Source organism: Magallana gigas, chromosome 4 (genome assembly GCF_963853765.1).
Source record: "Magallana gigas chromosome 4, xbMagGiga1.1, whole genome shotgun sequence".
NCBI lineage: Eukaryota > Metazoa > Mollusca > Bivalvia > Ostreida > Ostreidae > Magallana > Magallana gigas.
The window spans coordinates 49,364,457-49,416,919 of record NC_088856.1 but is presented as its reverse complement, the minus strand read 5'-3'; the positions used below and the strand labels follow the sequence as shown (position 1 = coordinate 49,416,919).

Genomic DNA, 52,463 nt, shown 5'->3' with positions numbered 1-52,463 from the left:
CAAAAACTATCTTTCTTTACATCATTTAGGTCGTGTAAAATTATTTGTATTAGTAAGCTATTACTATTCAATATAGTCACATAATAAATTAAATATTCGGCAGAAAAAACATGTTTAACCTAACTACCTGATATCCCTGCAATAAGAACCTTGTTTGAGTCCTTGAAGCCCAGATGAACTCACTAAGTTTTTCTCAGTATATATCTTTTATAATAGTAAGATTAAGATTTATAAAAACGGGTCATCGTATGACGTTAAACGGGTCAGCGTATGACGTTAGAACCTGAAAAGAATGGATCGAACCAGGAGGAGACTAGTACATATGATTTCCAAAAAATGAAATTTCAGTGACTGAATCTATCTTAACGAATATGCATACCGTTCATACAATGTAATTGTATTTCAATGTAGTTAGTCATTGTCTTGTATCTAAATCAAAACTAAAGTAGCTAAAATTAAAACGGAATGAAAAAACGTCGATGGTTTTTAACGATATCTTTGCAAACAGGCATTGGAATTACCCGATTCTCTCTTTACAAAATGATGTAGAATATAACGATGTATCGTCTACCAGACTCGATCTGTAAACATCTAATTATTTATTATTAGATAATGGTCAACAAGTACTGATATTTTTAGGCACAAAGTGTTGAATAATATATGAGAAGACATACACAAATAATATAACAAGAACACTACCAATTACAGATCATGAGAATGTAATTAGACTAAAGACTTTTAAAATCTAATTGATCTTAAATTAATCTTAAATTAAAGATCTATCAACAATCTCTTACGTTGATCAATCTTATTAATAGTGTGAACGCCAAAAAAGTTCTAAACAGTTCTAAAACCATTTGCAATGAAAACTGTCGTCTGTTTCATCATCAGCGTCCTTTTTAAACTTAAATTTCAAGGGACCATAGAAAAAGGTTCGTTATAGCCGTAATTCGTTATATGTTAATAGCGAATTCGTACATAATCTTATGGCGAATTCGTTAAAAATTAATCAGCGGACAGTGTTTTAAACTATCATTAGTTATAAAATTAATATTACCTTCATTTAGAAAAAAATATAACTGTTTTATTTTATTTTATTTCGATTTTTTTAAAAATCTGTATTATGTTTCAATTGAATAATACATGAACCATATAAAATAATACATCATAAAATTTTATCTATCTTCAATGAAATATGTAAAGGAGAATTTTGTCACACAAATGATAAAATACGTGAAATTTTTGTCAGGGGTCTTTTGCTATGACATAAATAAAACTTCGTTATAACCTTAAATTCGCTATATTCATGCTCGTTAAATCGAGTTTTGCTGTATACGGAACAATGTTCCAAAGGTCAAGGCACCTCAGCTTTAATTCGCTCTTCAAAACCGACTTTCAGAGATCCGACATTTTTCTACAAACAAGAGGTACCTTACTATGATAGAAAAGAGACGTTGTTCAGCATCACCAGTCGGTCTTTTCTTGCATCATACGGACGATATGCCGTACAGTGTATCGATGAGCTGATCTGTAACGCTTTTTAAAAAAGCCTGTCATGTCCCTGGTTGTTCTGGGTCCAGGGCAACCACTAGTCTCCTGAAGACAATACTATCAGTCTCAACTGGGATTCTCTGTAAACAATACTTTGTGGTAAGGAAATATCTGCTAAAAATCCACTCGTGTATTTTAGTTGAAGACCATTCAAAAATTCTCGTTTTATGTTTGGTTCTGCATTTCTGTAGGATTTTACCTGCGGTGAAGATATCGTTAAAGACAGGAGAACTGGTTTATGTCTTTATCGTAAGAATTTGTATATTCTTTTACAGAAAATAACTGTAAGAATTCAGCGTTTCATTTTAAGTCTTTAATGTAAAATAAATATATATGATATCTAAAAAAAAAAAAATAACCTGTGAAGAGATATTTTCTTACAAGGCTGAGACTAATTTTTTTCTAATTAAGATAGTTTGATAAAATTTCTTGTGGGAAGTTTTGCAAAGAAATGAATCATTTAAAGATTTAAATCATTTACAATCTTGGTTTTGTAAGGAGTCGCCCCGATAGTTATCAGTCTTTACGACTAGATCATGTGTGAATTTGTAGGAAGTGCGTCAAATTTATACGTCTTCCCAATTTTTTGCTTTCTTCCCTATAGATCTTTTTCTCTGTAGAAAACACCATCGCATGGTGATTTTTTAAAATCAAAGTACTGAAGTACTGACGGAAGTTGATTTTATCGATTATCGTTCATTTTAAACTCAACTTATCTGGCGTAGCAATTAGTTTCTAGTCTGTATTTAAATTACGCACTTTTGTATCATAGGAATTTTAATTAGACTTTTCAGACAAGAATTTAGAGAAACCTCATATAAATCATGTTGTGTAATACTTAAAGACAGATTTTGAACTATGTATTAGTAATCGAAACATTTCTAAAAATTGTATGGATCCAAGCACTATTGATGTTGAACTCCAGTCTCGTTTAACCAGACGCCCAGCTGTCTCCGATAATATCCGACAAGCAAGAGAGCTTCTCTGTTTGTCGGAGATTTACGGAGAGAGCCAAGCGTTTGGTTGAACGAGACTAAATTGAACTCTGGCGTAGGAATACATGAGACTACAAAAATATCTAAAATGTTCGTATTATATAAAATCTGACTATTTTCAAAGTGTTTATAGATAAGTTTCCTTGAAAAACAATGCTTCAGCATACATTACATCGAATTTTTCTATTATATTCAAGAACTAGCTTAAAGACTTGTCAGCGGTGATGATTTGTGCTTAGGTCCAAACACTGTTTTACTTTCGGTTTGCCAGAGTAACTGCATAGGACAGTTGATTAAAATCAACTCCCAAAAATGTTCTCACCCGATTTGAATATATCAAAGTTGATTTTTTTTAACGCAATTTCCCTTAATTTAGCACAAAATTGTATATTTTAGCCAAAATGAATTATGTTTAAAGGAATTGTACTGGGGTTTTTTAAACTGCTTATATATTTCTTTTGATGCTCTTGCAATAAAGTTTAAGTTTTTTAACAAAACCTTGACTGCTTCGAATACGCAAGCGAATCTTACTTTTGTCTTCGGCTTCATGCATAGTTTAAAGTACATGTACAAGTAAACGATACTGGTGTAGGCACCATTATAACACTTTTGTTTGAATTATGACAAAAAATCATTTTCATTACATCAACGTTTCGGATAATATTAATTAAGATAAAAAAAATCAATACAAAAGTATTAGTATTTTCAATCCAAATTTTACAACCCTTCTATATATTATAAACATTCGATAAAAACATCTATATGTATATAAGTGGATTTTCGTCGCTAAGTCCGACTGTATGTGTAAAATGACAAATTTGTATGCCATGCGAGTTTTTCTACTTATTCTTGTTCATTTCAAATTCACAGTTTGACATATTTTGTAAAAAGAGAATAGTTTTGTCATTAAAAGTTTGTTTTTCTTTTTCAACTTTACCTTGATATAACATTTTCAACTTTACAAAAAGAAATCGATTATTCAAATCATAACTTTGATTAAATAAAAAATAATGTAGAAAAATTACAACGAAATACTCATCGTTGATTAAAATATTGATGCAACAATGGGTTACACTTATATCAAAACATTTTAATCGTACTTGATAATGAAAGCTGTCTGGTGTTCATCGCTGGGAACTCACAGCCAATCACAAATCAGTTTACTGACTTCGGGACTACCTCATTAATATTAATCCAAATTTTGATTTGTTCAACTACGTTCGGTATATAAGTGTGTGCGAGTCTGGCATGTCTGAAAATATTATTGGTGGTCAAAATCTTTGAGAAATAGAGATAATATCGGAATATCAAAATTTTATGTTTGAATAATAATTCTTGACAATTAAAAAAAATATTCAAAGTTCGACTACTTTGAATGATAAATCAATCTGAGAAATGACACTTAGCTGAAAAAAGGTAAAACTAAAGATGGTCATGAAAACATTCAGTTAACAGGTAAGGGTTTATATAACACCATTTATATGATTGTGTTTTCCTGTGACGTCCGTTTAAACTGAGTTGGAGAACTATAAAATTATGTGGGTTAAAAAGAAAGCATTTGATATTTAAACCGTTATTGGATCAAGAGTTTTATCAATTGTTCGTTGAGAAAAAGCAATTAAGTGTTTTCGGTTTGGAAAATATTACAATACCACCTACTCAAATATAAATGTATATTTATTTCAACGTTTTTAAGTCCAGTTTGGAAAAACGGGTAGAATTAAACTAACAAAGCGTATTTGAGAACCCGACAACAACTGAAAATTTAAAATCTATATTGTTCGAAATACTATAAAGATCCAGGACGACGATGCAATGATCAATAAAAACCTACAGTGCCTGTTGCAACATAAAAAGTTTAATCACTTTTCTTTAAAAAAAATCAACAATTAAATCTGATGATTCTTTTCACAATTTTCTGATTTTCATGGTTGAAGATTTCAGTGAATCGTAGAACCCTTTCCAGGCTTCCCACGTGATGCCTTGGGCGTAGCTGCTGTCTCCATACCACCCGTTCAGGTTACTTCTGTGGCAGGCGTTAAACCACCACCCGCCTTTTGCCCACTGGGCACAATGCCCATAATACACGTCGTTCGGTGCATTGTCATTATCCCGGTCGTATGTAGAAAAAGGCATACCATTATTGCATTTAGTACAGGGTCCTGAAAAACTGTCCCCTACAAATAATCAAGTACCGAATGCATTCCTGGGAGTTAATTTTAACTTTCAACCAATCACAGCAACACAGAAAATGAATGTCTAGTACGTTTTTTTCATGCGAATTATAAATGTGCAGTTATCATCGGTTCAAAATATACTGCATATCTTTATGCACTTTTTTAAACGCTCGTTTTAAACATTTTTCTTAAATCTCTAGAACACAAAAACGACATTTTATGATGCATTATCTTTACAAAGTGATTGTACAAAATCACTACACATTGTTTGCCTCCCGTTGCACCATTAAGACTTTTCACTATGAATAAAAAGTTCTTACAATTATGCTGATTAACCTGAACTCCTTATATGAATGGAATAAAAATCTAAAATTTATTAAATCTACAATACAATATAAAACCCCTTTTTTAAACACAAAATATGCCGATTACAGCATTTCGGCGAAAATTTCACTTTATATGGAGTCAAACCAATAACTTATAATATAATAGGAACTAACACTCATAATGAATAGTTAATATCGGTAACACAGGAATGAATAAAGGTCTTTCATGTGCGTTTTAAAAATAAGATAAATTTTCGTGAATAATGATGTCACATACCGGCATCCCCCGTGTACCCAGTGACCTGAATCCTGTAGTTGTCTGCGACGTCAGCCAAACTGAAACTGCTGTACTCGGCGTAACGTTTATTACCACTGAAGTCCTCTAACTCAATCATGACCCTCAGCGGTCAGTTGATGGGTGTACTTGTTTCCTACGAAAGTTATTACACGCGTTATTGATTTTTTTTTTTTTTGGTTCTTCTGTAAAAACTTCCTAATGGCCGAATGAATTTCAGTATAAATATAAGGTTTTTTTTTTAAATCATGGGCAACCTTCCGTTCCCATATGAAATTGACCTTCTTTGGTTGACCATTGAACTATTAAGGCTATTAATACGTCTTGATTATTGGATTGAAATATGACGATAGCAAGATAACACTTATCGCAATATATCAGTGATGTTTCTTCAACATATTAACAAAGGTAATAGTAATTTTTGTCAAAATTACCTAATATCACGCATGTTGAAATTCTGTTAATTTCAATAATAGTCTGAAATATCTTTAGACAATTATTTAAAGCAAAATATCAGGTGAGCGAATGGAGGACCAGTACAAAATTTTGCAATGAACATGTAGCATTAACTAATGATTTGACGTTTTATAGTGATTAACAATCAAGTACCATTTGATCTCGACGGCAGTGTGGTTCTCCATTATGGGGTTTTATTTTAAATCATTCGATACAATGCTGTAATTTGTAATAACATACACATAACATTCAAAAGAAAAAACGGAAAAAGTAAACATGAATACCTAGCCAGACCTCTGATGCCGGGGAACCAAATCCTAATTCATAGTCTGTCCAAGTTCTGTTGAAATTCTCTGATCCGTCTTCCCTTCTTTGAATGACCTGTTCATCCAAGATAAAATATCAATAACGTATTCCGCTATTTAGCGATAAAACAGGGTATACAAATAACTGTGTTTACATTCCTGTTCAAAGTTTTCATTGTACAATATTTACATTCAGTGTATATTTCCCCTAATGTTTGCATTGGATGTATGCGACGTTCAATTACCTGGGAAAACACTTTGCTAATTCATGCGCCAGGAGCAGAAATAAAAACGTCATCACGCGTTTTAGGAATATGTTTTAATGTAAGATTAATTGAAACGTTTAAACTTACCTAATCAATTTGATATGTACTAATAAAAAATAATCTTCAAATTATATCTTTTCGTCAATAAAAAAGAATTTTTTTAATCAAGTTTATGTCACTTTATTTTAGGTCGTCAACGCAATATAAATAGTATGTTAATATGGCTGTTCCATGTACATGTATGTTATAAATCTTTGACTAAGAGCGTATATAATGGCTTTATACCGACGATACCCAATATTTCATACAAACGGATATCAGTATGAAAATATAGATATAAGCATTGAATCTTTGATGAATACCGAGCGTTAGCGCAGTTTGATAATTTGTCTGCACCGCTCGGTGTGTTATAGGACCGACGACATTCAAAATAGCATTCAATGCTTAACCAAATTACAATCAGTGAAGCATTGTAGAACTTCTTCGAATTCATTTGACGAAAATTTATTTGTTCTATACGATATAAAATGGTTTGGCAGTTTACGCTTTATAAACCGCGAAGCGGTTTATAAAAAAGCGTAAACTGTTTCAAACCTTTTTATATCGTATAAAACTAATAAATATTGAATTCATTGCTTACAATTTAATTTTTCTACTCTTCATTGTAGATAAAAACGGCCATTTGACCTTTAAAATGACGTAAATTGTACAAAATTCAAACGTAACGTCATGCGTATTGATACGTTTTTGACGTTAGTCTTACTATGACGTAGGCAACATTCTTTATACGATATAAAATAATTTTTTAGCCAATCGGAAAGCGCGTTACAACCAGAATTAAATTATTATTGTATTATTCTTTTATTGAAAAGTTATACATGTTTACAAAATGTACTTATTTATAACTATGAAATCGATTTGCAGTAGTATAAAACTTACTGTCCATGACAGTCCGTTTTCAAAAGAGCAGTAAACAAGTTTGCTGTTTCCACCAATCGTAATACCGTACACCCCTGACGCATGCGTGAGAACCCCAACACAATCACAGGACTGGCAGCCATCTTTCAAGAAGGAATGATTTAATATGAAACGTTTAACATTACGTTACCAACTAAAGAAAAACTCAGTAATTACAAAGTGTTTAAAACCAATGAATATACTTCCCTATATTCGTTATTTATCATGTCTGTGTACCTTATTCGAAAGAATAAGTAGAGAGAATTTGTTACTCTTATATCACCGTCGACATTATTTCCAGTTGTGCTAACTTGGCATAAAAATACATTCTACGAAAACTTAAAATAATTGGATTTTAAGGTTTTATGTGAAAGTAAAAGTTAATTCAAACAAATATGTCATTTATTGCTGACTTTTAACACTGACAGATCACTGACCATAAATGGCATCTTTACATACCGTATATACAATTCCCGTTACTTCCAGGATAACCCTCCCCTCCACATTTGTCTTTCTGCAACAGGTAATAAAAACAAACAAAAAAACCGTTATTCAAGCGCAAAAACGGCTCCATACAATTTATTTCTAAACAAAAAACTATCTGTTATAGAAAAGATAGAATTATTGCTTTTTATGAAAAATCAAATCAAACACATATGGCAAAAATGTTTAAATCACATTACAGTCACGTATTTCTCATATTTCATATATGCATTATATCTTCCTAAAGCTAAACTTTTGGGGGAAAATATTTTTATCTAAAATCAATATAAATCAAACACCAACACAATAGATCACTGTTCATTCTTCTAAGATATCAATTCATTTACTTTAAATCCTTGAAATGCAATTTCAGCACTTATTTCATTGTGGCTGGTAGTTTTCGATAAAACAAATTATTAGAACATGTGTCATAAATTATGCACGATGATCAGATTGAATACAGAAAAATAGAAAATGTTTGACAATGAATGAAGCGGCGCGCGCAAAATTCATTCGTGTTCCTTCTAATTCTATGAGGTAATATTGTGGCCTACAATGAAATGTTGAAGATAAATGCAGTATTTATGTTTTTTAAACATTTCAATTAGTTTTTAAATTGTACAAATGTCTCGCATTCAAATTGTACACCGATTTTTAAATATTTGGCTTTGTTCATGGCAATAGTTTAATTCTAAAATGTTTGATTACACAAATGTGTTATTTTTTCATTTTGTCATGCCATGACGACCTTTTTCTGCTTGTTTGTATTTTGTTTATTAAGGTCTTCCGTTTCCAACGGAAGACCTTATTGTTTTCGCACTGTTTCTTCTTATTATTTTCTTCCACAAATTTTGTGCACGCGATTTCTCAAAAACTATTCAGCCGATTTGGACCATTTTTTCACCGATGATTGCCAGAGGTCATAATTCTAGACGTTTTTTGAAATTTTGAAATCGTCACTTCCGGTACCGAGTAACGGCGGATTTTCTATCTTTTTACGACCTATTTTGTGCAGAGCTGATCTCAGAAACTATTAAAGATATGAATACGAAATTTTCAGGATAGGTAGTCTATAGTTTGAAGTTGTGCACTATTATATTGTTTTACGCCAGTGGCGCCATTTCATGGAGCTCGCCTAGGCACAAAAATTGGGTACGAATTTTCATTCAAAATTGTCATACGTTTTGATCTGTATCTTTTTATCAGTTGACATTTTGTTAAATAATATATAAAAAAAGTGGTAGATAATCAAAAGTTCTTTCCAATAAAATCAAGAAAAAGGGGCTGGCCCCTTTAATTAGGGACCAAGAGACTCGTAAAGTCTATTACGAATAACTTAAAAACGATAAATATTTTGTTATGCATTATAGAATCAAAGTTGTTGAACACTACATTATCGGTTTGAAAAAACTCATCGTCAGGCCCATGTTTGACGTAATTAGAGATTTTTATCCAATATTTTAATTTATTTTTTTTGGGGGGGGGGGGGGGGGGTTAAATATGAAATTGTATCAATATTTCATGGTATCATTTAAAATAACAAAAAAAAATTCGGACGGAAGACCTACTCGTTACTCGTAACGAGGTCGTATCTAGTTTTTTATTATTATTATTATTTTTTTTTTTTGGAAAGGATTTTATCGACAGCAACATGTAACGTGAGTAGCCGAATGGATAAAGTGTCCTGCTTGTGATCCGTACATCCCAAGTTTGAATATAATGGATGATATTTTTGGAACGGGCATCACCTACATCCCCGCAAAAATTAAACGAACAGAGAAAGATCTAGAATTGCTTCGTTGAATAACCGATTCTAATTATATTGAAATATGGCGTACGATGAAAATACACTGAAACAACTAAACTTATGTAAAAAAAGATTTTTATTTTTGTTTCATACATCAATGAATGACTTTTACAGTTAACTATTTAAGTTTTGTATTTTCATTTCTTTCCACGAGTAAATCGACTTTTGACAGAAAACAACGAAAGATTATTTTGTATTTAAAAGTGTGTATAAATTTGTGTAGCAAATACACTATTTAGATAAATATATAATTTGGCATATGGCATGCCTAATCAAAGAATGTGTTAAAATTTCAAATATCAGCGAAAAATAGTTACTGAAAAATCTTTGACTAAAATATATAAAATGCAATCTTGATTGTAAGCGACAAACGGAACCGTGAACTTTCTGTTAAGTAATTAAACAAGGTTCACTAATATTTGCATTTGGAACATATAATTTAAAAAAGGGTTCCTTATATATACAATGTTTTTAAAGTATTCATTAAACATAAAAAGAGGAATTTCCTCTAAGATCTTGATAATCTGATTTAGGAAATGTCTTTTCATCTACATGGATGTAGATGAAAAGAAATATCCTTTAACGGGTTTGGATTAGAGATCTAATGAACATAGTCGAATAATCAATGTAGTAGCATTCATCACCTAGCGAAATTGATTTAATAATCTGGTTAATGTCCAGTACATCAACGAATTTAAGAGCATCAAAATCAATACCTTTTTATAAAAGGTATAGAAGATATTTCTATGTTAAATAATTTTAAATATAAAACATCTCTCTCTCTCTCTCTCTCTCTCTCTCTCTCATTTCATAAATACTAAAAGTACAATATAATTATGAAATTCTCAGTATTAATTAATATACGAGAGATCAACTGTGTACAGATTTAAGCAAATAAGACAAATTGCGGAAATCATTTAATCAGGCATGTAAATGATAGACTTGACGAAGATGGTACTATTTTTTAGGTTTGATATTTTTGTGGTATTTATTCAAATGCGAAGATTAATTTCAAAAAAGTGCAAGCATTATTCATTCTAACATAACGTACATTATAAAGTACAAAGACAACTCAATAATGATTGTGTCTTGAAATGTTAAGTTCAACTGCAATATTTTAGGTACCTCTGTGACAACAGGTAAAACAATTTGGAGTGAAATACTGAATATTGATGGTGCTATACATTTATCTCTCAGTTACTGTATAAAATGGTATGGAATAGAAAATATTCCACAATTAAATTAAACACAATCGTTCAAATAAGTGTTTATTTATTTGCAATTTAAAACTTTAAGAGGGCATAACAGTCGTACCATTTTGATACAGTTAAACTTGGTGATAGCAAAGTCCTAGGGAGCAACGATTTAACTTCGTTATATTCGTAATTCGTTATACTCGTATAACGAATTCGTAATAATATCTATAGCAAATTCACTTTATACATGTTTTCTTTCACCAGGCTATACTTTTTGCTAATTGAGGCTTAGAATAAAAATACATTACTTTAATAATCGAATTGTGAGTCGAAAAATTTATATGAAAATAAATTCATTCAAACTATTATGCTATTTGGTTAATGTGCAAACTTTTTTACACTGTACAGAATTCGTTATGAAAGTGTTAAAGAACTATATATATATATATATATATATATATATATATATATATATATATATATATATATATATATATATATATATATATATATATATATATGATATGAGTTAAATTTGGCCACCATAATTCGTCATTTTTGAAGTGTTTCGGGTAGAATAAAAAGTTAACTTATTTTTTAGATGAGTTGATATAAAATATATTTTTCATATATTTATTTGATTTGTTTGCACTCACTGGCAATGTATGACGTCAGAAGTGACGCTATTTTAGAATTCAATCAAAATCAGTCAAAAACTGATATTTTTCTTATCTTTTTACGAATGGGAAACATAGAGCATGCTTGAACAAGATAGATTTTTTTGTCACTTATTAGTCTTGGCAAGATACATCTCTGATTAAATTATTTTGTTTGTTCAAGCATGCACTCTATGTTTTCTGAAAGAAAAAACTGCTTGAAAACAAGCTGTTTTATGCTAAAAATGCAAAAATGGCGAGAAAAGGTTGTCTTTATGATGTCATATTTCTAAATTGTGGGCACTTGAATCAAAATGAATATTATGTAAACACATCACATATACATATATATATCTGTACTAAAAATCAAAGAATTACAGTAAAATGATGATGTTCATTTTAGGGGGCCATTTTAGGCCCATATCATATATAGTCCTTTCGATATTATTTACCTCTACGGGACTCAAAATCGGTTTAATATATAAGTAAATTTTTTATATCCGAATTCGTTATAATCGTAAAATTTTGCAAAGATTTGTTAATAATTTTACCGGGGACTCAAAAATAGTTCGCTATATTTGAGAATTCGCTATATCCGTGTTCGTACTAACCGAGTTTTACTGTACCTCCTTTGGACAAAAAACGCTGTATAGAGATAAAGTTTCATAGCTTAAATATTTTGATTTTTTCTATACTAAATCAAAATGTTTTGGCCAAAAATATCATAGGTCAAGGTTAAGGCAGATTCGACCACTCGGCGTCCTTAAATTGGATAATTAAAACTATATCAAAAATACGTACCTATGTCACATAGAGGAGGAAATATAAAAAATGAACAGTGGTTTCTGTTGAATCATTTCTCAAAAAATGTTAACATTGCTTATATAAAAAAATGTGATTTTGTATTTCAAACATCAAAGAGAACTCTCTAAAAACAGGGATATCTTAAGTATCATTTGAAAACGTTAATAAAAAAAACAATTTACACAAAATGGGAAACTGAGAAACAGTTAAGTGTCCGATTTTCTAAGTTTACATTACTTAAACTCTTTCATGAAACGCAACTGTTTATAAAAGTGGTAACAATGAAAAAAATGGAAGAGATGGAACCTAACTTTTATTTGATACCCTAAATACTCTCTCTCTCTCTCTCTCTCTCTCTCTCTCTCTCTCTCTCTCTCTCTCTCTCTCTCTCTCTCTCTCTCTCTCTCTCTCTCTCTCTTCTTTCATGTTCACTGTGAATTAAATTCAGTTATGCTTTCATAATGTGTGCATAAGGAAAAGCGTAGTACATGTCAGTCTAAGTTAAACAAATATTTTGTTGATAAATTATAAAAATATGCTCACCATTTTATATCGTTTGCACGTCGCACCAGCTGCAGTCCCTGTGGTATTTGTTAGTCCCTTACTCAGCCGACATTTGTTCTCTGACGGAGTTGAGCATATTTCTACGGCCTTGCAACTTGTGTTCATTAAACAGTTAATGCAACAACTGATGGTTGATGCCTGTCCGGGCGGCATAGAGACTTCTGATAGAGTGTTATTGCTGTCTTCATACTGAACGTCACCATCATAAACAAAATTACTCGATAGCGAAATTGCAGATGTATCGCAAGCGAATAAAACAAACAGCAGGAATAATTTGCAAGACGCACCCTCGTCAAACATTTTGTCCAAAACCAATATTCTTTGTAGTTATCTTCTCATATATTGGAATACAGTTTTCTTTCCCCAAAAATCTCTCCTCTTTTTATCGTGATTTGTTGGCTTGATTTTTTAACACGTTGTCTCGTCATAGATGTATTTCTTTAATTACAGCATACATTCGATTTTTATATGCGTTTCCATGTCGACTTGTCGGGTTGAATTTAAAAGCTTTTAAATATTAATGAAAATTTTTTTATTGATTATTTGATTTTTAAGTTAAGCCATGATTTTCAATAAAAAAAATGTTATAATTTTTTTGTTTTACTGATGCAAAGCAAATACTTTTTAGCTTTAACAAAACATACAAAGAGCATTAGTTATTTCATGTACTCTTTTTTTCTGGATTTTACACTCAACGATTGATACGACCTTCGATAGGGCTCTGTGTTAATTAAACAAGTTCGATCCAAGCTAAAATATAAATCATGGATTAATTCAAAAAGTTCCTACCTTTGAAAAATTCAAAGAAAATCTCCAGATCCAAGGCCTATTTACGAAACCTCCCAATATATTTTTTAATAAGTGTATGCCAAACTATTTATCTTTGAGTATGCCAATAATGCAAAAACCACTCAACAATTATCATTCCGGTTCTATCTTCGAGTTTCTTGTCGTTAAATTATGTTAACAATACATGGAAAAATTGGAGATCACCAGGTTACATATTTACAAAATATTCCATAACAATGGCATAACAATGGCATTTTGATCTCCAGGAGATATAAACATACAAGAATTGAGATGACGTACTAGTAGTAGTACATATATTTAAAGTTCTGCCAAAATTTCCAATAAAAATTTGATTTCGCCATATTAAACACAAGTGGTGCAGTTGGAGTGCGAAAAGAAATTAGATGAGGGGTGTCGATTCATCATACCTTTTTAGTGGGAGAACTGTTGTATTTGAATGATTTAACACAATGATAAGTTTTTTTCTAAAGTATTTTTTAAAAATCTACACACATAGCTTAACTAAAATTCAAAACAAAATTTTAGGGTCTTTTTGCTTAATTTGGCGTATTAAGGTAGTCCATCCATAACTATCATATGTCATATTTAATAGATTGTAAGTTTGATCACTAAAATCTTAATGTGATTTTAAGGACTTTATTAAATAATAAAGATTCACCTTTGAAATCTTTAAAACAATTAATTTTAATAAATTTATTGTATGTTGAAGCTAACTTTGAAGTCTATGGGAAAAATGCATTTTTTTTATATATTTCATTAACTAGTATGTACTACAAGTAATTTTCTCACATTTCTCTTGATACAAAATCGCAAAAGCTTCCCTCTCTCCAAATATGCTAAACTAATTCATATAGTTAACCATAAATATTTTCAGAAAATGACTTTTTTTTTTTAATTTTCCTAAAGGGCAGACAACTCTTTAGAAAAGTTTTAAGTGCGAAAAGTTAATTCAATTGAATACATACATACACTCGAGTTTGGTTTATGTCAGCCTCATAATAGCTTTAAAATACGTATTTGATATAGTATAGATCACACAAAATTGTTAATTCTCCTTAGTTATGGATGGAATACCTTAAATACTGAATTTGACCTTTCTGCACTGAAAGTGCAGATTGCACATAAATCGCTTTTCCCTCTATATTTTATTATGAGAATGAACCATGGCATCAAATACAAATTTATACTATTTAAAATAAATTAAAATTATCATGAAGAACAATGTTAAATTTTGTTCACTTAATTGATATTTTGACCTTTTTGCACTGATAAAACGCTATTTTTATCCAATACCAATTCAACATGTAATGAAATTATTTAAAAGTCTCAAACTTTTTCCTTAATTTATGATAAAATTGTCAGAAAAATCTTAAAATTTCAGAAAATAAATGAAAAAAAAGCATGGGTCTATTATGTAAAATTTGAGATATGGCATGAAATAAGCTGATTTAAGGCAAAAATTGGAATTCATTTTTTCTTGACTTTTATGAAATATATGTTAAATTTGCCAATACGTGTCGATAGAAATATTGAAAAATTGTAAAATTATGTTTTTCGTAACAATATGAAAATATCCCAATACAAAAAATAACTCGAAATTTTGTTTGCACTGAAAATAAGGAAGCTAAAGTGACGATACTTTAAAACAACTGAGTTATAAAAAAATGTTCATTTTCTTCTTAAAAACATTTCCGCCACAAAATATAGTCCCATACTAAACTCTGTGAATATATCATTTTTCCTTTTAATTACTATTTTATCTAAGATAGTTTAATTGACATTATAAAATTTGAACATATGAGTAGAATCAATATATGATGCATATAATTTCTAGAATAGAAGAATATTTAAAAAGATACTTGCAATCTAAGTGCACTGTAGGCTGACCAATAAAAATGAAACAAAATCGATAGTTTCATCTGAATTGGATTATCCATAATTCCAACGAAACTGCTATGCTACCTAAATATGCACATTCAAACTTGTTTTTTTTTACTAAGTTTGCGGGGAATGAAAAATATCTGTGGAGTTTTTAATAGATTGCTGGGTTACTCAACAGGGTATACCATTTGGTCTGTCAAGAAACATACTACGTCTGATCAATTATGGCTATGTATTACTACGCGCCGCAGCCAATACCGTTTTCGGTTATGCTATAAGACACGCCCATTTGGGTCACTCATCTTTTATGATATTATTGGGCTTAAGTTTCAAAATTGATTCGTAATATTATCACAGAGAAAGACTGTTGAAAATGTAAATATAATCTCATTTTGCGTGTGCAAAGCCTAATTAAACATTCACGAACATGTCTTCCGCTTTCTACTTTACATCAAACCCCGACAACGTATAAATCTCATTGAGCAAAGCCTATCTACTTAGAAATGTCTTTGAGCAAACACGGCTACTTAAAATCTCATTGAGCAAACCCCCGACTACTTAGAAATCTCAATGAGCAAACCCTGACTACTTAGATATATCACTGAGCAAACCCCGACTACATAGATATCCTATTGAGCAAACCCCGACTACTTAAAAGTCTCATTGAGCAAACCCCGACTACTTAAAAATCTCAATGAGCAAACCCCCGACTACTTAAAAATCTCACTGAGCAAACTCGACTACTTAAAAATCTCAATAAGCAAACCCCCGACTTCGTAGAAATCTCATTGAGCAAACTCCCGACTACTTAGAGATCTAATTGAGCAAACTCCGACTTCATAGAGATCTCATTGAGTAAACTCCGACCACTTAGAAATCTCATTGAGCAAACCCCGACTACTTAGAGATGTCCTTGAGCAAACCCGGCTACCTAGAAATGTCATTGAGCAAACCCGGCTACCCAGAAATCTCATTGAGAGCAACAATTCTGTGGTATCAAAAGACTTGATGATTTATTGAAAATGGGGTTTAATATATTATTACATACTTAGTAATAAATACAGGTTTTTTGCACATGTGATACAGATGACATCACAAAATCCGTATCGGCCTCCGGGGCTGATACAGGTTATCAGCCCTCCAGGGCTGATACGGATCCGCATAGCACCCCTTGCGGAACTCCTCTGCCTTTTTTCGCTTCGGCATTTTTTGCATGTTTACAGAAAAATAAAACATTTCCAGTTACAGTCGACATTTGTAAGTGCAGTTGAAAACTTCAAATGCTAGCAAATGTTTTAAAGCAGTCAACTTTTAAAACCTGAAGAAATTCCTTTCTGTAGCTTCATGTTTGTTAAAACAAGAAGAACTCATATTTTTATTTAATACATGTACAGACTACTTTCAAATATTATTTAAATTCAATTTGTTCAAGTTGATGCCTTTTTACATAATCTATTACTAATTATGTAATAAATATAATAATAAATACCCTTTTTCCATATCACAACCTGTATCAGCCCTCGACCAATACATCCCTCAGGCCTTCGGCCCTCGGGCTGATATTGGAGTCTTGGGCTGATACAGGATGTGATATGGAAAAGGGTATGTATTATTCTCTATATAACCACTATCAAAATTGCCAAATTACTATTTTATATATGGTTTTGAATTTTATTAGATGGCATTACTGGTAATGCTAAATATTTACATTCCACATATTTTTTGCTTGTAAAGTGTGTTGAAAGCTACGGCAGTTATAACACTGTAATACACACAGGGTACTCAAAAGTTAAAATAACGAGTTTTATTATAACGTCACAAACGCTGTTAACTGCAACGTCACAAGTGAAAATCAAAGTTCCCGCTTGTGGCTGTTACGGTGCCTCTTCCATTATATGAACTTACCTTGGAATAAGATAGGAATTTTAAGGTATACATCACATTTGCAGACAGGGCAAGAAGTTAAAGAAATGTAAATATAAGCAATAAAAAATGATTTTTTGAAAGATACAGTCTCATTACTGCAGCGATGTGTGCACACAAATTTTCATAACGCGCTAATGCGCGTTACTCAATTTGTATGCACACATCGCTGCAGTTACGAGATTGTATCTTTCAAAAAATCATGATTCACTGCTATATTATGGTCATTTGGTCTAGTATTTACATCATAGTATTTGATTACTAACTTAAACAGCTCTCCAGTATCATTTTGAAACTACAATTTGACATCAATCTATAATATAAAGAACAATACACATGATACATGTAAAGTTTATAAAGTTTATTTAGCATAAATATTCTTGTACATACATATAAGTCAATGCCATGATAAATCGAAGGAGTTGTTGACACAAACACCAGAGAGAAGGAAGTCATTATATTCTGAGAATGAGGATATGACGTCATTATATTCTGAGAATGAGGACATGATGTCATTATATTCTGAGAATGAGGCCATGACGTCATTATATTCTGAGAATGAGGCCATAACGTCATTATATTCTGAGAATGAGGACATGACGTCATTATATTCTGAGAATGAGGATATGACGTCATTATATTCTGAGAATGAAGACATGACATCATTATATTCTGAGAATGAGGACATAACGTCATTATTTTCTGAGAATGAAGACATGACGAACAAAATGACCTGCCTAGAACAGAATTACTATCAGATTTTGCGATTACTGAAATATACTCCACTAGAAGAGAGTTTGCTTCTAATTCATGTAACCATGGTAACTGCCAGACGTGTTCATGCTCTCTGTATATTTTTAAGACTAATAATGCATTAGACGCACTAAACCAAGGTGGTCTATAGTATGACGGTTTACAAACAGTTGCCAAAATTTCTACCTTCTGTCTTAAAGGAACCTATAGACAAGATTTGAGATCAAAATTTTCTTTTAATTTTTCACAATGAAAATGATTTATTTGTGCATTTTGAATGATTGACCAAATTTTGAATGTTGGAAGTTAAATTACAAGTGAGATACAGAGGTAAGAATTAATAGTTATGTAAACAAAGCTTGAATCAAATTAACTTACAAACAATATAAAAAATTCAATTTTATATTCATTAATACTATTATTACCCCCCCCCCCCCACCCCCATGAAAAAAATTTATTTGATCGAACATATACCAAAACAACACATAAGTAAATTCAATAGTTTGCTTGTAACTCAAGAATTGAATTTTAAATTTGATAAAGAATAAAATTTGAAATTTTTGACTCAAATTGTGTCTAGGTTCTTTGAAAGTGTGTTGATGCTTCAAGTTAAATGGAATTAAAATTCTAATGCTTTTATTTCTATTAGTTTGATTTTAAATTCTGAAAAGTAAACATCAAGAACAGCTGAAGATAGAATGACTGGTTTTCCTGGCAACATCAGAGTTTGGGTTGTGCAATGCCATGTAACTTTACTGTGGCAAGTCTTTAGGAGACACACCATTAGACTTTTGAGTCCTAATATTCTTCCTTCAAAAAACTAGTCAACAGATTCAAATAATAGAAGTTAATGACCAAGAATACAAAATCACAAAAAAATGTTATTAATCATTATAATCACAGATCTGGCTCTTCGTACAACCATTTTATGGTCAAACTAATAAATTTCTTCTCGTCACCATTCCAGGAATAAACACCAATCCAGTCTGTCAGCATCTAACGTGGTTAGAATTAACTCACTTTTCACATATTACACACAAATCCTTCACTTATTATGCCTCGAAATCCTGGATTCTAGCAATGGTCCTTGGGCCATGTAAAACTTGCTTTACATGTGTATATAAATATTTCACATGTTCAGACATAAAATTCTGGAATTGAACAATGGTCCCTGGGCCACCTAACAACCTACGAGTCTTGTACAGTCTCCGATTAGATACTTTAGAAAAGTATGGAATAATAATCAGAATGGAAATGATGGGGCTCTCCTCTGAAGAAATGGATTAAACTGTAAATGTACTCTATATGTCTCTAATAGATCTCTATCATCTTTTGATAATCCTGTAATGTAACACTAGGTCTCCACTTTGTTTCCAAAAGAAATGTTTGACAGTACGTAGATCCATTGTAGCATTAAGGACCTGAAATATATTAAATAGAATTGCAAAATCCACATACTCAACATTCCCAGCCCTACTCAACAAAGTATTTGTTGAAAGGAAGTTCATCATTTGATAGAGTTATGGTAATCAACTTTTATTTGGGTGTGAGAAGATTTTGCAAGTTTTGTGAGAACTAAATACATGTAGTCTTTAAAATTTGTTCCAACAATCTTGTCATCAAATTTTCTGTAAACATTTGGAAAGTACGATATTTGGTGGAAAATGTTTTTTTCAGCAGGATTAAGCTCATTCCTGAATGTGCCTATAATTAACATTCATGACTGACAATTGACAATGGACTTGATTTAGCGGCAGCCGCAAAAACCGCATATTAGAATTCAAGGCCAAATGTAATAGGTTTACAGTGTCTCTTTGACCGTATTTGTAAAAGATTGTCTACATTTTAAACGTGCTTAGATTGGTTAATTGTGAAATTAAGTCATATGTTATAACAGCTGGTATATGCTATGTTACCAAAGATAAAATATACAGTTTGAAATGATTAACTCATAAGAAATCCAAGTCAAAAAATCCATTTAAAAATAAAATTAAAGTACTGCAACTACAAATGGGCAAAAAGCGTGTGATTACACCATGATTTATGAATGTGAATGTGAAATATATTGGTATATCTTTTATACTGATATGTAATAAAAACAATACCTAACAGTATTTATGCATATATTAGGCCTTTGCCAATTATTGTTATTGTTCTTGTGCCAATAAAATATTTGTATTTGTATTTCTAAAAATTTACCAAAATTATCAAAAAGTATTTTCAGAAATGCATGGCTTTTGAGCAGAAATTTAAGCCAATAATCAATCCGAAATATACTTTGCACTTTTATTCTTAAAAGTATGTTTTGGTGGTTTTCATTTAAAACATGTGATAGCTAACTTTTTTTATAAAATTTTGATGCAATTTGTAAGCTCTTTTGTAAATTGCCACCGGTATCATCTGATGCCTGCTTTGTACCTGATTATTGCACAGAAGTTCCACCTTCTCCCCGGCGATAGAACTGAAATCCTGCACCTCCTTGTCGTGGTTGGCACTCGGGTGTCCGTTCTCGTTCCCTTGCCGCAGGAACTTGTACACATGCTCTATCACCTTCCTCACCTGCATCAGATCACTGGGCACCGAGAGAGCTTCACTGGAAGAGAGGAGGCAGATCATTGATAAATCTAATGGAAGATACACAAATTCTGATCTTAAGGAGGCTGGATGGTCAACATGTTAACCATTACATCTTCCTTGAAAAGCTAAAAACTATTGGTACTGTAGATTCCTAATTTTTCATGAGTACTTAATTCCGCGATTCTATCATTATGCATCAAAATCGCAAGAACATAAAATCGTGAACACCAACTTTTCCTCATATTCCTTAATAGTTTACATCCCTCCAATAAATTAAAGCGAGATTTTAAAATCTGGGAGACATGCTTCTCACGATTTTACACGGATATTTATTCCTTGGCGCGTTAAATTAGGAATTAACAGTATTTTGAAAAGAAAAAATTCATATACATGTGTATTTTAGCTTTGAAAATAAATGTAAATATTCTGCTATTGTCTGAAAATGGCCCTCTTAAATGATTTGTCTTCTTTTGAACACATTTTATTAAAAAAATTACCAATAAGATTTAAAAACAAGTTTTAAGTACATATAAATGTCATCTACCATTGATTGCCAGTGCTATTATATCTATGCATGATTTCATAAACTGTGGCTTTCCTTTAGCAGTAAGGGTCAATGCATTTTGTCTATATAGGACCACTATCATTAATTACACACTGCTATAGAAGACTTAATGTGATTTCTGAAAAGCTTTTCCTTCTTACTTTTTGATGGGTTTGATGCCTGTACTTGGATCTGGTAGGAGATAGAAGGTTAGCTTGATGCTTTTTGGTGTCTTTTTCTGCAACAAAATAACATAAGCATACAAACCAAATTAATCTAATTGATTTCTTTTTTTTCAAACATTGACTTTTGAATTGACCTTCTGAAAATATGAAATATGTAACAAACAAAGCATTTCCATATTTAAGTAGAAAAGTAAAAATTTACAGTATTAAGGCAAAAAATATCTTTTAAAAAACTTACTAAACTACTAGGTACTAAATGTGATTCAGACAATGCCTACTTCACATATAAGTCTCTTTACATGAGGCAGTAAGACTTACATGAATGATAATTTCTGCCGCCCAGTGTGGCACCCAATCATTGAGATGCTTGGGAACATTCATTTGGTCCATCTCACCAGCATCTCGACATACGAATCGGTAGAAATTGAAACTTTCTCCATCACTGCTACAAAAAAAATTAAACAAAATTACAATTATTATCTCTCTCTCTCTCTCTCTCTCTCTCTCTCTCTCTCTCTCTCTCTCACTCTGAAATATATTGTTATACATTGTATCTGAAAATGCATGGTATAGTTATGTGTATAACAAAGCTTACAGAGATGTAGATTGTGCAAGAATGCCAATACCGGTAATTATTTTACAAGCATGATACTTTTTTCGTCTACACTAGACTTTGATAAGACTTGGCTGCCGTGTTTGCCCCTACCTTCCGTGAGAGGAGTGCAGGCCGTGCCAGATGATGATCAGGGTGTGGTCTGGTACAGAGAAATCAGGGCTGTCTACCTTAACCAACATCCCATCTAAAATATTTACATATAACTAGTTCCTTAATATTTATAAAAACAAGATATGAGAACATTCAAGAAATATATATAGCCTATTTTCTTGTTACTGGTATGATTTTTTTTCTTTTTTGAAAAGGACAGGTGTAAAATCCTTTGATTGGACAGATGAATAAGATAAAATTCTATTTTTTAATCAATTTGAAAGTAAAAGTAAAGATTGATATTGAAGAGGGGTATTGAGATATCATTTCAGTAGATATATACATGTTTTGACATTTTATTGGCATAAATTGAAATGAATACTAATCATTTGTGGTCATTTAAAATGTGTTGAAATTTACAGCTAGATTCTCATAATTATCTTAACAAAGTCATTGAATTACTTATTTGCCTAAGCATTAGCTATAAAGCTAACACGTAAGTATTTTTTTAATGAGCTTATCTTGAACTAAAAACAACTCACCATGATTTTTGATAAGCTGAGCTTCATTTTTTAATGTTTGTTATTATTAGGGGGCTAGTATGCCTCTGAATCCAACTTCTCAATCTTTCAAGGTAAATTTAGGAACAATAATGCGAGAAAAAGTGTGGTGGGGGGGGGGGGGCTGAACCCTCTATCATGATATATGCCTAATGGTTAGGTCTAACTTTGCAAAAGAGGTTGGGGGGGGGGGGTGGTTCAGACGCCTATGAAAGAACACCACAGCTTGATTTGTTAAAGGCTTACCTTCATTCTTAATAAACTTACCTTCATTTTCAACAAACCAATGAGCCCGGGGCCAGTGCTCAAACAGTGCTTCTAGAAGTTTCTGACCTAAATTAACTGTAAAAAAAAAAAAGATCAGTCACTTCAAAATTATCTTACGTTAACATAATGATATATTCTTCATAGATTTAAAAAGACCCCTTTCAAAACAGCCTTAACAAAATGCTATAGATCCTTCTTTTGAATGCCAATTCAGTTAATAGGACATAGGGAGATGAATTTAGAACAATAAAACCACATAGACTCAAAATGAAGTGCTTGTGAACTAAATGCCTTCTGCTTTCATACATATTTGTTTTTTTATACAGTCACATACTTTAGTGGGGGACTGCTATTTCTTTAAAATAGGACTTTATATTATTACTTTTTGGACAAAATGGTGCATTAAAAAAGAATCATATATATAAGTTTTACAAGAAAATATAGAAAAGATTGGCCACCAGTGAAAATCTAGTCTTACAACTCTCTCAGAATTGATTAGACAAACATTACTATGGGTTTTACTAGTAAAAATTGTCTTAAATTTATTTCCAAATCTTGCACATTCACCAATAAATCAAATGTTTTAATAACTGCGTAACAAGCTGTCCTCTGACTTATTAACTTACATTTAGTGTCAACACTCTCGGATGAAGGGGTGAATCCGAGTTCCTTTGCGGATACCCAGGCAGAGAAGACGTCGGATTCATCCAGATGTATGGTCAATAACTGTAACAAAACACAATGGATTAGTCCCTAGATATTTAAAATTTGCAGAGTGATGGTGAAACAAACCACATTTAAAAGTAACTTCTTCATTTTTCCAAACACCAATAACTCTTATATCAATCTGATTGGCAAATAAAAGGTTTTTACAAATGAGGCAACATACATGTGTTACATTAATGTTTTTTACGTTTATATTTGTGATATCTTAATTGAGAGGTACTTGCAGACATTGCAAATATTTTCTGCACACCAAAAATGAAGGCTGAATTTGATTACAATTACAATCTTACCTCTTTGAAAGTCTTTAAAAAACATAGATAAAAGTCCATAGCTTTCACTCAAATTTGCATTTAATAAGATGTGCAATCACAATCAAACGTCAAGTGCTTTCAAATATGCCGGCAGACTTTTTTAAAAATCATTGAATCTAATACTTCAATTAAACAAAGCAATTTGATTTCCTGTTCATTTGCAGTGTCTATAATGACTGTGAGATAGTGAGCTGGCCTCACCCCGAGTTTGAGGTCCACCGTGAACCAGTGATGGACATAAATCATCTTGAACCTCTTCTTGATCTCCTCCTCATAGTTCACTTTGCCGAGGTTCTCTACCAACCTTGCCTGAAATTTAGACAAGATGCTGGCATTTTGATATGATAATTTGACACGTCAGATGAAATATTCTATTAATTGCAACTTGTACAGTAATAAAATACTCAAATTCTAATGATATATTATTCAATAATTATTTAAAAATTTACATGCATTTGAACATTATCAGAAACATATGGTCGATCCTGCTTCATTAAGTAACAGAAGAAAGACTGACTGTGAGTTTTTTATGAAGGTATTTCAGACATTTCTATTATTTTAACAAGATCAAAAATACAATCAGACATGTTCTTAGAAACACAATTGTTTGCATTGCTAAACAAATTTGATTTTATCTTAATCCAAAGCCAATCAGATATACACTTTGTACTTTCCATACATTACGGACTTACAGTTACGACATTCCAAAGGGCCACATTATCATCTGTGTCCTTGGTCAAAATATGGCACCTGTCATTTAAAACATGGTACTGTTTGATTCTGGGGTTTCCTATAGAGAAAAAAAACATAAAATAAGCACAAATGCCATTAATTTACCAGTAAATTGTCACAACTAATATTATGCAAACTTTAGCTTTATTTAGTTTAATGGATATATTATCTATGTAAGATTTAAACAATTCCTTTTCACTTTCATTAAAACAATGAAACATTAGATTTCAATGTAGAATTGAAATTGATGGATTTTGTGGGTTATTTTTATTTTCCCATGAAGTCAAATTCCTACAAATATTGGCAGAGTGTGTAAGGTATACGGAGAAGGAAAATTAAATCAGGAAAATCCTATATTCACATACTGTGTTTAAAAAGAATAACTATTAAAAATTTGCAAAATATTTCAGAAAATTCTTTTTTCACTGAATTTAGTCCAAATTTTATCTGGATGTGAACAACTGCCTGTTGAAATAAGAGTTGGAGAGACTGATACATGTACTAGTACATGGTACTGACCTTTGACACATTTGAGTGGCTGTGTATTCACTGGTTTAACTGTGTCAAGGTCGTAATCCCCTGACATCTGATTCTGTACCTTCTCAAGGGACTGAAAAAGATAAATTGTCATTATATGTCATTAAAAGATCAAAATCATGCTAAAACTTATGTTAGAGAACACATTTAGTCCTATTAATCAGAAGTGAATCAATATTGCATGGATTAAGAAGACAAATTACTTGACATATTTAAAAATTGAATTAATAACCCCATCCCTGTTAACATGACTTCTTTTATGAGACAAAAAAACGTACACAATAAATCAAACACAAAAATATATTAATAATTGATAATGTATTACCGTTCAATTAAACAAATTAACACCACAGTTGATTAAATTAATTAAAAATACGTGCATGTATATGCTGTAAATGCATCTAATGAAACTAAAATTAAAATGAATATTATGAAATGAAACAGCTCTAACCCAGTTTCTGAAGGAAGAATCTGTGGTGGCCACCCACAAGGAATCTGTGACACCAGGGCGAGAGATATTTTCTGAGTCTCCCTCTATCAGCTCAAGCTAAAAGATCAACAACATGGGATTGCCTGTGAAATTCTAGGACTTCCAAATAACTGCATATATGATACACAATGATAGTAGAAGATACATTTTAGATTCATACACCTTCAATACAAACTCATCCCTATCTAACTGTCTGTGTATTACGATACCAGCTAGTACATGTAGCAATGATCTTTAACTGACTTTTAAGGGGAGATTATTCTCTATTTTTGCATGACTTGTACTTGCTGTATATGAAAAAAATATACTGTAGATAATACAATAAAAATATCCCTCCAAAAACAAGAGGACCTTTTTTTATCCTTACACCATTTTTTTTACACAAGTCTACACTATGGCCAGGGTTTTTTTAGGGGTCGTAGGGGGCCTGTATTCGGCCCCATTCCCAACGGTAAAAAGTACATGTTTTTCCCAATTTCATCACAGAAAATTCCCAATAGTTAAAAACAAATATTGTTTAAGAAAAAAAAAACGTGTCCCGATATTCGTGAAAAGTAAATCGGGATCAGGGTTTTAAAAATCTTAACCGCATGCTCCAAATAAGGGGCGCCATATTGTGACTGTCAACCATGTCACACAATTCAAAGTATAACAGAAAAAAAAAATAAACTGGATGATGCAAAACTGGTTAAACCTATTTACACATATTTTTCTAACAATACGGTTATGTCTTATTTGAAATTATTTAGAATAAAGGTAAGGTAAGACATCCAAATGTCGCTATGTTTCCCAAATGGAAAGGCCCAGGCCCTTGTTTTTGGGACCTAAAAAAAACCCTGATGGCTTAACAGAAGAAAGATATTTTTATGTTTTATTTTTAGTCATCAATTTAAAAATTGCAAAAAAGTAAGCGTAAAAATGTACATGTGCCTATTATTATGGCAGCAAAACATTAAAATGTACACCCCAAAAGAAAATAGTAAAACAATGCACAAACTATTGAAGGTTAGGTATTAGGACTTTATTTTTAGCCCAGTAAGCCTTACCTTCAGTATGGGTGCTTTCTCCTCACAGATCAAAGTTCTTTGATCTGGATTACGTAAGTCCGTCGCCCACACCCTCTTGTCGCGACCTCCGGAGTACACCGTCGTAAATGAGTCATTGGCCTGTAATGCCCACACGCTGTCGTCGTGAACTCGGAGTGTGGCGATACATCTCTGTTGACCGAGTGACCACAGTCGAATTGTTCCATCTGAACTTCCCGACAAACACTATAATACAGTTGTCATATGATCATAATCAGAAGCCTTTTCAATTAATGACTTCTATTCATAAAGATTTGGATAATTGTTCTATATCAATCCCCATGGTGATTTAGAATATGCAAGGCATACTTTTATTCCTAAATTGTTCTGTACCAATTATGATTTATGACTATTTTATACATGACTGTGTAAAAACTATATAGACGAATTTTTCACTTTGTTGTATTTCAATTGTTCTCACATATTTAATTAGCTGAGAGAAAAGTTACTTTAGAATAAGATTGCATTTTTCCATCTTGATTTCATACTGAAAATATATAAACACACTCAAAATTGGCTGATCAAAGATAATTGAATTTAAAGCAAAGTATAGATCTACATGTATCAAAGTTTTGATCCTATACAATACAAATGTTTACTTGGATTAGCTTCCAGGATACAAGCTTATAAGAACTTTAAATTTTACCACTAATAACTTCTTGCCTTGTCTGAAAAAGCAAAAAATACATGTAAGTGAATTACTGTGGTTTCATTAATATTCAAGGGTATCAATTTTCGTGGATAAAGTGAAAATCACAGTTTCAAGGATACGTAAATTCGAGGCCAATGACCCTATCAATACAAAATGATAACAGAAATTGCATTTCAATGAACATTAAATTTCATGGATCAACTTAACAACGAAATCCATGAAAATTGGTATTCAACGAATACTGATGAAACCACAGTAAATGTAAATATAAAGCCCTGACTGACCTGGGTGCCGTCCCTGCTGACCACTAGGGCCCGGACGTTGTCCGTGTGTCCCTTCAGCTTCATCAGACAGGTGACACAGTCCCGGGGGTCGTACACCTTGAGCGAGTTCTCGGTGGACCCTGAGACCAGCACCGTCCCCGAGGGGTTCATGGCTAGGCTGTAGATGGAGTGAGTCTCCCTCACACTCGAGACTGTCACACAGAAAGATAAACCACATTTCATTTTTTTTTTTCATTTCATGGGTCTGAATTTAGTTCATTGTTGAAATTTATAACTTTTTTATTATTAACACAAAATTTCATACATCATTACCACATTTCATACTAATGAAATGAAATGTGGTTCCTATCTACTCCATGTGTTGTTTTTTGATGTGTTATATAGCTCCACCTACTTGATGTGGTGTTGTTGTTGACAGTTAGGGCCACCAGACTGGCCACGTCGTAGTACACAATGGAGCGGTCCAGTCCTGCAGATGCCACCATCTCCTTGTCCCGGGCATACGCCAGACATTTGACATAGTCCTGCACAAACATAACCCCAATGGCATAGTATCATCATGAAGTCGGTCATACATGAAAATGGTCCAAAATTTTCAGGATATACTATATTTTAGGGGGAATGCTTTCTTGTTTAAAATAATACCGGGGTACTTTTTCCTATGTTTTAATTAGCTTTGATATCATGGATATAGTACATTTAGTCTGTTTAAAAGGTTTTTTTCAGCTTTAAAAGAAAACAGAGTTAACCTTTATTGCTTATAATATAATTTTTTTTTACTCTTCATTGACGATAAAAACAGTTATTTCACCTTTAAAATGACGTAAAATTGTACAAAATTCAAACGTAACGTCAGGCATATTGATATGTTTTTGACGTTAGTCTTACTATGACGTAGGCAACATTCTTTATACCATATAAAATATTTTTTTAGCCAATCAGAAGGCGCATTACAACCAGAATTAAATTATTAATATATCAAGCGACTTACTTTATGTGTTCGAAGGGTTGCTAGACACGATCCTTCGTGTGCGTTCCATACTTTTATTGTGGTATCACTGGAAGCTGATATCACTACAAGATAGACAGTAAACTTAAACATGTAGCAAATGATATCAATAACCATCATATCTTGGTAAAAATGATTATGTAGACAGTAAAATTTAAGAGTCTACAAAAATTCTATGAATCTCTGGAAATAATAAATCTGTTTTACACTGTGGAAGTGAAATTAATAGCAGGGTATACATCTATTGAAATGACCCTATTTAAGATTAATGGGACATTAATTTAACCAGATGAAAGAAAACTTACTTACTCACAATTATAGATAAGTGTATGCAATATATGTTTGTGTCTATAACTTTAATAATATTAACACCAGCATTTTATTCATTCAATTCTTTAAAAATTTTCATTTTCTTCATCTTAAGTTTAGACTGCATAAACAACAATGCATATATAATTGTCACTGACATTCTGGTAAACAAAGTTCCTGATATTCCCATGCAGACCTGTTGACCTATGAAGTGACTACTTACATGCTCTTCCTTCTCTGCATAAAACAATGTCATTGACCCAATCAAAATGATGCTCCATAGAAAACAAATAAGGATCCTGGAACAAATCAAACGTCATACAGTCAAAAATCTGGTAACACAATTTATGCAATATCTTAATTACAATGACAAGATTCTATCTGAGAGATTCTACTACATTTTACAGCAAACAGTCCAGGGAGCTCTTCACTTTTACAGTGTATTTTACTGACCAACTGAAATACTTGTGATAAATTTTTTTTGTTTTTATGGCTGTCTAGCTTAGGGCAAATAGTTTGAGACATACCTCTTTTGCCTGGGTATCCCATATCCGTATAATGGAATCCCTTCCCGCAGAGTAAAGTCTTTGTAGATCAGGGTCATACTGAATGGCATTTACCCCTGATCGATTGTATTTTTCAATTTCATCTCTGATGATAAACGAAATCTGAAAGTTGAGGAAATTCGAACTCATCACAAAATCCTTGGAGTCATACTATTTACATTGAGTTTTGGGGGCGTATTGTTAAAAGGTGTGTAGTCTTTACCTGAGTTTTTCTTTTTCCTTGTCCAGCTGAGCCCCTGTTATGAGAAGACATCATACATACATGTTTTTATTTTCAGGTGTGACGTCATACATGTAAATTAGATAAGTCGTTCGTGTTGCACTCCAGTGAAATGTAATTTGAGCTTGTAAAATTTCCAGTCTCAAAGCATCAAAACTAATGCTACCATCTAACACCGCCAAAAATGCCATCAATTAATGGTAAAATACTGTGATTACCCAAAAATACTATCATACATCAATGATCAGTAAGCATTAAAGAAATCTGGAAAAAGCCCCCCCCCCCCCAAAAAAAAAAGGAAACTGATCATTTATGCATCTAATGAATTTTTAAATTTTGTATTAGGAATTATAATTAATTAAGTTCTTTGCTTTTTCTAGAGAAGGCAAGTAAAAACTATATGTTGATAGCACTCTAAATATTTTAAGGTTAAAACCTTTTACTTTTATACCAGTTCTATGAACTATAATGGAAGGAAGAAATTGAAACATAGTTGACAATTTGTATATGATTAAAGATTACCTGATTTCACACAGAAGTTGAATTAAATTAAATGTAGTTTATAAAGAAAATCAAATTATTCTACTATTCTTCTAGAATATTTGATCGTACACTTTGAAAGACAAATATGAAAAATAACTTAGTACAAAGTATGAAGAAATTAAAACTTGATTGCATATAATATGGGGGGGGGGGGGGGGGGGGGGTCCAGCCCTGAAAAATTAAATTATCAGAAATGTTCAGAGTAAACATACCGAAAATATGCATCCGACCCCCCGACCCCCCCCCCCCCCCCCAGCAAGTTACACAAATCTCGGACCCCCATCCCCCGAAAAATTTTCTGGATCCGTGCATGCTCTTAGAATAGATTCATGTACCTAGCATCAAGCATTTTAATGTACATAAACAAAAAATCTCTTCCGTGAGTCGAAATTTTTTTTTTTAATTTTTTTTTTCAATGAGTGCATGTGAATGTAAAGCTCAAATAAGACCAAGACCTGTCATTTTTGTGTGTGTTTTTTTAGTATTATCTAAGAAATATTCGAAATTTAGAAGAAGAAAAAAAATGTGACACTGCGCTCACGAAGAATTTATTTTGAAAAAAAGTAAATTAACGAAGAGAAAATGCGACATGGTTTCAATCCAATATTTATCTATGTTACATGTACGTGTTGAATTAATGAATGGACCGACGCACGAAGTGTACAAACCCACGATATTGATATTCGTGTACGTAGCCGTGTGTATGTAGATCGATATATAAAATTGTTTTACTCCTCTTTGTTTTTTCAATTTTCAATTTCTCTGGTTTTGATTTAGTTGGATTTTTTTTCCTGCCGGGTACAATTTAAAACTTGTCAATGTATTCATATTGATATTAATTAAATACAGAGATTATACAAATGGTTTAACCTATTATTATACATACTAAAAAGTTGTGCAAAATGATTATTCAATATTGTATTCGAAAATATCTTATTATTAATATAACCAATAATTTATATACCAATCTTTAGTCGTAATAATTAATTAGAAAATAATTAACTTGTAGATTGTAAACAATTGTTTTAAGTCTTATTTTAATAATTAATAATAATTTATATAATGTTTGAAATAATCTTTATCGCGTTTTTAATGTAACACAGGTATATTTCTAGTTTTCCCTTTTTTTTTCTCTATTTTCTATCTATTTAATTGTTGGTTTAAATTGTTCTGATTTTGATTTTTTAAATGAAACCCTTTCTATGTTTAATTGACACGTTTTGACAGTGCACTGCGCGCAGACATGAGGGGGATTCCCTAGACATGTACAATTACGGGTCCCCAAAGCTTACACTGACAAATCGCTGTAAAAACTCCGTGTCGCCGCGGTCCTTAGGTCGGGTGCTGGTCACCCTGTCAGTCCAGGGTATGGACGAGTTCACAGGGAATAGGGGGAATTTCAATAATCGTCAATAGTGCGTTCGTTTCAAAATAATGGATATTCCCCTATTTGAAAATAATGAAATATTCCGTATGAATATAAGGAACGCGGAATTAATTATTAATTTATTATCAACTTCGATTATCGACTGCTGTGTAGATAAAAAGATTCCAACCTTCTGATCGGTAAGTAACTTTATCTTTGAAAAATATTAGAAAAATTAAACAATCCCGCTTTATCAGGCTTATTATGGTTATGGAGTGGTTATTAAATAGATTTGTAAAACTTTAACACCAGGAAAGTAAAAATGATTTTTTAATTACATGTATAATACATTTAGAGAGTGTATTTTGATAAATCATATAAAAATAAAGTGTTTTTTTTTTAATTTAATAATTTTTTAATTATTTGAATTTTAAATCTATACCCTGAAAAAAAAAATCATGTTAGGAAGCGTTTTCAAGAACTACAATTAACGTGTGAAAAACTAGCAGTAATTCATTTTTTTTTAAGGGGGGGGGGGTAAACAAAGTAGATTGTGACAAAATATTCGAGTTATGTTGCCAGTAGTAACACAGGTAATAGCTTTCAACTCAAAAACGTTGTTTTGGTAGGCTAGAAAATTATTTACCAGTTTTTGCATCATTCGTATATATAATCATAGATTTTTTAAAATGCAAAAATCTAAAAGATTTTGAAGGAAGAAATGCATGCAATTTGTTCATTATTTAAAAACGTGGCCTATATGAATCAAAATATTATGGATCAGGTATCAACTAAGTTCTACGAAATCCTTTCAGTTTTTATTCCTTTCAATTTCAAACCACCAATCAACAATGATGACTAACAAAATCAAGGTTATTTAAATCATAATTTGCGGTTTTTGTTTTCTTTTAAAAGTGATTTGTTAATTAATGTGATTTGACCTGTCGGTAGCTAGAAAATATTTTTTTAATTTTTGAATGATTTTAATCATTTTTTTATTTTAATCCTGATCGGCTTAAAAAATATATCAAAATATAAAAATTACTATCTATAAACTATTTTTTTTATTTTCATAAATATATCTTTAAATAGTTAAATAGTTTATCCGCTCTTTCTTTATAATTGCAATAAATTTATGAAAACAATTTGTATAAGCTGTTGCATGTAAGTCTAGTTTCTAGCAATTTCAATTTTTCAAGTTTCTCTGAAGATCCCCCCCCCCCAAAAAAAAATTGATAGATAATATAAAAAGCCTATTAAAAAAGAATTTAATATACTGTATATTAGTAGATCGATCATTACCCACAGGAAGTAATCGTTAATTGAGACTAAATTAAAATAATAACAAAACAGTTTATTAATTAAGTCGTTCATAATATTTGATGTGTCTTAAGAAATAATTAGATGATATCAAGCAAAATTTTAGCGATTAAAAGATGAGAGCGGAAAAAGTTTACTTCAATGTCATTTAAAAGAAGAGGTCAATTCAATTCTTTATTCAACCAAGACCAGTTCACTGGTAGTTGAGGTTCTAAATAAGTATGTACAAATGTACAAATGAACACAAAATCAGGCAAGGATCATAATGTACAGTAGAGGTAATAATGATAAAAAAAAAGTTATTAGTACAGGGTGTTCCAGAATATCTGATACCATTTGAAATGCATATTAATTAATTATGCCCAAATTATGCTTGGCCAAAACTTGGAAACTGTGCCTACAATAAAACAATACTACGTAAAACGTTTTCCCCATAAAAAAGGTTTTGGAGAAAAATGTGTTTCTCATTGAATTTTGATGTCACAAAATTGCATCATATTTCTATGGTTAAATTGAATCTTTTTCAAAACGCATTGGACAACAAAGCAGGTATCTTCCGTTTTAAAACTGTATTTTCAACACAGACTCCAGATATAGGTGTATTAATTTATTGAATAATGAACCTAAATAATAATAAAAATAATATTGACACATGAATAAACAACTCTGCATTCTTAAAATTGTGATACCAATTGTGAGTAAATGGTTTCAAATATTATTGGACACCCTGTATACAAAATTGCATAGGGTTTTGTGGAGGGTTTTTTCTGAGAAGAACAGAATTTGAAATTTTTCTTAATGAATAAACATGGTTTTTTATTTATTTTTTTTTACATCACAAGTATTTAGTAGCTCGCTAAATTTTTATCATACTTCAGTTTTCATAGTATCTCTTGGACAAGAACATTTTTCTATCGTTTCGAAAATGTGTACATTCTAAAATATAATGAAATTCATCCCAATGCTATTACAATCGCACATTGTACATTTTATTTAATTTTTGTCGATATTATTCCATCATCTGTTTATATTTGGAAATCGATGGTTACAGGTTCGTATAATTTTTAAACGTGATCCATGGATTTATAGGTAAAATCAACAAACATGCACTTTTCTAAATTGAAATTTGTTTTCAAAAATCTATAATTAATACATTTTGGTGAGTTATCTACTATACTTCTCCACTCTGGTACAAATTGATTTTTAAATATTTCTTTAACTATTGACTTTAGCCAGTTATACATGAAACTACATATATTGTTTTGATTTTACAATATGCACACTGTTAAGACAACCCACAAGAGGTCAAGTACGTTTTAGAGATATACTGTTTTTAGAGAGAATGTAGGCATTCTGGATATATTTCACCCCAAAAAGAATGAAATTTTTATATTTGTGGCTCGTTTCCTTCAAATTTCATTGAAAATGATAGTGATAAAAAACGACTTTTCACCGAGTTTATCTTAAGATTATAGTCCGACCCACCTCATAAAATCCAGTTATTGCCACGAAGCATCAGAAGAAGAATTCATAAAACAAAGAACTATATATGATAATTTGGCCCCCATAGTTAGCCATTTTTTAAAAGTGTTTCTGGTACAACAAAATGTTATGTTATATTTTCTTACCTTTTCATGAATGGGAAATATAGAGCGCATGCTTGAACAAGGAAAAAAAAGTCACTTATTAGCCTTGGCTAGATGCATCTCTGATTAAAATATTTTGCTTGTTCAAGCATGCGCTCTATGTTTTCTGAGAGAAAAACTGCTTGAAAACAAGCTGTTTTATGCTAAAAATGCAAAAATGGCGGGGAAAGGTTGTCTTTACGATGTCATATTTCTAAATTGTGGGCAGTTGAATCAAAATGAACATTATGTTAAAACATCACATATATCTCTGTATCTGTACAAGGAAAACAAAGAATTAGAGTAAAATAACGATGTTCATTTTAGGGGGCCATTTTAGGCCCATACCATACATGTATATAGTCTTTTAAGTGCAGTGTGTTATTTTCGTATACTAGAGCTTGACCTTAATATGACCTAATTACTTAGAACATAAGCCACGTCATTGGCTGATCAAATGTTCTGCGATTGATATAACCAACCCCCCCCCCCCCCCCCCCCCCCCCCCGTATTTTATGACAAGGGCCTAAATGAAATTGTGTTGAAACATTTTGCTTACATTCCATTTGAGATAATATAAATCGTTATTTCAATACCTAAGTTCAATTAATTTAATACATATTTATTTTATCAGTACAGGACTATCCTTATAAAATTTAATTTGATGAAATACAGTAAAGGATATGTGCCCATACAATACAAACTGGATTGATAGAATAATTCTCATAATTAAATAAAATTAACTCTTCTAAGAGACTGTATATTTACAAGTTAGATGTACTTTATTTCAGATTTAAAAAATAGTTTTGATTTTTGTTTTAGAAATAAAATTACGAGATTTTTTTATTTTCGGGGGGTGGGGGTGGGGGGGGGGGTCGGAAAACTGACTTCTCCGTTAGAATGACTTGAAACTTATTTTGTAGTACTGATATAAGAAAGCAAATAAAAATAATCTGTGTAAGATAAATCAAATAACGTAAGAGCATGTGCAAAAGATTTTTATTTTTTATTTAGAATAGATTGATGTCGCAACAGGTTATCAGATTCTTATTTGGCTGGTTAATCTACAATGTAGATATTGAATATCGAATGTCGTAGTATTTTCGAATCTCGAATGAGCTCTCTAGGCTTCCGTGTTGATATGATAGCTTTATCTAAACTTTAGATTCTAAAGTTAGACGAATTTATATATTGTTATAATATATGTTGCACTGTATAGTGGCACCCCGTTTATGTTTCTTCAGCTAAACTAGCAGCTGACTAGAAGATGTTCTCCTGGCTAGACGTTCCGAAATAAAACATGTCTCCCTTGTTAACATTGCTGTTCTGATAATAAGTTCCCTTTGTCACATTCACTGTTCGCTTAAAATACGTGTTCAGGTTAAACTTGCTCCGACAAAATAATTGTTATTTTTGACGTGCTATTCTAACAGAAAATGTAACCGATTCTCAGACTATATTTTCAGAAAGCTTAAGATTCAAAGTTCTTTTTTTTATACGATCGGTGAAAAAATATGACGAACTGAAGCTTTATACATTTTCTTGTCATCGTATAGCTTTTTTAAGCAATTGATTGGCCTTAAAAGGTCTTCTTCTGAGATTTCCACTGGTTTGACGGTTTTCAATGCGCCGCCTTGACAATGAAAAGTCGTAGTCAGTTTTCTATTGTTTGGTAAATATATGTGTAACATATCTGTATTTAACTAGAACATCAGTGAAACTTAATCAAAAAGTTAGTCGCAAAGAATAGCAAAATGAACATATCTAATTTGATTCCTTTTATCATTAACTGTAATTCTACAGACAGTTAGATGTTTAAGTTGTTAAATCTCCGAGTTCATGGCTGCGCCGGGTACCCCGATCACCGATTTGTTTATCTACCGTCGTAAACAAAATATTAAATATTCCCTAAATATTACTTTGTTTTATTATTTGTTGGCATTTCTTCAGTGTCTATGCCAATTTTCACCAAAACTCGTCAATTAGAAAAGAAAACATTCGAGTTGTCTCAATAATTTCCGAACAACCATCGTACATGTATTATACTACATGTTCCTTTCAAATACGTTTTGTCAGTAAGATTCACTGAAATGAATGAGTATATTCCCCTATATAGATTTGATAGATATTGTTTTCCTTGGTAGAAATTTTCTTCTGATGGAATGCTAGTAATCCATAAGCGAACTAAATAAATTCTTTTGAAACTCATCTCATTTCTCAAATTGAGCCGAAAAAGACTGTCGCTGGCATTTATCTAGCCCCCTTATTAATTATGTTAAGTAATTGAGTTTTTGTGGTGAATTTTTTGCTATGGTTGACAAAGCATCATAGTCTTAAATATAAATCTGAATAACTCGATATTTCGCAATAATACACGTACGCTCTTTTTTCGATGCATTGCTATATATTAGATATAATCAAATATATAGTTAAAGCTGAATACAACTCTTTAATACATTCAGTATTCCTTTCGTGGGTGTAAATATATCTTTTGCATTTATTTCTTGTTTAATGTGCATATTCTGACCTGTTTATTTGATGTCTGCGGCTTATGTACATGGATGGTAGGGATAGCGGCCATTAAAGATAAATATGAAAGACAATGCCTTTTTCTTAATCACAACACTTTTTGACGATTCAATTACTAGTATCTATCAGTTAAATTTATGTTTTAACATGTTTATCATTTGAAAACATTTTCTCCCCATGTTGCGGGCAACAGGCATAGGATAGACCGAAGCTATCAAATAAATTCATGATATACATGTACGTGAAAAAAAATACATGTAATTCATTTCTCTTTCTCTTACACTACTAAAGAATATAGTATCCAACCTTCCCATTGATAACGATAATTCTTCATTAAAAAATCAACAGTTACTGTTAGTTTCATCAATATTCGTTGAATACCAGTTTTCATGGATTTCGTTGTTAAGTTATTACACGAAATAAAATGTTCATTGAAACGCAATTTCTATTAACATTTTGTATTGAAAGGGTCATTGGCCACGAATTTACGTATCCTTGAAACTGTGATTTTCACTTTATCCACGAAAATTGATACTCTTGAATATTAATGAAACCACAGAGTTAGGAAAAAGGCAAGACGTACAGGAAGGTGGGAAATACTGGGAAATAAAGCATAACTATATACTTCATATTTTTTAATATATCTGTTAGGATATTGACAGCCATTTTAGTTTTAGCTAGCCAGTAATACATTAAGAAACCAACTATGAATATTCAAAACATGGTGTATTTATTCAGACTTGAGTCAGGTAAAGGTGCTGTTGTCATAAACATGAAACAAAGAGTTTCAGTTTTTGGTTTTGTTTATATATGTGAATAATACACCAAAACATTGTGAACAATTACGTGTAACCGTGTTGCTACCTCAGGATATCTAACGCATATCTTAGAAAAAGCCAATTAGCCCCACTTAGTACATGCATGAGTCAGGGTTTTTTTAAAAACAAAATGTGTGAATTTGCTTGTAACATTTGCAGGACAACAGGATTAAAGTTTATGTTATATTTAGTTTATTACAAATCTGTATATACAAAACTATGGAACGAAAAACCTATACTGAAACTGCAAAATTTTGCTAAAGGATGTTGAAGAAAGTAGAGGATCTGGTGAATTCTAAAGATTCATGATACTTACAGTGAAACTGCTAAACATGTTGAATTGTGACTTTATGCTAACTTGTTACATCTTATTTTATATACACATGTTTTAGATTGAATATATCAAACAACGAAGACTTGTGTGTCACAGTAATTTCCAGTATCATCCAGTTAGTTAAATTAGTAGATTTCCCGGAACGGTAAATATCTGTATTCACTAGCGGTAATTCCCAGCACCGGTAATTTCCGGCCAACGTACCCTTATTACGAAAGTCGACATGTTTCTCCATGCAGAATAAAACGTGGGAAACTTTTTAAATTTAGAACTCAGACGTTTTTATAAGTAAAAAGAGTAAAATGCACTAATACTCAATGAAAATATTACTTTTGACTAACCGGTAACTTGGTCGTATCGATAGTATTTGTAAAATGTCAGTATATGTGATAGAGATTGCTGTACATGTACAATGTAATAGAGAAATCATATCAATATTTTAGCGTAATTTCTCTACAAATATCAACACATTCGATTTTGACCCTTGGTATTTTAAATATGTTATTGTTTCAACAATCTAGCACAGAAAATAAACAGCTTCTGAGTTTGTATATTTTTATGGTAAGATACCCCTTCCCAAATAATGCTATCTTACCATAGAATATACTAACTCTGTTGGGTTTTTTGGGGTTTCATGTTAACAAATATCTGTAATTTGTGCTAAACATTTGCTTCCTTTGACTTTCAGATCATGTCATCAAGAGAAGCCACCCTCCCTCCCTACACCATGTCTTCAATGGTCATCTACGCCATCCACTGCTGCCCGCAGAAAGCCTTGACCTTGTCAGAGATCTGCGTATCCCTGGAGGCCATGTTTCACGTCTATGGCGGCAACGACAAAGCTTGGTACAACAAGGTCCGCAACGTCCTCTCAAAGAACACCCACTTCGTCAAGATGAGGCATCCCAACAACAGCGGCAAGAGTCTGTGGACCGTCGACCTGTCCCTTGTTCCTCTTACTTCGTTCCGGAAGCAGACGACACGTAAAGAAAGTCACAACGGATGGCCAAACCTCCTTCATCAATATCTTGGTGTTCCGGAAATCGAGCTTCGTGGTGTTGTGTCATCAAGTGCAGCTTCCGGTATTGAACGACCCACCAGTGTTGTGTCCTCTCAACTCAGCTTCGGTATTGACCGTATCCTCAGCATGTCGCCCAGAACGTCAAAGACTCACACAACAGACGACTCCATTCTAGATGAAGATGCCTGTTCCGCTTGTGATTCGTTTTGCAGTGTGTTCGATACCACTTACGACGAGAGTGACTCAGTTCATGGAATCTGTTATTCATCTATGGAAAGATTCCGAGGTTATTCCGATGTGTCATCCTCCAAAGATATCCACGAATTTGGACATTCCACTCGGATCGTTTCGGACTCTAGTATGGTTTCCCTAGACGCTCCCTGTTCACCCATTGAACCAGAACTTTCACAAGAAGACATTTTCGCGGGTGTTGAAGAACTTCAGTCCATTTTGGAACCAGAGGACGTCATTGACTTTGCGCCGTCAGACGACTCCGTCATTGTTTCGCCAGCCGATAGTTACAGCCTCTCAGCCCTTGAATCGATCGCCGACTTCGTCATTCAGTGCCCAGGGGACTTCCTCCAGGAGTTCGAGCCTTACCTGCGGGACCTCAGTGACTGATGTGTGTGCTATATTCTTAGGTTAATGATAATATACTGCTCACTATTATAAACAGTTTGTTTATTGTTGTGTTTAGCATTTTTGTAAATATTTATTTCATAACAATTAAATTGTTATCTAAAATGGATTGGATTTGTTTATTTTTTTAATCAGGTATAAACACCTTTGGTAGTCAAGTGATTATACCAACAACAAAGAGATTCACAATATCTGTTTATGTTAATATGTTAATGTGAATAGCTAACGTAAACATGAGAGAAAAAGAGCATATGAGCATGTGATACTAACTGTCGTACATGTCCATACTTATGTTCCTATTAGCCACGTTGTGAGCAGGAATTTTTACAGGCTTTCAAATTATGGTGTCTCTAATGTGTAACCAAAAATTGAATGTCAACTGTCTACTTATAGGCACCGAAACACTGTTCTTGCAATTATTTGTTATGTACACATTGCTCCGTGTTTCTGTTTACATCGGTTGCATATTTGTGAAAACCTTTTTTTTAACAAGATTGCTACAATTTGCTTACTAACTAACGTCAACTTCTTACTGAAATATCTTGATAACTGAAGCATTCATAATATAATCTTATAAAAACTCTAGATAACAGTTGCATGAGAGTTTCATATAAAAAAAATCCAAAATTATCCCCCCCCCCCCTCCAAAAAAAAAAACGCAACAAAAAGAAAAAACCATCTTCCACAATTTTTTCTTTCGCTCTTTTATTATTATTGCTGCTTATTCTTAATAAAATCTTCATAATGAGTTGACATTTATTTCATGATATAATCGAAAATCTCATGATTATATAAGTTGAATAATGATTAATATAATTTTCTTTAAATTAAATACAATCTTGATATTATATTTACGTCAACTCAAATTACAATCTCCAAAAAAAATTGTCAAATGGCAAGATCAAGATTTTTACAAAGAGAAGGTATTTCTAATCGATTTAAATGATATTTTATAGGCGTGCTTTGTCATTTTCTTTACCACAAAAATAATGAATTTACTTTTTAATTAATTTTTTAAATTTAAATCTAAATTTTTGATAAAATGTGAGTTAAATAAGATGAATTAGATAAATCAGATTCTTTGATAGCGACAATACTATCCCGGTAGTTAATTAACGTTATTTTAAAACAAATCTTGATTCATTAAAATTCGAAAAGAATAAACACATCTAATCTTATCTTTCAGATAGTTTAATGGATAAAAAAATTGTAATTCTAAACAAATTGCTTTTAACAATCAGTGTAAGTTATTGAAATTGATAAATGTGTTTGTAAATCAATAAATCCTTATGATTACATAGCATACATAAAACAATAACTATTTTTGCTAACAATTATCATTGACATAACATATACACTCACAAAATCACTTTATTTGCGTTTATCATACACGTTGCTCCTATCTAATATTGTTGATACGGTGTATTACGACATTCCATTCCATTATAGACCTCTCGCACGGTTTCGAGGGCGACTATATCAGAATATTTGCCCCGATGTCCTGGGTATTATTTCGCCTGACACATGACTGTTCATTACTGTATGATACATGATCTGGTAATGTTATCCAGAAGAAATGCATTTGTTATATGAAATTTTCGTCAATTAAATTATCCAGTGCTTGCAAGATAAAATGATACTTCCAATTGGCAATTGAAATATTTGGTTACGTTTTGTTATGACTTAATTCTTTGGGTTTGATCTTAATATAATGAGAGCAAATAGCACGCGAGGGTGTTATGCCTGTTATATGGGACTGCAATATATTTTTACGATGGAATGCAACGATTTCTGATAGGGCAATTTGACTGTTTCCTTGACAGTTATCAGTTTTAACGACTTAGTAATATAAAATTACGTTTTTGATAGGACGAGAAATATCATTCAAAGTGTAGTCAACATTGGGCCTTTGATGAGGTTGTTGACGCTTTACTCCTATAATAACGTTAAACATGCATTTAATTACATGACATTTTGATATTGGATTCTTTTCACAGTACCTCTGAATGACTGTGCTACAAAGAGATAACCATTACTGTCCAAACTTAAGCTGCATGGATTTTTTAAATCGCAGTTGTCAATATAGCGGAGGAACTTTCCGTCCTGATCCAGGATGTGGATAGAGTTGTTGTACCAGTCTGCTGTCAGGATCCGACTCTGACTGTCTGTTATGACCACCACGACTGCACCAGCTCCAAAGTCCGACACACATATATCTAGGTTTCTGTTCTCACTGATGTATTTAGTGCCATCATATGAATAGAGACGTTGACCTTCGTCATCGTACTGAATGCGTTGTTTTTCTGTGAAGTCAGAGTAACGCGCGACTTTTGTTTGTTTATCATCACTGTCCATAATGACTAGGAAGTCTCCAGAGGACAAACAGCAGACACCGAGTGGTTTCCATCCCTTTAATCTGATTACTGTCTTTTTCTGTGTGTGTTTTTCTATCTGGTATAAAGTTCTCTCTTTTTTATCAGTATAAACTAAATCACGTTTCCCTGTCACTGCTATGTCCTCTGGTCTGTTCCCAGACTTGGTTGTGATTGTCTTTAATACGCCAATAAATGAAGTTTTCATATCTATCTACTATCGATTTAAACAAAAGTAAGTGTATTGTTCGCAACGACAGTTTACCATGCATGCGAGATAGAAGTCGTTGTGATCACGTGCTTGAGTGAACACAGAACTAAATTTTATCAAACAACAACATTTTTTGTTTTCTTTTTTAAAGAAAAGATGCATGCGCTAAAATATAATTGCGCTAATGTACTGGCACTTGCGTTTGCGCTAAAATACGTATGCGCCAAATTTTCTCGTTTTACAGTAGTTTCCCCCGTATGGTGTAGAGTCTCATAATTTTGTCACTACCACAAATCCATAAATCTTCATCGCCCAGACACGACACACAACGTAATTTATGAAAAAATCCAAATGTTGTCTTTATTTCTGTGATATTCTGTGGGTCATAAATGAGCGTTGTTTCCCGGGGATTGAACCTTGGAGCTTGAGAATCCTTTGTAGAATCGTCTTTTATGTTGATGGATAACGCTGATAAAGAACCAAACTGTTGATAAAGTTGTTCTCTGTTGATATTGTGAGTGGTAAATTTTATATGATAATGTTTAGGAGGCAATCTTCTGAATTCAGCATTCCTAGATTTGTAGGAGAAAAGGCTGACATCAGTGGAGTTCAGTATCTTCTTCAGGTCAGCAATATTCTGCGTGATTTCAGAAATGGTGCGAGTGATTTCATTTTCATGTTTAGTTAAGACAGACAGGTATTTGGAGTCCATTTCATCAAGATCAGAATTTAGTTTAGTGATAATGGCGTCCATTTCTCTATGCCAGTCTTTTTCATGCTTGTTGAAAGCCGTTCTAAGGTTTCGGGAGTTTTCCTCTAAAAAGTTTTTTGTAGTTGGATATTAGATACAATCTCTTGGTATTTAGGATAAACTGATTTCTCTAATTCATGTAAATCTTTCTCTAATAATTTTTTTCTGTAGTCATGTTCTTTCATCATGTCGGAAAATTTATGTCCTCGATGCTCTTCAGAGGAAACACACTGTACACAAACTGAAATGTCACATTGTTAACAATACAGTTCACATTGTTTAGTGGAATGTTTTTGGCACTTAGGAGTAATTCCCCTATTCTTAAATGACACAACTTTGTGCTCTGTGTAGAGATCTGTGAGGTGTTTCCCCACACAGGTTGTACATAGATTGATGTGACAAATGTCACAGTATATAAGTGGACTCGGGGTCTCATAAAGATGACACCGTAACACATCCTGGGCCCAACATCTTGGGTCTATGGCCAGATACTACGAGTAATTTTCAAAACAATTCTGTGAGGAAAAAAAAAATTAAAAATCAGAATATTAATCCGTTATCTCCTTTACAATGAATATATAATCCGTCGACCAAATCACGTTGTTTATAATGGCCTTAACGAACTATTTTAATTTTCTGGGGAATATTTTTGTGTGAATAATTGTTAACTACCTTTTAATTTGTGATTGAAATTATAAAGTTAACATTTGTTTTATATTTTGAAACGGACAGAAAAAAGAAATCCTAACAAGTAATTCTGTAAATTAAATTCTGCGAAACCAAAAGCAGAGAAAATGATTTCCAAAACAGCTTGAATTCTTTAAACAGTTCTGTACCATATTTTCATCAATTCATGGCAAGTTTCGACCTACATGTATGTCGTGATTGTTGTAATATAAGGTTGCAGGAAGTATTGAGATTGATCTTTTTGGGACAGGTGTGGATCACCTGAGTACTTCCACTGTGGTTAAAAACCTATACATACTATGGACGAGGTAAACGCTAGATAAATTCTAGTATTGTCTTCATTTAGTTATCAGTTGTTGCATGGATTTTATTCTCGTCCAATCCAGTTTAGGCGGTGTGCACTCTAAAATGATGTATTGGCGTATCCTATAAATCTAAACAAAATAAAACATATATTCATTAATCATATAAAATTTATCCAATCGTTCTTACATTTACGACGTTGACCGATCTGCCGGATACTTGTTTACATCTACATGTATATGAATTAACGATACAACCGTTTCTTTTATTAAAAATTCATTTTACAGCTTCTCATATCATACCTGCATATGGTGCGTTTGTCTCTCAATTGATTCGATACGCAATGGCATGCTTTTCGTATGAACAGTTTCTAAGTCGAAGTAAGCTACTGACAAATTGATAAACAGGACTATCAACAATCTCGTTTGAAGTCATCTTTTCATAAGTTTTATGGTCGATAAAACGACCTAGTCAGCAAATACAATCTTCCACTGGGTCGCATGCTGACTGACGTTTTTCATACTACTTATTAGATAATAATTAATCAGACACCTTATTGTCTATGGACTTTTCGTTTTTTTCCCCTGAATACGACAAAGAGCGCACAGCGGATGTGACCGGTCAGTAGAGGATGCTCACTCCTCCTAGGCACCTGATCCTACCTCTATCTATTTGGAGGTCCGTGTTGCTCTTCTTTGAATTTGTATTTCGTTTTATAGATTTTTGAAATGGTTCAGTTTTTTATTATCATTTTTTCATCAATAATATCCCCGTTATTAATATCAGTGAATAATATTATGCATCCATCTCTTTTCTGTTGATAGCAAACACTCAATTAGAAATATGCGTTATTACACTTTTGCAACAAATAGTAATTTGGAATTTCCCAAATGATATGAACGAAAAGTTTTTTTTACATGTGAATATATATAATAGATATCCCTTTAGTGACTGCACATGTCATTAATTAGCAAAATTTATGCTACTCCTGAAGATCGGTCAGATCGGTTCGAATACCTGCGCTAGATAGCTCAGTTGGTAGAGCACCTGACTAGAGATTCAGGAGGCCCGGGTTCGAATCCCGGTCTAGTCCTTTATTTTATTATATCATTATTCATTATTTCTTCCATTCCATTGCAATTTATCAAGCATTTGTTGCACAAGATGATGCAACTACTTCTACGGTCAAAATACAGCGATTCTAACCTTGACAATACGTACATGGACTCCAACTAACCACAGAAAGAAAATTAAAACCATAGATTTATGAGGATATTGCTCGTCTTTTCGACAGATATTTCTAATATAGCAAATTGTCCTGTTAGTTTGAAGTCAAATATCGTAAATATGCCAATTTATTCGCTACTTTATGGTGAAAACTTTTACTTGCTAAAATGGGGAAAAGGGGACAGAAAAACATAACTGTACATCTTTATAAAAACATAAGATTTAAAGGGACTTGGACACGAATTGAGATCAGCAATTTTATTTTTGTTTATATGTATAAAATGGTTTAGTGGTGCATTTTAAATAATTGACCAAAATATTGAATGTTAAAGTCAAGTTACAAGCGATATACAGAAGTAAGAATTGGTTGTTATGTAAATAAAGCTCGAGTCTTATAGCTGTTTACAAAAAATGTAATGAAGAGAATTACCATTTCGTAGACAAAATGACACGAAAAAACAATTTAAACAAATTCAGTATCTTCATAAATACTATTATCAACAATAGAAAGATGCATTTGATTGAAACTTACACTAATACAACACATGTGTAAAAAATGACAATATTCGAGTTTTGTTTACAGAACAAAGAATTATGAACTTTGTATCTTGCTTGTAACTTGATATTTGACTTTCAAATTTTGACATAGCATTATAAACTTTTATATTTATCAGTATAAACATTGAAAATGGAAAAATAAAATTGAAAATTTTAAGTCAAATCATGTCCAAGTCCCTTTCAGTGTGCATGCAGACGACAAAAAACATAACAAACTTTCCTGTAAACTGGACCATTCCTACGGAATATCTAGCTGGCATGCAGATGGTGCATGTATTTTTAAGTGCAACCTGCTTTTTAGTATAGATACGAGGTAAAAAAGCAAAGTTGGATTTCTTGCAAAGATTGTTTACATCTTGTATTAATTTCACGTAAATAAAAACGGAGATAAATATCGGCTTTCAGTTATTTCATATGATCTTTTTGTATTTTTCAGTGAAACAGGAACGACTCTTTTGAGGACAAACAGGGTATTTTAGAACTTAAAACTTGGTGTCAATTAATGTGCAATATAATTATGAATAAATACATGCCAAAGAATGTTTGGTCAAGTATTTAATTTTTTGATTAAAAAAATATTTCTGAAAATCAAAATTGTAATTCTTTTATATCTTTTTAATCTATGGATAAAATTTAAAGAATAGCATATAGTCACATAAAGTGTTTACTATACAATGATCTTTTACAAAGAAATTGAAACGAAAATGCAAAATTTTAGGAAAATTGCTATTTATCAAATTTGGACCGATCCCGATTGAAAAAAAAACTTATCCCGATTAGAATTATTTTAAAATTGAAATTTTACTAAAGTTTTTCAGTTTATTCTGAGTAATTGATATGAATTATAAAGTCAGTAAATAACCAAACTATTTTACGGCTAAACAACCTGATTTTACTTGCAAAATTGTGATTCATTCTAACTGTATGTGATTTGTTCGGGATTCTTGTTTTTCATTTTCAAAAATATATATATTTTTTTTAAATATTATAAAGTTTATATGATATGTCTTTGATATGCATTTATAGATAATTTTATTGTGCATTAATTGATACCAAATTTTTAGCTGCAAGATATCCTGTTTGCAGCTGAAACGATGTTTTCCGTTTCTGTCAAAAAATATTTAAAAAAATTCATATAAAATAATTGGAAACCGATATAGGTGTAATTTTTATATAATCATTTCTCAAAAATGATTCTTCATTGATCATAATGCCTTGGTGTGTGGGCAACCTTAAGATTTAAATTTGTTTTCCTTGTAAGATTACAATATGTTCTTATCATTTACGCTTTTCCTCGTACCAAAATAGATAAATTCAAGCATGTTTCAGTTTTCCAACGGTAAATTTATTACAATATAAGACAATGAGAATGAGAAGAAGGTGACCTGAGATGAAAACATTCATACATTTGACTCGTACATTTTTTGCAGCATTCAAACATTTTAAACTTAAGATAAAATCATCCAAGGAAATATTTTCTCAACAAATTCGCCTTCAAAATGAACTCATGAGTAATAGTCTAAACCGGTGATTGATGATTACAGATTAGATAAACCGACAAGTCTGTAACTGTGGCTATCTGATTTCATACGAGTGATATTCTGAAATCATGGTGCAAAAACATTATAAATAAAGTGCTCTTACTCATATTGATATTTTTGAGTAATTTCTCGACAAATTTCAAAACATTGGCACTTCATTAAGTATCAATTTGAACTTTTGTACTATATATTTTATTGTTTCATCAAACTAGTATAGAAAATAAAAAACATTAGTGGGGAGCGGGGGTATCCAACCGTAAAATATACAATTTTGATGAAAAAGGTCAAATTTGCAGAATCAATATCTATCGCGTCGCAAATTACACTTACCCAATCAGTATTCATAATGAGTTGTTTCAATTTATCGGGATCTGTATTTTTGTAATGCCAAATGTTACGAGTATAAATCGGTTAAAATTTTAGTTAAGAGATAGAGAAATAAAAGTAGCCCTGTGATCTGTGATCGCAGACGCAAGAATCAACATTAAGAGTGTTTGTTTCAATAACTTCGATGCTGTTTGTTGTAAGAATTGGGTCAATCAGTGTTCGCGTGGAATTCGTGATTCTCGTTGATTCCGAAATTCTATTTGTAAGATTGTTAATAGACACAATGTCGTGTATTTTGTGTGTGTTTGGGATATTTAAAAATGCAACGTTGACATCGCGTACAATAATGATTTTAACCAAACTTTCATTAACTTTATCTAATAACCATGAAAGATTCTTCCAGAATGTAGAATTTGAGTAAGGTGGACGATTAAGGCAACATAAGAAATATTTACAAAAAGGAATTTCAATTTCTAGCTAAATTCATTCGACATTGTTTCAAGATCTACGCGTCTGGGAAGGGCATTGGATAAATTAATCCTTACACCAACCCAAAACAATTTCTATCTTTAAGGTAAATGGAAATAAAACCGTCAAGGTCCAATCATCGAATAAAATGTTGTCGTTTGGATGAGTTTCAGTGAAGCATGCAATGTCAAAATCTTGCAAAAATGTCTTTAAAAAGTCAAGTTTGTATCTTATGCTTCTTATATTCATGTGAAGAATGTCAAGTACATGTACTTGTTCATATGCAGGACCTGGGTTCAATTTGACATCTCCTGACAATAGTAAAATGAAACAGTAAAATTAGATAAAATAATTAATGAAATTTATCCCTACAAATAAATTCATTTACACAAGTAACAGCAACTGATTATATTAATACTAAAATATTTTGACGGAGTTAGCTTTAACAAATCAATCGGGTTAGATTGACCTGATTAATATCGGGTTCAACATCCTTTTCTTCTCTACCCATCCATCACATAGCATCACTGAAAAATTCAACGTTGAGAATCCAGGAAATCTGGCGTCATCGACAAACATCTTCACATATCATAGGGGTTAAGTATATCTTCTATCACGGTAAGTACTGGCTTTCATACATTTCACTCATATGGCCGTATTTCGACAAATATTTCGTCGATAATTGGGTAACGTTGCACTTTCTTTTGTGTGATAGAAATACACCACGTGGGGTGCAGTATTGTGTTACACGCAAAAGTTCCATTGTTTTGACAACACATCATTTATAACCTCAATTATTATTATACATATGTTACTTACTTTATTATCATAAAATTTAAATCATGTAATCATTATACTTATATAATGATATATATCGTCGCAACATTACGTTGGTACACTTAGCTTATCAGTGTTATACAGCATTGTAAAGCTATGCCAAATAAATAGCAGTACACTGTCAGTATTGCTACATTATTAACATAATTAAATTGTAACAATTGGCTTAAATTGTAATACAACATTGTAGAACTATGCCAAAAGTCAAATAAAAAAATACCCCGGCAAGGCCACCCATTTCTAGGACACGCAGATCGTCCCGCAAAGATGCGGAACCTCTTAATTCAGCTCCAACCATGGTACCTACTCCCCCCACTGCTGGACCACAACATCAGGAAGTTGCAGCACCCATGTCTTTTCCCTGTGGAACCCTATAGACAGAAGTCGTATCTACCGCGGCACCGATTCCGACGCTAATCTCCGATACTCAAGACATACAACGCCTGCATATATCAGGTACTGCGAGCATGCAATTTTCACCCCAACCACTTGTTAGCATAGGGCCCTCTCTTGGGAATCATGTATCGCAACCAATTAAACAAAAATACATACGGGGGAATACATTGACTTAGCCAACATGTTGAAATCAGGCTCAGACTCCTCTGATGCTGACCACCATAAACTTACAATTAAAGACGGCCAGGTGGCCATTGTTTCCTATGCACCAAAAGCACGCAAACTAACTTCCATAGAGACGTGGACTGACGCAATGCTCGTGTTCGCCGGCATCTGCATCTCTGGCCACATTGACCAAGCCCCCCATTTGCTTAAATACTGTGGAATCAATAATTTTCGTGGGGGCCAATTTTCGTGAATTGCTTAAATTTTACAGCTTCGTAGGGACGTAATTTCGTGTATTCTCTCAAACATACAGAGGAAATATGACGTTATTACCATATTTTATTAATTCGTGGAGGATGTTAATTCGTTGATGAGAGGTACCCACGAATTCCACGAAAATTGAGCCACCACGAAATCTAATGATTCCACAGTATATTGACACCATTCGCACAGGGGCTTCCCGCAACCCTTACAGTCAAGGCTTGCTTGATTACGACAAACAATTAAGACTTCGCAAGTCCATTGATCCATCAATTAGCTGGTCAGCAATCGACCCAGAGCTTTGGCTTATCTACATGGCCTCAACAACAAACAACCCCACAGCTTCACACAAGTGCTACGATTACAACTTTAAGGGCTATTGTTCTCGCCAGTCCTGCTTTTACTCTCACCTATGCATGTATTGCTCCGGTTCACACCCCCAAGTTCACTGTGCTCGACAAAGGCGAGAAGTTCACAGCAACGCATCACCGCCTACAATCAGCCCTTTCGGAGCCCAGGCTCCGCACAATTTAGAATCTATGGCCCATCATACCCCCGCTTCAACTTCACCAGACCTCGCCACGCCCAACCACATATGTCAGGTCCAAGACAATATAGACAAATGGCAACTAGGAGCTACCCAAATAATATTTGAGCAGTTACATATGTACATTTAAGACTCCCTCATCAAGAGGACAAGCAGTTTCTATTACAAGGTTTTTCAAAGGGTTTTAAAATCAACTTCGCAGGCCCTAGAACCCTCACTGAATCAAAAAATTTAAAATCCGCTCAGCAACACCCTGATCAAATTAAAAATATATTAGATCAAGAAATTAAGCTAGGTAGAATGGCTGGTCCTTATCCTGTCAGACCCTTTTCAAACTTGCGCATTTCTCTAATTGGCATTGTTCCCAAAATATCGGGCGGCTGCAGGTTAATTACTCATTTGTCTGCTCCGGAAGGTAACAATATTAATGACTTCATTGACCCCAAATATTGTTCAGTTAAGTACTCTTCTTTCGACGAAGCAGTTACTCTTGTACAGTCGCAAGGTCCAGCTTGCCTGATCGGTAAAATGGACCTAATGTCCGCCTTTCGGCTTCTTCCTATTCATCCCAGTGATTTCTGCTTACTTGGTATCAAGTTCCAAGATTGCTATTATTTTGATAAATGCCTTCCTTTCGAGTGTGCACTGTCATGCACGTTATTTGAAAAATTCTCAAAATTCTTACATTGGGCATTAAGCCATACTACAAAGTCCAGTAACATTTGTCACTGCCTTGAAGACTTTCTGTTTGTCATTCCAAATGCGTCAAACGAGTGCGATAGATTGATGCAGCAATTCAGCCACATTTGCAAAGATTTGGGTGTGCCGATCGCGGCTGACAAGACTGAAGGTCCCACAACTAACATAACTTATTTAGGGTTAGGGATTAATACAGTATCTCAAACACTTTTTATCCCACATGATAAAGTCACATCCCTCAATGACCAACTATGGGACCTCTGCAATCGTAAAAAAATAACTCTACAACAGTTACAATCGCTCTGCGGCCACACTTTGTGGCAGGGCATTACCAGCAGCTCGGGCATTTATCAGAAGGTTCTATGGTGCTATGTCTAGCGCTTACAGACCTCACCACATGATTAGAGTCACCTCAGGAATGCGGCAAGATGCACGCCTTCTGCTCAAGTTCATTCACTCCTTTAATGGAACCTGCCCCTTCCCTGATCAGTCGTGGTCTCTGGACACGGATCTGGAATTTTTCACAGATAGCGCTTAATTAACAGGTGGTTGTGTTTATTTCCATGGGGAATGGGCTTACATCTCATGGCCCGAACATTGGGACTCAGCCACTAGGCAAGATATATCCTACTTAGAATTAATTCCAATTGTAATGGGCATTTGTATTTGGGGCTGTCAGTTGTCAAATTCCAAACTCTTGCTTCACACAGATAACATGGCCTTGGTATCCATTATCAACTCCAAATCATCAAAGTCTCAACGCGTCATGTCCCTCATTAGGCCATTGGTCCTCAAATGCTTACATTTAAACCTTCAAATTAAGGCTCAACATATAGCAGGCAAACTTAATGAAATAGCTGATTCTATTTCACGATTTCAGTGGCACCGCTTTCGTCAGCTGGCACCAGCAGCATCATCCAACCCGCAACCAATCCCATCAGAGCTCTGGAGCC

The 52,463-nt window shown here is 32.6% G+C and overlaps 3 protein-coding genes across 4 annotated transcripts; 1 reads left to right on the top strand and 2 right to left on the bottom strand.

The window, feature by feature from the left end:
* Positions 1-5,448: 5,448 nt before the first annotated feature.
* On the bottom strand, positions 5,449-13,287 carry LOC105345852 (fibrinogen alpha chain-like; the record flags this gene model as incomplete). The annotated part of the gene is made up of 5 exons (XM_020074328.3): positions 12,818-13,287; positions 7,788-7,842; positions 7,311-7,432; positions 6,085-6,181; positions 5,449-5,480 (listed from the first exon to the last, which is right to left on the bottom strand). Coding segments are annotated over exons 1-5 (627 nt in total), but the record flags the coding sequence as incomplete, so codon positions are not given.
* A 5,488-nt stretch (positions 13,288-18,775) lies between these two features.
* Positions 18,776-30,063, bottom strand: LOC105345849 (WD repeat-containing protein 48). 2 transcript variants are annotated; one of them, XM_011454167.4, is made up of 18 exons: positions 29,948-30,063; positions 29,707-29,847; positions 29,403-29,478; positions 28,853-28,935; positions 28,256-28,385; positions 27,862-28,052; positions 26,887-27,111; positions 25,802-25,897; positions 25,333-25,423; positions 24,774-24,871; positions 24,283-24,390; positions 23,671-23,770; positions 23,045-23,119; positions 22,218-22,311; positions 21,830-21,953; positions 21,488-21,564; positions 20,624-20,798; positions 18,776-19,626 (listed from the first exon to the last, which is right to left on the bottom strand). In XM_011454167.4, the coding sequence occupies exons 1-18, from the start codon at positions 29,999-30,001 to the stop codon at positions 19,531-19,533; spliced, it is 2,034 nt and encodes a 677-aa protein (XP_011452469.3). In that variant the 5' UTR covers positions 30,002-30,063; the 3' UTR covers positions 18,776-19,530. The 2 variants fall into 2 exon arrangements, with proteins under 2 accessions (XP_011452469.3, XP_011452468.3); XM_011454166.4 differs by having other exon boundaries at positions 18,777-19,626; positions 21,830-21,956.
* Positions 30,064-39,155: 9,092 nt separating this feature from the next.
* Positions 39,156-40,156, top strand: LOC136274359 (uncharacterized). The gene has a single exon (XM_066080954.1). The coding sequence runs from the start codon at positions 39,192-39,194 to the stop codon at positions 40,140-40,142; it is 951 nt and encodes a 316-aa protein (XP_065937026.1). The 5' UTR covers positions 39,156-39,191; the 3' UTR covers positions 40,143-40,156.
* The last annotated feature ends 12,307 nt before the right edge of the window (positions 40,157-52,463 follow it).

Bases quoted from the DNA above. Each gene is read 5' to 3' on its own strand.
- LOC105345849 (XM_011454166.4), bottom strand. From the start codon at position 30,001: ATGATGTCTTCTCATAACAGGGGCTCAGCTGGACAAGGAAAAAGAAAA. The intron at 24,872-25,332 runs GTCAGTACCATG...TTTTCTCTATAG, and splicing joins GCCACTCAAATGTGTCAAAG to GAAACCCCAGAATCAAACAG. The intron at 21,957-22,217 runs GTAGGGGCAAAC...TTTTTTTTGTAG, and splicing joins CTGCACTCCTCTCACGGAAG to CAGTGATGGAGAAAGTTTCA.
- LOC136274359 (XM_066080954.1), top strand. From the start codon at position 39,192: ATGTCATCAAGAGAAGCCACCCTCCCTCCCTACACCATGTCTTCAATG.